The sequence below is a fragment of the Chelonia mydas genome, chromosome 1, assembly GCF_015237465.2.
Source record: "Chelonia mydas isolate rCheMyd1 chromosome 1, rCheMyd1.pri.v2, whole genome shotgun sequence".
Lineage (NCBI taxonomy): Eukaryota > Metazoa > Chordata > Testudines > Cheloniidae > Chelonia > Chelonia mydas.
This window is the reverse complement of record NC_057849.1, coordinates 33,146,231-33,218,319: the sequence shown is the minus strand read 5'-3', so window position 1 is coordinate 33,218,319 and position 72,089 is coordinate 33,146,231. Positions and strand designations below refer to the sequence as shown.

General features: G+C 42.7%; 1 protein-coding gene across 3 annotated transcripts; it reads left to right on the top strand.

The window, feature by feature from the left end:
* The first annotated feature begins 27,347 nt into the window (after positions 1-27,347).
* TMEM123 (transmembrane protein 123) lies at positions 27,348-61,315 on the top strand. Of its 3 annotated transcripts, none has more exons than XR_006286025.1 (6): positions 27,348-27,627; positions 38,132-38,194; positions 42,515-42,544; positions 49,764-49,940; positions 52,581-52,846; positions 58,485-61,315. XR_006286025.1 is itself a non-coding variant. In XM_027819802.3 (6 exons), the coding sequence occupies exons 1-6, from the start codon at positions 27,543-27,545 to the stop codon at positions 58,507-58,509; spliced, it is 534 nt and encodes a 177-aa protein (XP_027675603.2). In that variant the 5' UTR covers positions 27,348-27,542; the 3' UTR covers positions 58,510-61,315. The 3 variants fall into 3 exon arrangements, 2 of the variants coding, with proteins under 2 accessions (XP_027675603.2, XP_043385463.1); XM_027819802.3 differs by having other exon boundaries at positions 52,581-52,734; XM_043529528.1 differs by lacking the exon at positions 38,132-38,194 and having other exon boundaries at positions 27,352-27,627; positions 52,581-52,734.
* Positions 61,316-72,089: the final 10,774 nt, after the last annotated feature.

Here is a 72,089-nt window from a genome sequence, read left to right as displayed (position 1 = left end):
GAAGGATGTGGATAAATTGGAGAGAGTCCAGCGAAGGGCAACAAAAATGATTAGGGGTCTAGAGCACATGACTTATGAGGAGAGGCTGAGGGAGCTGGGATTGTTTAGTCTGCAGAAGAGAAGAATGAGGGGGGATTTGATAGCTGCTTTCAACTACCTGAAAGGGGGTTCCAAAGAGGATGGCTCTAGACTGTTCTCAATGGTAGCAGATGACAGAACGAGGAGTAATGGTCTCAAGTTGCAATGGGGGAGGTTTAGATTGGATATTAGGAAAAACTTTTTCACTAAGAGGGTGGTGAAACACTGGAATGCGTTACCTAGGGAGGTGGTAGAATCTCCTTCCTTAGAGGTTTTTAAGGTCAGGCTTGACAAAGCCCTGGCTGGGATGATTTAACTGGGAATTGGTCCTGCTTCGAGCAGGGGGTTGGACTAGATGACCTTCTGGGGTCCCTTCCAACCCTGATATTCTATGATTCTATGATTCTTAGGGACTCTTTTCCTGCAAACCAAGCTTAAACAAATGTTGCCAGAATCAAACTCTGGCTATCCCCTGAATTTCTGTGGGCAGAGAGCAGCACCCCTTCTTGCCCTTCCAGTTCCTGCCAGGAACTGATCTGCTAAGGCCCTGCAGCTCCTTTTATCTGAGCCTGATGGGCTCTGATTGGCTGCTTTCATGAGGCCTCTCTAGACAGACCTGGAGGACCCACCTTTGTGGCTCTTTTCCTGGGGCAGGGTGTAGTAGGACCACGGGGCCTCTTGTAAGGAGCCTCAAAGCCCAGGTACAACCTATCACAGGCACAGATAGATTGTTTTTCTGAGAACCAGATGAGCCCCGAAGATAGTTGCTTAGCGTAAGTGGGAAATATGATGCAGATGTTGGAGGAAGGCTATGGAAAGGGAGGATGCTCCATCAGGTATCACACTAGCCTAGGACTTAGGAGACCCAGGTTCAATTTCCTGCTCCCTCAAAGACTTCCTGTGTGACCTTGGGCAAGTCACTTAGCCCTTCTGTGCCTCAGTTCCCTGGCTGTAAAATGGGGATAATAGTGCTTCCCTACCTCACAGGAGTGTTTTGGGGATACATACATTAAAAAGAGTTTTGAGGTATTCAGATACTACAGTAATGAGAACCTAAGATAGATGTTAATGTATTTGTATGTTGCTTGTTCGATAGTATTAGGACACTAGGTTCATTCAGAAGATCTGCTGAGCTAAATCAAAATCAGGAGCTGTTGGTTAGGATCAGCACTAGGACTTGGCAGAAGAGGTCCAGTCATTCAAACTCTGTCTGTACCTCTCTCACTCTCTCTCAGCCAGCACCAGTGGCTGTGTAGCTAGTATAGGCAATGACAGCGATAAAAATAACACAGAGAGAAGGACTCAGAAAGGTGTAATGAAGTTCCTTGTGAGGTTTCCATATAAAGGAGGACCCATCCTGCTATCTAAAATGACAATTACTCCTATGAACTGAACTGTACAACTCCTGAAAGAAAGGCACACAACAGACAACAGCCTAATGGTGAAACTGCTCTTCAGAGCCCTGTGTCTTACCCGGGCAAGGAAAGCTGTGCTGGTGACTCGGTGGTTTTCTGTTGGGGAATTCACCCAGGGAAGGAGGCTCTGTATGATCTCAGGTGTTATTAGTCCCGATCTTAGCAGAAGACTGGAAGACGAAAGAAACCGCTTTTGGGGTAGATTGCACACTTCGAAAACTCAGCTGCTCTGACCATACAGCTCTGATATCTATGAGTGGGAGCTGTGTGTTTCCCACCCAGGGCACCCCCCACAAAGCTATAAACTGGAGGTTCCCTCTCAGCCACTCTATTGGTTACTGATCCCCAAGCATGAAATGATGCCTCCTAGATCTCTTACCTCACCAGCAGACACACCCCCTCATGGTGAGTCTTGGGGTTTTCAAGAAGAATCCAGGTTCTCTGCTTCCTGAGTGCTCTCACCAGTCTCTCATTCACACCCTTGAAAGGCACAGAATCTAATGCTTCGATAGAAAGCCTGGGGAAAGAGAGGCACAGAACTGCAGCAATCAGAAGGAAGGTGCAGCCTGAACAGAGTCCGGAAACCCTGGTTACTTGTCAGGTCTGCTGTTCATCTACAGTTCATCCATTGACAATAGCCTGGAGACCAGTGCCCCTGGAAGGACTTGATGCCAGGAGGTAAGTTTCAGTCTCATACATCTCATATGACTAGTTTTGCTAGGGACAACATTTTGCAGTCATTTTTCTCTTTCTGCAAGGAGTATGGGCACTAGCAAAGTACAGTGATATGGAAAAAATACATGATCAGGACCGAAAAACTAGGGGCATAGAGTGTGGTGATCACTAATGGACATTTTGGGTAATATCTCCAGATATGATGTGACAAAGTGCTGTGGGCTTGCACTTGAGCCAGCACTCTGGTCACTATTAGTACTAATTTGGTTCCCCACAGAAGGCCTAATTGGACAGAGGTGTATCCTGATTACCAGGCCAGATTGGGGCTAGTGAGTCAAGGATCCAATTATCCCATTAACAGGGAAACTGTATAAAAGGACACAGGCAGGAGCCCTTTGAGGGGAACAGACAGAGAGAGAAACTAGGGTGACCAGATGTCCCAATATTTGGGGCTTTATCTTATACAGGTGCCTATTACCCCCCACCCCCTGTCCTGATTTTTTACACTTGCTGTCTGGTCACCCTAAGAGAAAAAGAAAGACAAAAAGCTAGGAGAGCCTGAGAAAGTGAGTTCTCTGAGTGGAAACACCATACCCCCCCACACACACTTTTGGAGAAGAGGTTAGAAAGTTGAGATACAATGTAAAGGTGCTATCTATTGGTAGGGGGATTAAATAGACTACATGTTGGTGTTTACAAGCAAGAAAGTCTCAAAGCCGTCTGTGTTTGTGGAAGACGAGGGGGTACAACATCCCTCCCTCTCACAGCTGGGGGCTCATCAGGGATTTCCCTGTTATCTGTGCTATACCCCTCTGTACCAATATTCCAGTCATGAGATTTATCCCATCAAGTATCTGTGATGCCAGTTAAGCTCAGTTATGACTTATGAACTAAAACTCCCAGTTCTTACTGTTTATTCCCCATTATTATTACTCCTAGCATTTGTGTATCGACTTCTAAGATGTTAAGCAGATGCCCCTATGGATTTCCCTCTTGTTGCTCCTATAACTCTACTGGTTTCAGAGTAGCAGCCGTGTTAGTCTGTATCCGCAAAAAGACAAGGAGGACTACAGCTCACTTCATCGGATGCATCACGAAAGCTTATGCTCAAATAAATTTGTTAGTCTCTAAGGTGCCACAAGTCCTCCTTTTCTTATAACTCTACTGTAATTTTCCACATCTACTTCTCCCCAAACATCTAGCCCTCTATTAAGGTCACCTTTTTTTACCTGGTGGCTTTTGTCACTTGCACCCTCTCTGAACTTAGTTTAAAGCCCGTCTCATAAGGTTGATCAGTGCATGAAAATGTTCTTCCCCTTCTTGGTCAGACGGACCCCATCTCTTCCCAACAAACCTCCTTCCTGCAACAGCATCCCATGGTTAAGGAAGTCAAACTCTCCCATCGACCCATCTTCATAACCCTATTATGTGGACATGCCTACCATTGAGTGTATTGAGCAGAAAGAACACTCAGTGCAGGAAACAAGGGGACTGAGTTAAACTGCAGTTCACATACTTCCATTTTCAATGACTAATACAGCTCGCTCTCTTAAGCCAGTGGGGATGGCCACGGTACACAAGTATTTCTGTAGATCAGCATGTGATTATTTGTATTGCAGTACTGCCTCATAGTCCCAGTCACAGACCAGGATCCCATTGTGCTAGGCTATACAGACACAGAACAAGATGGTCCTTAACTGTCATTAATTAACACCTATTAACAGCACAACAAACAGACAAGAGAATAATAAAGTAAGCAAAAAAGGCCCCTTTGAGCAGGTACCAGCATATAACTAATGTAATGCTACATATTTAGGGAACTTTCTCCCTGATTCAGGGTCTGATGTGACTAAGCCCCTGTTCCATACCATTGTGTAAACTGGGAACTTGTACAATTGCACAAGATGGAAAAAGAACAGGAGTACTTGTGGCACCTTAGAGACTAACAAATTTATTTGAGCATAAAGTTTTGTGGGCTACAGCCCACATCATCGGCTGCATAGAATGGAACATATAGTAAGAAGATATATATATACATACAGAGAACATGAAAAGGTGGAAGTAGCCATACCAACTGTATGAGGCTAATTAATTAAGATGAGCTATTATCAGCAGGAGAAAAAAACTTTTGTACTGATAATCAAGATGGACCATTTAGACAGTTGACAAGAAGGTGTGAGGATACTTAACATGGGGAAATAGATTCAAAATTATTCAATATATCTTCTTACCATATGTTTCAGTCTATGCATCCGATGAAGTGGGCTGTAGCCCATGAAAGCTTATGCTCAAATAAATTTGTTAGTCTCTAAGGTGCCACAAGTACTCCTGTTCTTTTTGCGGATACAGACTAACATCGCTGCTACTCTGAAACAAGATGGAAAGTACGCAGTGGCTCACAGTTGAGGCCTACTCCATTTTTAGTACATAAACAGGAGGCCACTTCCACAAGAAGCTACGGGCATGGTCATCACAGAGAGTTTGCCTGTCTCTGTGCTGTTATGCACCCCTCACTGTCTACACCTGGCTCCATAAAGTCAGGCCTTTCAAAAATGCAGCATCTTGTAGGAGCACAGGTAATTTTAATAATGCTTGTTCACTGCAGCTAGCCCATAGCAGGTCTTGGAGTTGCAATTCATACACTTGTCTCACTAATGAGGATCAACGGATCAGCCCATACTGAATGCAGCTTTACAACACACCATCACTTAAAACACATTACAGTCAGAGAGGACGATAAATATACCATTTATACACATTATGTACAAGGCCCAAAATGCCTGAGGAAGCAAGAAAACAAATGTGGTAAATGGAGAAAATGCATTACTACAAAAATAGTTAGCAGATTTACTCCTGCTAGCAAGAAGCTTCTGTATAACGTATAGTAAGATATAGGGCTTAACCCAACTCAGTGCTAGGTTGAATTAAAGTCAGTCAAAGTTTTGTCTTAGTAGGGTATGAGACCCAGATCCTTAAGGGTATTTAGACTCCTAACTTCCACTGAAATCGATGGGAGCTAAGAGCCTCAATACCTCTGAGGATCTGAGAAAGGACTGTAGAATTTGACCCAATAACAACAATAATAATAATTTGCATTTCTAGAGAGATTTTCTTCTTCAAAGCATTTTACAAACATGTTTTCTAACTCTCTGCTTCAAATAAAAGCCATTATTAACAGACAATTATATTTTTCCGTCACAGCACAGACAAATAGGAGAGTGAAGATAACACAATTTATTAAAGGGATTTTAAGCATGTTCTTGCATGGAAAAAAAATTAAAGATCCAGCACTCTATAGATGACTCTGCTTAGCTGTGTGCCTTATGGCTTAAAGCAGAATTCCAAGAACATTACTTCGCTTTTTGAAACAGTTTCTCAATAAATGACAATTCAAAATATCTGCTTCCACCTAGTGGTGTGGGTTTGCATAACCTGTGCTATTTATATTCCCTGTTTTAGATATCTTTGCCTACAGGAGAAAATACATCAGAATCTACTGAGACAATTCACACTGCTGCACAAAGCTACAACAGCACTAAGAATGTATATATTTGTTAGCAAATAGGATCATTAGGGACAAGGAAAAGGATAATCCCAAGAAGCGGCACTCTCTTTCTCCTTCACTCTATTCTATATAGGTTCTTATACTATCATCAGTGCAGTATCTGAGCAGCTTCCCCTAGTACATTAATAATATGACTAACATCTGTCATGGTAATATCTTTTATTGGACTAACTTCTGTTGATGAAAGAACTCCACAGAGTTCTTCTTCAGGTCCTTGAAAGATTGTTTCTTTCACCAACAGAAGTTGGTCCAACAGAAGATATTACCTCAGCTAGGGTGACCAGATGTCCTAATTTTAAAGGCACAGTCCTGATATTCAGGGTTTAGGTACCTATTAAACCCCTCCCCCCATCCCGATTTTTCATACTTACTATCTGGTCACCCTATACCTTACCCACCTTGTCTAATACCCTGGGACTGACATGGCTACAACATGATTGCAAATAACATTTGTCATATCCAGTTCATTCTCTCTCATCCTCTTCTCATGGGGAGAATTGTGTGTGCAGTGGATTGTTTTGTTTTGGTAGGGCTTTGATTTCTGGTTTGTTTGGGAGTGAGGTTAAGTGTACACATTGCTCATGTATTTATATTAGAGAAGTCAGGTTGAAGAAATGCACTTTGCACTGGGAAAGGTGGGGAGGTTTGTCATGGTCCTTAGTTCCTTTGGGAGTTTGTTCCACTGTCACAGACTGTCCCCTGAGAAAGCTCTATCTCCTGCACAAACAAACCTCACCCTTATCGTAGAAAACTTCATGGTGCCTGAGAAATAGGACCTGTCAGCCTGATACTTTAGAGATACTGGGCCCTGGCCATTGAGCACCTTGAAAATAAGGACTGAGACCTGGAACCTGACTTGGTATGTTCAAGTTGCAAAGTATGTACACAGGTGCACAGTGCCTGAAGGCAAACAACAAACAAAACTTCAATTACCACTGAATGAGGGGGCCTGTGGAAAAAAAATAGTGCAATTGTGTAATTAAAGACTGTGTCAAAATGCATGTGCACAGTGTTCAAACTACCTGAATCCTGACATTTCCTAACTTTCCGTTGCTCAATTTTGCAAACTTACTAATCGTTATTTTAACGCAGATTTTTATACATTTGTTTGGCATATAAATATGAAGAAATACAGACACTGATTCATACCATTTTAGTGCAAACATCCCCAGTTCACTGTTTGTTTGCTTTTAAATAAAAAAGTACAGGACTAGATTCTGGCAATTTCTATATTCAGCTGTAAAGAAAGATATTTTTAAAGGTTTTAAACTGTAGAAACAGAGACACAGGAATTGTCTAACACAGAGAGGAATAGGTGATGTAGTGCACACTTTTCCAAGCCAGCAGAGTTGCTGCACCCCAAGAAATTCCCCCTCTATTCCTGAGTCAGCCTTTGCCAGAAGCAAGCAGACAAAAGGGTAAAAGTAGCTCTCCATTTTAATATAGGCTCTTGTAACTTCCTAGGTAAACTGTTCCCTTCCATTCTTTAGTTGACTACTACTCAGGCTCTTTTCTTACTGGCAAACTTGGAATTTGATTTTTCTACGTCATGGCCCGTCTTTATCACCTCTCTTGTAAACTGAATATGTCAATCCCTGAGAGGACATACTTTCTTGTTTTTTCCTGATTCAGAAATCATAGCTCTGGGGATTGAGCTCCCATTTAAGATACCTTTAAAGATGACCCCCTCCCCACCCAGTCCTTTATTTCATCTATCAGGATGTTCAAAGAGAACAGCTATAGTTAGGGTGACCAGATAGCAAGTATGAAAAATTGGGACAGAGTGTGGGGGGTAATAGGCACCTATATAAGAAAAATCCCCAAGTATCGGGACTGTCCCTATAAAATCAGGACATCTGGTCACCTTAGCTACACTTCACTGAATGCCACTGCTCTCTGACTTTGGATTCCCTTGTAGAATGTGTGGCACTGGGGTAGCTGTCTCAGCTGGATCCTTAACCCAGAGGAAAGACGCTCTCTCCTGTTAAATCAAGATCGGGAATGGCACATAGATTTGGGATAAAAAGTATGTTTTACTTTGACTCTGTTTTCTTATTTCTCAAAAGGAACAGTACAATAAAGATAAAACCATCGTGAATAAACAATCTAGATATTGATGCATCTTGTAGGAGATGGATGCCATATCAATAGATAAGATAAAAAGACAGGTCTGACTGAGAGATTGAACCCATATTAGGGACAAATTCTGCTCCTCAGTTACATGAATATGTCACCCCCTGACTAGGGCCCAAATCTGTGTAAAGAAGAGTAAACCTGGTCCCAAGGGAGTATAGAACAACTTGCAATTGTTTTTATTTTCTGTCTTCCAGCAGATGGTGTTACAAGTCAATAGTATTGTTCATGCTGTAGCTGTATTACATTTCCTTGACTTTGGCTTGCTCTAAGATAATTTTATATTTGTTATCAGGGTCAAACCCTGACCTAATGTAAATCACATCGTTTCATTAAAGTCAAGAAACTTTGCCAATTTACCCCACCTGAGAATCTGATCTTTGCAGTTTAATACTAATTAAGCCCCCTCTATATTTATACGGGAATCATTTTCCTCAAATGGTTTTAAATCTGATGTCAAATCATTTCAAGTTTAAATATGTTTAACAAAAATTAACTGGTTCAAGTTAACATACCTGGGGGGCCAGATATGTTAAAACTGTTTAAAAAGGGTGGTTGAGTCTAAATTTTAAAGATATTTCCAAATATGGACCACAGTTCAGGAAAGCAGCCCTATTCATCATAGCATATGAATGATGTAAGCAAGTTCTTAAAATTTGGCTCTTGGCTCATGGCCATAATTAAAAAAAATTCGTTGACACAGCTGGACACCATCCAAATTTGAAACATAAAGTAGCTTAAAACTGTTCTAGCTTGAAGTGGTTTGAAACTGCTTCAGGAAACATGGTCCTCTTACAAGTATAGATGTGAGGTTGCATGTATACAGAGTAAATGCTGATTTTAATCATAAAAATTTCCTAAGCACCTTACAGAATATCTAATTGCTTATTTTTAAATCCTAATCAGAGAAAAATTAAAATGATTTGTGCAAATAACTGAATTCTAAGTATTGTGTAACAACAAAAAGAAAAGGAGTACTTGTGGCACCTTAGAGACTAACCAATTTATTTGAGCATAAGCTTTCGTGAGCTACATCCAATGAAGTGATGCATCTGATGAAGTGAGCTGTAGCTCACGAAAGCTTATGCTCAAATAAATTGGTTAGTCTCTAAGGTGCCACAAGTACTCCTTTTCTTTTTGAGAATACAGGCTAACACGGCTGCTACTCTGAAACCTGTGTAACAACCAACACTCTTATTTTCTAGATCTACTGATAGCTAGCTCTGAGCCAACAAAACAGTATTTTCAGCCTTTATGGTTCTTTACTCCAGCAGGTTTATTCTTTATCTAAGAACAAGCAAACCAAAGAATTCATAATATTGTTATCCCTTTTGATCTGAGCAAGTAGTGAATATTTGGGGGACTTGTGAGTTGTTTCCACTAGGGGGAGAAATTGATGATGGAGTCAGGTATTTCTTTGATGCAATGCTGTTTATTTACAAAGAATGTACACAAAGTTCTATTTCCCTAAGGACAGCAGGAACCAGTTTCTTTGCTCACACTTCCAAAGCTCTTTCTATCCAGCAGTCTACCCAAAAGTGCGCTCTCTCTCTCTCTCTCTCAGCTTTTTCTGAGAGATCACACTACAAATACTTCTCTGCGGCTCCTTTGTGCTTCTGCAGTGTCACACTCCTCCCCCCCCCCCCCGACCATCCCCATCCCCCTGCATTTGCATTCAGACCCCAGTGAAAACCCCTTCGACTGTATGGCTCAACTCCTATTCCAACTTTACATTGTGGTGGCTTCTATTATGTCAGCCATCTATTCCACAAAGGAGCTTGATTATTCAGGATAAATGTAAAAACAAAAGGACAACTAGTATGCCCACCAGGTTCAATAAGGCTTCACCTCCCCCCAGCATAACAACCTGTTTTCATGTTTTTTTAAATCTTGTACACTTCCACAAAACCTACAGCATTCTTTTATTTTTACTAACCTGAAACAGGATATTGAATGAATAATTTCAGTTACACCAACGTAAATCTGTAGTAATTCATTAGAATTATTCCATATTTATCCTGGTGGCAAAATATGTTAGCAAGTCACTAGAGAAAACATTAAACGTTTTGATAATTGTTATAATAGACCTATCACAAGCCAGAGAATTGAGATAATCATTTTTGTTTGGAAAATGCTGATGAAAATTAAACATTTTGTGCATTTTTCCCCCCATTTTCTAACCAGCCCAACAAGTAATGTTTATAGCCAAAAAACCTAAGGGGCATTCAGAAGGGCAGACTCTAGTAAAACTGCGGTTCCTGGAATTTAGTAGAAAGAAAATCATATGGTATTAAAGTGATGGGGAGGCTGTTTCTATAGCACTTCATTTCAACAGATTTGGATTCAACAAGTCAAATAGAGCATGTTTGCAGGTATCAGTAAAGCTATTCCTACACGGATATCTTCCAAATTAATTGCATGTTCCATTAAATAGTTATTCTCCACCCTTGCCTCAACCAGTGGTTCAAGGCGATAAGTTGACGATAAACATCTGTCTCTCTGACGACACTTGAGAGATTTCAGAAGAGAGCAGTATTTGTAAGGGACAGGATTCGTTGTAAAGTGATTCGATCCTATCTCTGTAGTACCCAGATTTTGAGGTTGGATAATAATCAATGGCATGGCCATATACATGCAAACACCATGTACATCAGGTGCCAACCCAACAAAAAAAAACCTCAGGAAAATAACTCATGACCTTTGCCTCCAAAAAATAGGTCTCTATCTAGTAAGTCAAATGAGTACCTCCACCTTTTAAGGCTCTTACTGAGCAAAACACCAGCATGTCTTATGCAACCATTAACTTTAAACACATGCTTAATTCCATCCCTCTTCAGCACTGAATGGTACATAAGCAAGTGCTTAATTGCTTTGCTGAATTGGTGCTTTAGCCAGGAGATGGAAATTGCATACATACAAGCAGGTCTGAAGATCAGTATTTGATTCAGTACAGAGCGGTAGAACAGGTACAAAGTGGTCAGTCTGTTACAAAACTTCTGGGAAAAGGAGGCTGGCAGAGACTTTCTGGAACAGAGTGATCAGAACGGAAATTTGATAATACTTAAATTATTTCAATCCCGATGCTGTTAATAATTAGAGGCCTGATTCTGCCACACTCATTTACATCAACTAGTATTTTATTTCATGAGTAGTGCTCATGTAGTAAGATAATTCCACGTAAGTGTGATGGCCACCATCTTGGTCAATGCACTGGGGACCTCCAGAATTAAGAGCATGAGATGCTACAGCTTAAGCTAAAGAAACAAGGCTCTGTAGCTGGGGGCTGTCACAGCCCATATGCTCTGTGGCTCAGTAGAGAGTAGGACCTGTAACACACACTCACTGGTGGGTTACAGAAGGGTGGGAAAATCTGGCCCCATGACTGGCTGTGTGGTTGTGCAACGGAAACAGAGGATACAAAAAGCCCTTCTTCTTTCTCATGTACCTACCAGCACAGCTGAAACAGCCAAGAACTTAGTCCTCAAACGCAAGGGCTGAAGGAGTGCTAGCACCACCGGTAGCAATACAAAATCCAAAGGGGCCAGAATTAGGCCTGATGCCTTTCTGCACAGGCGTTTGGGTGTAGCCAACATAGCCAGCCCTATTACTCTAAAAAGGAAATGCAGGAGCCACAACTGAACTTCCAGCCAGAACCGGTGTGTGCTCCACCACTAGAGGCCCTGATGCAGCAAGCTACCCCTATTCAGCAAAGCATTATGCTTAACAAGTTTTTGCTTGAATCCCACTAAAGTAAACAGGATGTAAGCACATGCTGAAAGTTAAACATGTGCTTATGCAATGTAGTTGTAGCTGTGTCCATCTCAGGATATTAGAGAGACAAGATGGATGAAGTAATATATTTTACTCGACCAACTTCTTATTGGTGAGAATGACAGGTTTCAGAGTCGCAGCCGTGTTAGTCTGTATTCGCAAAAAGAAAAGGAGTACTAGTGGCACCTTAGAGACTAACCAATTTATTTGAGCATAAGCTTTCGTGCTTCTCCGATGAAGTGAGCTGTAGCTCACGAAAGCTTATGCTCAAATAAATTGGTTAGTCTCTAAGGTGCCACTAGTACTCCTTTTCTTTTATTGGTGAGAATGACAGGCTTGTCACTCTCACCAGCCAAAGTTGGTCCAATAAAAGATATTACCTTACCCTCTTTGTCTCTCTAAGCATGTGCTTAGGTGGTCTAGCTGAATCAGGGTCAACTTAAGCATGTGCTTACCTCAATCAGGACTCATTGAGGACTAGTTCTGATGCGGTACCCCTCAACACCCTATATACATGGCTGTACGTTCTAAAGGCACTGAGTCCTTGATGTTCTGCGACACAAAGGTAATCATTTCTGGCATAGGATTCCAAATACTAGAATTAGAAGGAAAACTGTTTGAATGCATTAATCTCTGGCCAAATATTGCATAACACTAAATCCTGCGGGGGAACTGGCAAAGCTGATTGAAAGTGCATTTCAACTCAAATGATGTATGTGCTAGGGAAGTAGGCTGAGAAAACAGCTAAGATTTTTTGGGGCAGCTTCTGCCAATCCTGATTCACACCAGTTTAGAGCAAAATTTGACAAATATTATTGATAATAGATAACACCTTTATCTGAAGTTTACATTCTGTGTTCTAATCTAAAGTATCTTACACCACAACATTTTTGTCCAAAAGCTGGTGTAATTTAAACATTAGTGCAATAAAATTTGTAATTCTCTTTTCTGTTGACTTCTTTCAAGGACCAGTATACAAAACATTTTTATTTTCAAAGAAAAAGGATAACTACAGCGCTAGACATTTTTCTCCCTCTGGGACTAGAAAATATAACTCATTTAAACTTATGAAGCTATGAAAAAAATACATTGGTGCATCAAGTGGAGACCTGCATTGTTTTCCAATTGGCTCATTAAGAGTCTGATTTTCAGATATGCCAAGTTCTCAGACCTCCAGTTCAAGTCAATGGGAGCTGCAGGTGCTCAGCATCTTTGAAAAGCAGGCCTTGTCAACTTCCAGTCCAAGGTTTTCAACAATTGGCAGCTAAAATTAGGCTCCCAGATCCATATTAGACAATAGGTATCCGTTTTTTAAAACCCTAGCCTTACTGCAAACACATTTTTGGAATAACTATAGCCATTCAATTTGCAGAAGTCTCTATTAAGAAACAAAAACAAAAAGAAGGAATAAGGTGGTTTGCATTTCTAAGTGTATTTATTTCTCCAAACTGAAAGTAATTAATTTTTTCTGATTTGACTAATAGAAGATTTCGTAACCAAAAAACTTCTGGTCTCTGATGTTTAAAGCATGCTGTGCTGGACATCCTGTGCAGCGAGCAATCTACATTGTATCCAGCTACCAATATTTTGGTGAAGTGTCTTTGAAGATGAGTTAACTGTTTGAAGTGCAATATTAATTGAGTTAATACCTGAACACATGCATTTCCATCCTGAAAAAACTATTCCCATGCTTATTTAAGAACATTACAGTAATAAATGGGCTGTTTTGACTTTTGATTTGTTATTTTATTTACGGTTCAAAATTAAGTAGTTTAATAGTTTTATAATAATTCCATTGCTATCAGATCTCTCTCCAATGTCTATATAAGTATTTCCCAAAAAGGATCACCACATTAGTCTCAGTCTTAATGACCTCTTGTAAAACAACAGATAATGAAAAGATAGCAGCATTGTATTGTGAACCTGTCAGATCTCAGAAGCTATAGCCGGTTCAGTCAATACCTAGACAGGACATCTCCAAGTGCTGTAGAATATAGCACTGGTATGAAGAATTCCACCTGTCTGGGTCAATATGGAATCGATGCCCAACAATGTGTCAGGGGCACAGTGCTGCTAAATGCGTCATCTTTCACATGAGCGGTAAAACTGACACTTGTGTAATCAGTAAGGATCCCATGGTGAATTTTGTAAAAGTAGGCGTTTTTTAACTCCAGTGATCTGGCCAGGCTCCAAATCAGCTAATTACATTTTAATCTAAGTGTTCCGGCACTTGCAATTAGACAATGTATTCTTCATCGCTTCCTACTCTGAACTGCTGCGCTATAAAACAGTTGCTGCATCCCATCTCAGAACTGGCTGCATTTTAGTGGCCAGCAAATGACCCCTTATCTACATCACCAGGATGTTGTGATACTTAAGCGTTCTATATATGATAGGGTTTTTATGTTGCCTTCCCCCCCCCCCCCGCCCATCACCAGAGCATCTACACGTGATCAGTAACAGAGTCCCTAGTGGTCTTAACTTTTGTAAAGTGTTTTGATATTTGGATAAAAATTGCTACATAAGAACAAAGGGTTATATTTTTAAAATATCAAATCAAGAGGCCATCACAGTGAACTGGGTAGCTCTAGTGACTGTGGTTTTATGGAGCCTTTTACCCACAGGTGCTAGAACTAGGGATGCTGGGAGTGCTGCCAGATCCCCTGGCTTGAAGTGATTTCCATCATACACAGGGTTTACAGTTTGGTTCAATGGTTCAAACAGCACCTCCACTATACAAATTGTTCCAGCACTCCTCCTTTCACCTTTGTGTTACTGGTACATGTCAGGTGAACAGTGACTAAAAGTTATTACCTTCTGATGACCAGTGGAATATATTAAATAAGATGGTGGCTCCATTTCCTCATCAACAGATGATAAAACAGAGAGGCTGAGGACAAAATGAGCATGGAGATTGAACTATTCACCTTTACTTAGATGAGGCCCCTCCATTTCATGGTTGGCAGAGGAAAGTTTGTGCTACAACTTCCAGGCTGTATCTGTTCTCTGAATAAAAAGACTCCAGGGCTGTTGGTCTGGCACCTCTCACCAGTACTCAGGTGACAATCAGAATATTCCGTACAACTGCAGCATAAAAGAATGAGTCCCAGCCACACTATTCAGTAGGATATATTTCGTCACAAAGATTTCAGTATAGCCCATCCACAGTCACACAAGAATAAGTACCATGTAGCAATAAATAATGATGTACAGATTGAACAGACAATGTACAAAGCCAGTAAGGAACAAAAAGCTCAAAGACTTAAAGGCCTTTTACAAGATAAATTCCAAGACTCTTTACAACTGGAATTTCTGGGATTATGGTCAGATTTTCATCATAACTTGTTCACTTGAAGGCCAGAGGCAAAATGCACACAGCTGCACGTAAGCATTTATACTGTTTTAGTTCTTGGTATCCGAATTGCTAAGTCACAAAACCTTCTTTTCATCCCTAAACATCTTTACAGACAAAGGGAGCAGTTCAGCATTGTCATTAATTCCTGTCCATGGCTTGTTCCTTCTTTAAGCTCAGCCTGGTCATGTCTCTGCATATGATGTCCTGACATCTAGCTGATGGTCAGATCTAGGTTGGACTGAGCTTGGTTGTGTGCGCTTTCTTTGGCATCCTATCATCTGTTTGTCTTCTGCAGTGTCCCGAGGTGTAGCAGAGCCGGAACAGCATTCTGGCACTTTTGCTGCACAGAGGATGTTATTTTTCTTTCAAAATGGCACCCTCTGCACAGCGTCATCTCACATTTACCATACATGCAAGGTCACGCCACATGGAAGATACCATTTTGGAGAGCCAAATGGCATCCTCCACACATTTGTGTGAGGTCACTCCAGTGGGGGTGTTCCAGTAGCGTACAGCCCATTCAGGACTATACCACTGACAGCATCCCCATCATTGCAATCTTTTTGGTTCTAGCCAATCCTGTACCCTGATTTCACATCCCGCTCTCCTAACATCATTTTTCTTAAGCTCCTTCTACTTTACACCTATCATCTTTCAAAGAACTCTGATCTCTACTTCCTCCAGCCTTCTCATGTCTGTTTCATTTAATGCAGCTGCTCCCAGACCATAGAGTAATGTTGTTAGTACACTGCTTTGATAAATTTTCACTCTGGTACCAAACAATGTTTTTATCAGTCCATAATTTCATCTGTTTCTGTGCAACACTCATAGCTAAGACACACCTCCTTTTAACTTCCACTGGCACTAATCAAGCTTCCTCGGTACATACAAGATTTTACAGGTTCTATGACTTCACCACTGATATATTTCAACACTATCCGTTGTTCCTTTTCCAACATGCAAACACTTGATCTTCTTGGCGTTTATTGTAAGTCCAAGTTGACTACACCAATTCTCCAAAGTAGAGAAGAGAATATCTTACACTATTTGACTTGAGCCAGGTGCTTCAATTTTCCACCAATTCTTATAACTTTTAGTACTTAGCTTTTATAATTGCAGTTATCTTATCTGGAACTCCATATGACTTTGCTACTTTCCATAATGCTTCCCCCCAAACTGAATCAAATGCTTGTGAAGTCAACGAAAACTGCAAACATCTTTAAAACCCATTTTCATTTTCCCCCACCATCAACTATCTGAGCATGAATATCTGATTAATGCAACTCTGGCCTGGTCTAAGCCCACGCTGTTCCTTGCCTATTTCCTCTAAAATTGGCCTTAATCTGTTAATAACTGCTTTCATCATGATTTTTCCCAGTACTGAAAATAAGCTTACATCACTATAATTATTGGGGATCATCAGTAACTCTTTTCTTCATGATTGTCTAAAGGCAGTAGTTGTACCATTCAGCTAGTATCTCTTCCTGCCCCTATACCTTCTTGAATATTTTTTCTAATGCTCTGATAGCACTCGTCCCACCAGCTTTTAGCAGCTCAGCAGTTATATTGTATATTCCTGCAGCTCTCATTTTCTAATTGCTTCACTGCTCTTCCTGTTTCTTCTTCTGATTACAGTTCAGTGCTGATATCCACACTGCCTTGCAAGTTGCTCTGTTTTCTAGGATGTCTAAAATGCTTGCATCTGGATCAGTGACAGGGTTCAGCACTTTGTCAAAATGCTCCTTCCATACTCTCAGCACCTATTTGGCTTTTGTTCTCAGTTCACCAGTAGTCTTTCTTACTGCTTTCATCATTGGCCTGATTGTGTTTCCATGCAATTTAACCTTTTTGTATATTGTTTTCTTCATGCCTCCTCTAGTTTTTGAGCCCCTTCCTTCCAAAATTTTTGCTTGTCCAATCGTTGTGATTTATTCACTGCTTTGTGCAATGCTTTTGGAAGGCAAGCTGATGAGGGTGGAACTGCTGATACCTGTTCCTAGCAGGCCAGTAGGCTCTGACATGGCATTCCCATGACCTGGACAGGGCAGACTGGCCCAACAAGACATTACATCTGAAACTCACTTGTTATAGAAACAGTACTGCGAACCAAACTGATTTATATGGATTCTGATCCACTAGCAAATAGAAATGGTCATAGATTTCAGATAACGGCTAAACACATATTGCGAGCTGGAATGATAGAACTCTATTTGCGTCAGGCCAGGCTCAGCTAGTAACAGAGGAGTTAAGGAAGTTATAAGTTTCCCTTAAAAACAACCAGGAGTCTGGTGGCACCTTAAAGACTAACAGATTTATTTGAGCATAAGCTTTTGTGGGTAAAAACCCCACTTCTTCAGATGCACTTCAGACCCACGAAAGCCTATGCTCAAATAATCTGTTAGTCTTTAAGGTGCCACCGGACTCCTTGTTGTTTTTGTGGATACAGACTAACATGGCTATCCCCTGATACTTGTCACAAGTTTCCCTTGCTGCCACACAGGAGATGCATTGCCTAGGTACAAGAAAGTCAACACTTGGAAATTACACTGTCCTTTACTCTGGACATTCAAGAGGGCAAGTGAAGCATAGAGATAAGGTTGCTACAGCAGTGGGCAAGAGAACAGTAATTTCATCAAACAGCTGGAAACTGGTGTCTGAGCAGATAGTAAACCTTGCTATGACAACTACCTACAATAAACTATGCACAACTGAGATCTGATGTTACATACACAAACAGAAGCAGGAGAAGAGAAAGAGAAGGACAGATTTATCAACAGCTAGATAGCACTGTAGATGAGATTCCTGATCAAGCTATGATCCTGATAATGGGAGATATGAATGCAAAGATTTGTGGCAGATATGAAAGCCAATGAACAGAGCTGGACCACAAGGCATTAGGATAGCAAACGATAATAGAGAAAGGTAAGAACTTGCTATAACAGGGGTTCTCAAAAACTTCATTGCACCACGACCCCCTTCTGACAACAAAAATTACTATGTGACCCCAGGAGGGGGGCCGAAGCCTAAGCCTGAGCCCACCCAAGACCTGGCTCCCCCAGGCCAGAAGGGGCCAAAGTTAAAACCCAAGGGCTTCAGGCCTGGATGGGACGGGCCTGTAATCTGAGCCTTGGGCTTCAGCCCCGGGGCCCCAGCAAGTCTAACGCCAGCCCTGGCAACCCCATTAAAAAGGGGTCCCGACCCACAGTTTGAGAACCACTGTGCTATAACATGCACTGATTATTGGTGATACTTGGTTTCCTCACAAAGACATGCACAAGGTTACATGGAACTCAGCAGATGGTTAAACCACAAATCAGACTGACCACATGTCAAGAGACCGGGTTGTAGGCAGTCAGGCATAGTGGTCAGAGTGAGAGTCATGCCTAGTGGGGAGAGTCCAAATGTCAGAACCAGGAATTGAGACAGAGTCAAAACCAAGAAGCAGGTCCAAAGATCAGAACTAGAGTCAGAATCCAAATGCCAGAGCCAAGAATCAAGACAGAGTCGGATCAGGAATCAGAGCTGAGGGTCAGAACCAGATCATTGGGGGCAGGGAAGACAGGAGCAGGGCTGGGTATAGGACAGGATCTAGGCTGAAGCTGTGGAGGAACAGGGCTTAGTGAGAGCTGAGCACAGGGAGGCAGAGAATCCATGGGCACTGAGCACCCAGTAAGCTACTGCTGCTGCTGAGTTTAAGAACCAGCCTGCTAACTTCTTCAGCCAATCAGGCAGGGCGGTCCATCAAGCTGCCTAGCTGGCTTGTTAGGGTGCCAGGAATGTGGCGCAGCTGAGGGCCTTACTCCTGACACCACATTGTTATCAGCAAAAAGCACAGACAATCACCGTTGGCACTAACCTCCAAGTGTGGCAGTGATCATGAACTACTAGTGGGAAAGGTTACAATTAAGTTAAAGTCTGAGAAAATGATGGGTGCAACTGGAGCCAAATTTGATCTTGATAAATTAAAGGATAACTTTGTGAGGGAGGCATACAAAGTAGTACTTGGGGGCGTTTCAGGCCATTACTCTGCAATGAAGAAATCTCACTACAGAATGGATGGGAACTATTCAAGGACACAACACAAAATGCAGTGGAGGAAGTAACTGGAAATTGTAAGCAAACAGAGGAAAGCTGGTCAAGTCTGTGAAAGAAGAATACTACAGGAAAAATGTAAACAAGCTAAGACCGCTGAGAAAGTGGAAGAAGTAAAAGCATTGCACAAAGCAGTGAAGAAATCACAAAAGCACCTCAATCCTATTATTGTGAGTGGAATTAGAGAGCAATTTCCGTGTGTGGGTGTGAGCACACGCGCACAACACATTAATGAAATGGGTTAAAATTTGACCAGATTCTGATCTCACTTAAGTCATGATTCTACAGCAGTCAAGCATGCACTCAAGGCACCCCTCCTCAGGACTTCAGTGGGACCCAAGCACTTTCCTGACTAGAAGTGCTTTTTGGAATCAGGGCCTATAAGTCCAGTGTAGCAGGGTGCAGTCTCTGAACGTTCCCCCCTGTGGTGAAGCATGCTCCTGCAGACACCTTGCCTCAGTTCCTGTCCTTTGTCTTCACCATCCCACACATCTTTCAGCACACTCAGCTGCTGAGGTGACTTTAGCCCTGTACTAAGTCACATAAGAGTCAACCTTTCCAGGGGATGAAAATCCAGACAAACCAAAAATAAAATCTTCTGCTCCTCTTGGGCTAAGCAATCCACCGCTGTCATAAAAATAAAGGGAAGAGTAACCACCTTTCTGTACACAGTACTATAAAATCGCTCCTGGCCAGAGGCAAAACCCTTTCACCTGTAAAGGGTTAAGAAGCTAAAATAATCTCGCTGGCACCTGACCAAAATGACCAACGAGGGGACAAGATACTTTTTCAACTCTGGAGTGGGGGGAAACAAAGGGTTTGTCTATCTGTGTGATGCTTTTGCCGGGAACAGATCAGGAATGCAGTCTCAGAACTTCTGTTAGTTAGTAAGTAATCTAGATAGAAATGCGTTAGATTTCCTTCTGTTTAATGGCTGGTAAAATAAACTGTGCTGGGTGGAATGTATATTTCTGGTTTTGTGTCTTTTTGTAACTTAAGGTTTTGCCTAGAGGGATTCTCTATGTTTTGAATCTGATTACCCTGTAAGGTATTTACCATCCTGATTTTACAGAGGTGATTCTTTTACCTTTTCTTTAATCAAAATTCTTCTTTTAAGAACCTGATTGCTTTTTCCTTGTTCTTAAGATCTAAGTGTTTGGGTCTGTGTTCACCTGTACAAATTAGTGAGGATTTTTATCAAGCCTTCCCCAGGAAAGGGGGTGTAAGGCTTGGGGGGATATTTTGGGGAAAGATGTCCCCAAGTGGGCCCTTTCCCTGTTCTTTGTTTAACATGCTTGGTGGTGGCAGCATAGGGTTCAAGGACAAGGCAACATTTGTACCTTGGGGAAGTTTTTAACCTAAGCTGGTCAGAATAAGCTTAGGGGGTCTTTCATGCAGGTCCCCACATCTGTACCTTAGAGTTCAGAGTGGGGAAGGAAACTCGACAACCCCTCTTGGGGGCTGTTCAGTTTCTGTCGTTTTATACTCTCTCTGGAATCCCCCCCCAGCCTGGGTCCTCTCTAGGGTTTCCAGGCATCTGGTTTTTGACCGATGGGGGAGGGAAGAGAAGCGGGGGACAGAGCCACAAGGGAAGAGGCAAAGCAGGGCAGGGCCTTAGGTGGGAAGAGGTGGAGCAGGGGCGGGGTCTTGAGGGAAGAGGCAGAGCAGGGGCGGTTTGCTCAGTGTCCGGTTTTCACAAATTGGAAAGTTGGCCACCTTAGTCCTCCCCCCTACATCAGGGACATCTGTTAGAGACCTCCTGCTCCTTGTAATGCATCCCCATTCTAGCTGTCCTCCTCAGCTGAGCTTTTGTTTTACATATGCCAGGTGCTCTTCATCAGGCCCTACAGCTTCAGCTGGAAGGCACCTAACTACTCTCTGGTGGGGCTGGGTCCATCTCCTCTTAAAAGGCCAGTCACCTTGTGACACTGAGAAACTAAGAGATTATTAGTGTTTTTAATTTTTAGCCTAGCCAATGTAGTTTCAGGTACTATTTTTATCTAAATTACAGAGAAGGGCTTTGTTTTGCTGTCTTCTCAGCTGAACCATAAAAACACAGGGGAGATGCATTTCTGGAAGGTACTCAGTACAATTATGAAAGCTGTACAAGAACCAGAGCAGATCAGAGAAATAACAGAATGCCAGAAATATAGAACTGTAAACTATTTTGACTTGGTGCATGTTATATAGCCAAACTACCCCATAACAAAAATGTAATTTTATTTTAACATTTTAATTTACTAGAGGCTCTTGATGAGGCTTAGTCACAGAGAACAAAAGTGAGTGAAAAGAAGATAGGATGGTTTTGTGGTTAAAGCACTGGCATGGGACTCGGGAATCTGAATTCAGCTCCCAGCTCTGCCACAAACCGTTTGTATGATCTTGGATAAGTTACTTAATCTCTCTGTGCTTCAACTCCCAATCTTCAAAACTGAGATAGCACAGCACAGTGGTGCTGTGACAAAATATTCATTATTTGTGATGCAGTCAGCTGTCACTTTGATGGAGCTATACAATGACCTACATAAATAGAAATTATTCTCCTCTAATTTATGAGTTTGCTAGCAAGGAATGACACTTTTTCATGCTTTCTATTCTATAAAAGTCTACACACATTCCACTCTTTAAAATAAGGCATGCTTACCTAACTTTTATATTTTTCCTCCACAAAAATGTTAACATCATCTTCAAATTTATAGGTATCATGAAAAAACTTTAAACAAATACTCTTGCAAAATTAGTCATGGAAGGACTTCTAAAGATTTTTTTCTCTGCTATTCTTATAAAGCAGCCATTCTCAAACTGTGGGTTGCGACCCCATTTTAATGGGGTCGCCAGGGCTGGCGTAAGACTTCCTGGACCCCATGGGATGGAGCCAAAGCATGAGGGCTTCAGCCTGAGTGGCGAGACTCAGGTTACAGGCCTTCCACCTGGGCTTCAGCTTTCCCCCCACCCCCAGCTCAGGGCAGCAGAGCTCAGGCTTTGGTCCCCCTTCCTGGGGTTGTGTAGTAATTTTCACTCTCAGAAGGGGGTCACGGTGTAATGAAGTTTGAGAACCCGTTATACAGTATATTTAGCTCTACAGAAGACAGAAGAATGACTACAATTCAGTCATATAGTATAATAGCGAGTGATGTACAACGCTCTCGAGTACGCAGAGAAATTTCACAATACTTTCACATCGCACGTCTTTTGTTCTGATTGCTTAACAGCATGAAACAACAACAACAGACTACAATAGTCTGTAGAGCCGATGCCAATTTAAACAGGGTGTGCAAAGTATGAAAACTGCAATCCTGGTTCAAAATATTCTTAAGAAGGATGAAGAAAGAGGGTATTTGCACCTTACTGTTGTTCTCGATCAACAATATATTGCCCTATTGATGAGGAGAACAAACTTACATTTCGTTATTGAGGCCTAAGTGACCCACTTCAAACTGTTATTGAGAAAAGGTTACTTAATTAATTATTCCAATAAGATTTGCTTATATACAGTTTTGTTTCCTTCTGTCCTTAGCAGCCTTTATCCACTCTTGTCATAAACATAAAGGGAAGATTATCCACCTTTCTATATACAGAACTATAAAATCCCTCCTGGCCAGAGGCAAAACCCTTTCACCTGTAAAGGGTTAAGAAGCTAGGATAACCTCGCTGGCACCTGACCAAAATGACCAATGAGGAGACAAGTTACTTTCAAAGCTGGAGGGGGGGAACAAAGGGTCTGTCTGTCTGTCTGTCTGTGTGATGCTTTTGCCGGGACCAGGTCAGGAATGCTCTTCAGAACTTCTGTTAAGTTAGTAAGTAATCTAGCTAGAAATGCGTTAGATTTTCTTTTGTTTAATGGCTGGTAAAATAGCTGTGCTGAATGGAATGTATATTCCTGTTTTGTGTCTTTTTGTAACTTAAGGCTCTCCCTAGAGGGATTCTCTATGTTTTGAGTCTGATTACCCTGTAAGGTATTTACCATCCTGATTTTACAGAGGTGATTCTTTTACCTTTTCTTTAATTAAAATTCTTCTTTTAGGAACCTGATTGCTTTTTCCTTGTTCTTAAGATCCAAGGGTTTGGGTCTGTGTTCACCTGTACAAATTGGTGAGGCTTTTTATCAAGCCTTTCCCAGGAAAGGGGGTGTAGGGCTTGGGGGGATATTTTGCAGAGGGGGAAGATGTCTCCAAGTAGGCTCTTTCCCTGTTCTTTGTTTAACACGCTTGGTGGTTGCAGCATAGGGTTCAAGGACAAGGCAAAGTTTGTACCTTGGGGAAGTTTTTAATCTAAGCTGGTCAGAATAAGCTTAGGGGGTCTTTCATGCAGGTCCCCACATCTGTACCCTAGAGTTAAGAGTTGTCAAGGTTCCTTCCCCACTCTGAACACTTTCAGTTACCCCCTCATTTCCATGGGTACATGCATACACACACAAATGCACGCACTAGCTGTTCCAGCATTCTCTTCAAATGTTTACAGCTACAACATAGGTTCCTTTTATGTACAACCTAGCTAGTCTCTCTGTATATCACTATGATATGTCAATATCCCCTTCACACACCTCTAAGCCACCCAATATTTTCTCCTGTCTTCTATAACACTACAACATAGAGCATACTCAAACATAACATGGCCCCAATCCTGTATTGAGCTTGGGCAGGAGGACCCTTGCCCCCATGTGCAGCTCATTGTAGGATCAAGGCCTAGAACAGTGGTCTCCAACCTTTTTAAGCATAAGATCACTTTTTGAATTTAAGTGCAACCCAGGATCTACCCCGCCCCTTCTCTGAAGCAGGGGGCTGCTATGCGGGAGGGGGTGTGGACTCTGGGCTGAGGCCAAGGGGTTCAGAGTGGGGGGGGGGACTCTGGGCTGAGCCTAGGACAGGCAGTTGGGGTGTAGGAGGTAGTGAGGGGTGCAAGCTCTGGGAGGGAGTTTGGATGCACGAGGGGGCTCTGGGATGGGACAGGGGGTTGGGGTGTAGGAGAGGGGTTGGGGTGTAGGCTCCAGGAGGGGGCTCAGGGCTGGGGCAGGGGGTTGTTGTGTGGAAGGGGTGCAGGCTCCCACCGGGCGGCACTTACCTTGGGCGGCAGCACAGCAGGGCTAAGGCAAGTTCCCTGCCTGCCCCAGTCCCGCACCACTCCCAGAAGTTGCTGGCATGTCCCTGCAGCCCCTGGGGAAAGGGGGGCACGTGGCTCTGGGTGCTGCCCCTCCCTACAGGTCAATGAGAGCTGCAGAGGCAGTGCCTACAGGTGGGAGCAGCACACGGAGACCCCCTCCTCCCCATGCAGGGATGTGCCAGCCAATTTGGGAGCAGAGTGGGGCCAGGGCAGGCAGGGAGCCTGCCTTAGCCCTGCTGCACCACTGGATTTTTAGCAGCCAGAGACAGCGATTGACTGGCAGAGGCTCTGCGATCAACCAGTCAATCGCGATCTACTGGTTGGTGACTACTGGTCTAGAACTTTCCAAGATAAATAATCTCTTTGCTGCTGTTAGTAGTAATAGTAGTAGAGAAAAGAAAAATACCCTGTAATATATTTCCCCATATCTTTCATAAACACTGGCTTTCCTAAAATCAATCAGCACTCATGGGAAAACACAATTTGCAGATAAATCTTCTCTAACATGGCACTGGCTCCTTTAACTATTTTCTTAATCTGTGACACATTTTAAAAAATTCATTCATATAACACTATCTCACGTAGGCCAACACAAACTGCCTCCTGTATTGCATCATTTAATGTAGCATCTCATGTAAACAGGCGAGACTAGGAAGAGCTGACTCAATGCAATGACAGTCAGGCCAGGTGAAGGAAGAGTAGAACAAAAGAGAATGGCAGGCGGCATTCTCAAACTCAAAACAATATTTAAAAAAGAAAAGAGAGAATTCAAAGTTTCAGCAACAAAACAAAAAACAAGAGAAAATGACTTAGGCAGAGAAAATGGTAGAAGTAGGGGGGAAAATGCCATGTCTTTCTTAGTATACTTGCAATGGAGGAAACCCAACTCAGGCCGAGGTGGCAGACACCAAGACTTAGGGCCTTAGGCCCAGAATGAAAATTCAGTGGATGTTAGGAGCCTAAATACCTTTATGGATCTGGGCCCTAATCCTGAAAAATGATCCACACACGTAGATCTGTGTGTCTATATTTGTTTCAGTGGTACTCTACACAGATAGAAGGAATCAAGAGAGCTCCACCCAGGTGGATCAGACACACACATACATGCATGCATGCATACACAGTACCCAGAGAGTTTGTTTGTTCTTTTAAAGAAATGATGTGACATACATAAAGCTTACTCAAAGGAAGGGACCCATCCTAGACGCAAGCCATAAAAATGTGTAGTAATACATGCCTGGAGAGTCAAATTGTAGGAATATAACCATTGGGAAATACAACTTAAAATAGTTTTATTTCCTAACATTCCTGATGTTTATGGTGCACACTGAGGCAGGGAGTAGCTAGCATTTTGAAATGTACTCACACACTTGCTGATCTGTTGCTCTCAATCTACAATCTATATCCATAAACTCCCAAGGCCAGCATGCGAGATGCTAAGCAATGAGCAAAAGGCTGAGTGTCATCAACTTCCACTGCCTTCAGTGGGAGTTGTAGATGCTGAGAATTTCTCAGGACAAGGTTCCATGTGATTAACAACCAGTGTGGCCAACTTTTTCAGTTTTTGTTGTTGTTCCTCAAAGCCCTAGCTCTTGGATTCATGATTATGTGTGAGTCAGTTTTTGCCTTTAAAAAGTAAATTTCTAGCCTTCATGATTGCAGAGAAAAGCTTGAAAATATGACCTGAGGTCACCTGAAAGGCTCAAAATTTAGAAATTAAAGAGTCCAAGATTAAATTATTTCTTTAAAATCTCATGATTTTTAAGCCAAACTAATGATTTTTTGAGGCCTGACCTGTGATTTTTGTAATGCTTGGGTTTGGAAATACTGCTAACATGGTAGATGCAATTATATGCTGAGCCCTTGCAGTGCATTAAAAGGCCTGATCAGTGCTATCCCACAAAAAATATTGCCTTCAGACTGGACAGGAGGAGCTGTGGGATCAAGTCCCCATAGTGAGAGAGAACCTGAATGGAGCAGGCAGACAGGGTATGTCTACACCCAGGGGTTCTCACCAGGTTGGGACCCCTGGGGGGGGAGGAGTTATCAACCTCCACCCCAAACCCCGCTTGCCTCCAGCATTTATAATGGTGTTAAATATATTAAACAGTATGTTTAACTTGATTGGGGGGGGGGGGTCGCACTCAGAGGCTTGCAATGTGAAAGGGGTCACCAGAAAAAGAAGTTTTAGACCTACTGGGCTACACAGCAGTTTGGAGCCACCCTCTCAGCCTCGTCAACAGACTTCAGCTAGCAGGAATCAGGCTAGTGCTCTACAAAGAGCTGTACGCAGCCAGCGCTTTGAAGTTGTGGCTTGGGCTGGAGATGGGGCTTTGAAACCCAGCGGACAGAGACTTCAGAGCTGGAGCCCAGCCCACAGCAAAAGTACTATCTATAACACAGCTATTTTGAGAGACCTAGCACCCTGACTGCGAGGCTGGCTCCAAAACGCTGTGTAGACATACCCGCAAAGGCCGAGTAGCAGGCAGCACTCAGCTGATCCTCGCTGGCCAGCTGCCTTCTAGGGTTGGCTGACTTCATGGGGGTGGAAATCAAGGACTGAGGTGTGGTGGTTTCAGAGTAGCAGCCCTGTTAGTCTGTATTAGCAAAAAAGAAAAAGGAGGACTTGTGGCACCTTAGAGACTAACCAATTTATTTGAGCATAAGCTGTACCTCACGAAAGCTTATGCTCTAATAAATCTGTTAGTCTCTAAGGTGCCACAAGTCCTGCTTTTCTTTCTGAGGTGCGGTAGGGATTGACAAGCCTCCAGCGGGGCTGGTCGGGCGGGAGGGAGGGAAGGCTGGCTCCTGCCAGGCAGAGCGGAGAGGAAGTTTCCAAGGAGAGGGGCTGCATTCACCCTGAATTCTGCACCCCACCCCACCTGCCTGTGGCCACGTCCCTAACGCGGCCGGGGCACATCAGGGGGGAGCAGAGCGGAAACGCAGCCCCCCCCCCCCGCCCCAAGGCGACGCGCCGCGCCGCACGTGGGAAGGCCACCGGCGGCCTGTCTCCCAGGCTCGGTCCCTAGCCCACAGGCCTGGGCGCGGCTCCCCGCAGCGGGGCGGGAACCGCTTCCTCCGCCCCCTGCCGCCAAGGCAGCCGCCGCTTCAGCCTGTCCCGCCCCGCCCCGCCCCGCCGGGCAGCGCCGCGCCCCTCCGCTCCCGCCAGCTCCACCACGTGAGCTCCCTGCCGCCGGGCCCCGCTCTCCGCCTGGCTGCTCGCAGAGAGGCGCGGAGTTGGGGCGGGCGCAGCCGGCCAGCATCAGGTAGCAGCAGCGCTCGGCCCTCGCCTCCTGCCCTGGGGGCTGTCTAGGGCTAGGCACGGGGCAGACCCCCTCCCCCCTTCCCTCCCAGGACCATGAGACGCTCCGCGGGGGCTGCCAGCCTTTTGCACGCTGCGGCGCTGCTGCTGCTGTTCGCCGCCTCCTGTCTCGCCGCGGTCGGTAAGTCAGAGCCATGGGTAACGGTGCGCCCAGAAGGGGCTTTTCCCTGTGTGCCGGCGCCGTGCCCCGAGTGGGACCCGAACCGCCCCCTGCCGGGCCCCTGACGGCTGCTCGCCTCCCACGTGGGTGAAGGGCCCCTGGCAGAGCAAATCACCGGGGAGACCTAGCGGTCTGGCGAGTGCTCCTTGTAGGGGCTGCCCGGACATTGGAAGTGGCCTTAGCTCACCTAGCTCAGTGTTCCTCAACCTTTTCTGAAAGCAGGGACCGGCTTGCTGCCTTCCTAAACTGTGTCCGAGAGATGCCAAGGACCGGTTGCTCAGAAACCTAGCCCTTCGTCCTGGCACAGCTGCCTCGCTGCTGTTCGGGTATCGCGGTACTGAGGTCCCAGTTAAAACGGTCTTGTATTTCCGAAGCCTGGGATAGCCTGGAAAGATGTAAATCCAGCTTTCATTAGAGTCCCGGGAGCCTCTGGTCATGCAGGCGTATAAAAGCAAGTTTTCATACCACACGGATACTAATGGGGTGTTAGTCTCTAACTAGAGCAGTCATCATCTTAGTTTGTTTTGCACACTGGGGCTTTTTAAGATAAGGGATCAAATACAGGTATAGCAGAAGTGTGTTGTGCCTTTCAAAGACACTTGCAAAAGATGCTTTTCACCATTCTAGGATGATCTAATCTAAGGCGTAGATGGCTACTTTATGTCAAAATCACACTTTGCAATCAGGATTACAGTTTTACAGTGTGCAGAAAGATTTACGATCTGTATTTACTGAGTGATGGTATCATATTTATTGGCTCAGTTGTGCACATCTTATCCACTCTGTAAGTGATGACATGCTAAGCTATGTCCAAAGAGAAGTTTTACTCCCTTAGGGAGGGAGGGAGGGAGGGAATGGACCAGGTTTGCTTTTACCCTCAGGCAATGCCCACTTCAGATGGATTAGCTAAAGTACAAAAAGAAAAGGAGTACTAGTGGCACCTTAGAGACTAACCAATTTATTTGAGCATAAGCTTTCGTGAGCTACAGCTCACTTCATCGGATGCATTCTGATGAAGTGAGCTGTAGTTCACCAAAGCTTATGCTCAAATAAATTGGTTAGTCTCTAAGGTGCCACTAGTACTCCTTTTCTTTTTGCGAATACAGACTAACACGGCTGCTACTCTGAAACATAGCTAAAGTACAGAGTCTGGGAATCTGTTGTGCACACTTCCAAAATGACCCTCATTTCAAACACACAGTTTACCGTTGGTTTTATCATGTTTACTGTTTGGTTACATTGTTAACTTTTTTCCTAATAAAATCTGAACCATGGCACTGAGATTATTTCTGCAATCTCATAACCTGTTTGTTCTATGACCTGCAAGATGTCTAGGGTAGGAATTGAAATCGGAATAAAATTGTATTAGCCATTGGGTCAGTAAAGAAGCAAAAGCTCAGAAAACCAGACCAAAAAATTATGATATTGGAGAGAATCGCCATCTGTCTGTTTTAAAGGTGTCTTGCAAAGGAAAAGAAAAGTGGTTTTGATGTATAAAAAGGCCCAAAATGTGTATTCCTTTTTTAAAATAATAATAATAATAATAATAATAAAAATCAGTCTGCTGCTTTCTTTACAATGGAAATTCAGGTCATATCTTCCCAGTTTTTCTTGGAGGATCCTATGGATGTCTAGTAGGTTTTGATTTCACAGATACTAAGGATGCAAAACATGACTGAATAAAAATCACTTCCCCTCTTAATCACAGTGTTTAAAACTTTCTCTTTGGTTTCCATTAAGATGCATTTGATTCAAATGTCTAACAAACGATTGGAAGAGAAAGGTCTTTTGTTAAAGAATCAATTCCTAACCCCTTCAATTTATAGCTGAAAGCTCTCAATCCATAACTCTGATTCCTTTAAAGGAGACCTCCATCAAAACGGGAGACAAGATTTGACATTCTTGATACTGCTAACGTGAAAAAACAAGTAGAACCCCCTCCCTTTCTTTCCTTAAAAAAAATTCCCATAAACCTTCTTGTACATTGCAAGAAAGCAGAAAAGGAAACAACTCCCCTAGATTTTGTTTTCTTGTTCAGCTTTGAATTCCATTATCCCCTCTTCCCTTCAACAAAGAAAAATACTAATTTATGTGGACACAAAATAGGGAGAGAAGATACTCATATACGAGATCAGTACAATCAAAACCATAGCTGACAGAAGCAACTGGAACGATGGAACAAGGTGCCTAGATCAAGGTCCTTCCAGTGAACTATCCTAGGGGCCTACACTAGATGTCAGAGAAAGGAGAGGAGGGAGCCATAATATTCCTGGCTGGTTGTGTAGTATAGTGTCATAAATTGGGGGAGGGAGGAAATAGTTTTCCCTATCCCAGCTGAAGATCAGCAAATGCCCTAAGGCGGTGCTACATTTATGGCAAGACTGGTATCTGCTGCTCTTTCTGCAGTTGTGGGATTACTCTTCTATGTAAGGAAGGGCCCCTTTTTGTCTTGCACTGGTCTGGTGCTTATAATAATGTTTCCTTCAAGTGGCTGATCCCTGCAAGTATACAGATTGCTGCCGTCTCACATCAGATGAGTTCTTTAACTCAAGTTGTGAAAGCACCAGATTCAGTCCACACTGATAATAACCCTCTGAAAACACTCATACCATAAGGATGGCTGTAAAAAGCTAGACAGATAGAATCCCAGAAAAATTACTTTCAAGGAGTCCCACACAAACACAACAATTTTGTTTAAATAAGTAACCAAAATAATCTGCAAAAAAGCAACCTGACATCAGAAACTAAAGTGAAATATCGCTTGGTCTAGCAATCCTGAATTGTTTCTCGTCTTACAGATACACAGTCAGTTTAAAAAAAAAACGGAAAAAAAAAAGAGGACTACTTGTGGCACCTTAGAGACTAACTAACAAATTTATTTGGGCATAAAACTTATGCTCAAATAAATTTGTTAGTCTCTAAGGTGCCACAAGTAGTCCTCGGTGCGGTTTTTTTTTGTTTTGTTTTGCTGATACAGACTAACATGGCTACCACTCTGAAACAGTTAGTAAAAGTTTTTACACTGAGTTTACTTTGGTGCAATTGCAATGAAAAATAGAATTAAAAAAGCAGGTGGAGGAATATGACAGGCTTTAAAGTCTCCATTTCAGTAGAAAACAACTCTCCCTTGGATAAAAAAAATGCTCTTCTGAAGGAACGTATGCTGTAACCTGTCTATTGTCTTTTTTTAATGCATTATGATCCTGTCATACAATGAAACACTGCAGGAGGTTCTGTTTTACCTAAGGAACAGCATGATTTGTCTTTGTAAACCAATATAAAACCCTGGTAAGCAAGCTGACTGGCAAATATTGGTTAAATGTTGAAAGAAGATAGTTCTGTTTTTATTATCTGTATTTTCCATGAACTGTAAAGTAGCATTTTTTTTTTTGAGAAATGTGATATTTATGAGCTGTGCTTAACTGACTGTGTAGAAAAATAAGCTATTAGCGCCTGATCCAAAGACATTGGAAAGATTCAGATGACTTCAGTGGGCTTTGGATCAGGCTGTTACTATGATATAGTGATGAAATTACAAGTTCTATTCCAAGACGAGTAACATAAAGGAATACTGTCAATGTAAAGACCTTTTTTTATATTAGGTAATTTTAAAACATTGTCAGTTGCTAATAGAGTACCCCTTAAATATTATGTTCTGACTTTTTAAAAATCTAAATTCTGTTCAAAAATGTTGTACAGGTTTTTCTGCTTTCCTGTTGATGTTTGTCTATTTCAGCAAGGATGAAAATGATTCATTAGTTGACAGTACACTGGAAAGTGTGAAACTGACAGTACTCAAAATGCTGTCAAATACAGAAAGTAAATGGGCCCTGAGAAAATAGAGAGAAATAGGTTTTCAGACAGAATTGTGATTTCAAGTTGATCGTGGTTTTTTAATCTGCTGTTAAGTTATGAATATGTGTCAAATATTTAAGGGGAAAACTTTATTAGAAAATTATGGTTTAAAAATAAAAAAAATCAATTTATGAATGTGTAAAATCCCAGAGATTCAGAGTTATGGTTGCATTTAAAAACAAAAAAGTGGAAATGCAGAGTTAAGTTATATCAGACAAAATTCTGCTCTGTGTTTGTGTCCTCATCCACCCTACATCCAAAGATAGATAACTGAACATTGACACATTATAAACGTTCAACATTGGCAAAACCAGCCACATACCCCTATTGTACAATGCTATGCTTGACATATGGACATGTGCACTTGCTTGTGAGTTGCTGGTACCAAGCCCTGTGATCGCTCCTGTGATCATGGATTCTCAACTTGGGAGCTTAGGGCCCCAGAGTGGTCACAGCCACCTTCCCTTTCTTTATCTCTAGATGGGAGTGAGAAAGAGGTGTTCCTCCCCCCAATGTTTTTCTACCTAAGAGTGGCCATACTGAGTCAGACCAATGGTCCATCTAGCCCAGTATCTTGTCTTCTGACAATGGCTAGTGCCAGGTCCTTCAGAGGGAATGAACACAGCAGTGCAATTACCTAGTGATCCATCCCCTGTTATCCACTCCCAGCTTCTGGCAAACAGAGGCTAGGGACACCCAGAGCATGGGGTTGCACCCCTGACCATCTTGACTAAAAGCCATTGATGGACCTATCCTCCATGAACTCGTCTATTTCTTTTTTGAACACTGTTATAGTTTTGGCCTTCACAACATTCCCTGGCAACAAGTTCCGCAGGTTGACTGTGTGTTGTGTGAAGAAGTACTTCCTTTAGTTTGTTTTAAACCTGTTGCCTATTAATTTCATTGGGTGTCCTCTGGTTCTTGTGGTAGGTGAAGGAGTGAATAACACTTCATTACTCACTTTCTCCACACCAGTCAAGATTTTATAGACTTCTTTCATATTCCCCCTTAGTCGTCTTTTTTCCAAGCTGAAAAGTCCCAGTCTTTTAAATCTTTTTTCATACAGAAGCTGTTACATTCCCCTAATCATTTTTGTTGTCCTTCTCTGTACTTTTTCCAATTCTAATATATCTTTTTTCTGTTGTAACATGGTGTCACAGTATCAGAAGTTGTTCTGGTTAAACTTTGGAGTACCAGGGTCCTTGCATTCTGAGTTATGTTGGTAGAAGTTGAGTGACTCCGGGCTGAATCTAGCCTATTTTGTCATTGTCTCCTACCAGTTGCTTCAGTTTTGGTAAAGTTAGATTGGGATTCTGATGAAAACTAACTTCATCCTCACTACCCATAATGTGAGATTATATATAGCACCAGCTCTATGCAACACTTGGATTACTCCTACAGACTCATGCCCTGATCCTGCAAATGCTTCCACATATGCTTAACTTTAAGCGCAGGAGTAATCCTTCAGTCATCATTTCAATCATAACTTCAATCACAAAGTGCTGGTGAGTGATCTGTAGAGGAAAAGAGTCTATTATAGCCCCAACTGCAGAGCTTTAGCACACTCTCAGTTTGAGTGGCCATCACAGTTTAGGGTCAGGGCCTTCTTTAATATGCAGAATAAAACACATTGTAAATTTTTCTCCTCTTCGTTTTATGCAAGTGACAGAACTGTGCATATCTCAGACATTTTTGGCCCAGTGAAGCAATTCCGTTGCATTTTGTCTGTCTGTCTACCAGAGTCTGTGGTACAGTAGAACCTCAGACTTGCAAACACCTCGGTAATGGAGGTTGTTCATAACTCAGAAATGTTTGTAACTCTGAAAAAATGGTATGGTTATTCTTTCAAAAGTTTAAAATTGAACATTGACTTAATGCGGCTTTGGAACTTTACTATGCAGAAGAAAAATGCTGCTTTTAACTGTCTTAATTTAAAAGAAACAAGCACAGAAACTTTTCTTACCTGTCAAATCTTTTTTTAAACTTTTCCTTTATTTTCTAGTAGTTTATGTTTAACACAGTACTGTACTGTACTTGCTGTGTGCTGTTGTGTACTTCTGGTTCCAAATGAGGCGTGTGGTTGATTGCTTGGTCAGTTCGAAACTCTGGTGTTGTAACTCGAAGACTCTACTGTATAAGGGAGGAATGTTGGGGTTACAGAGAGTCCCTGAAATAGAGGGGGATGGCAGGTTGAGATACAGGGAGGTTGTGGCGGGGATGGAAGAATGCAAGGAGCCAGGTGTGTGCTGTGAGCTTAGCCTACAGAAGCAACAAAGTGCACAACCCTCTAGTTATGCATAGGTTTAACACACATGAAGGTTTCCACTTTCTATATATACGCTATCACACTCAATTTCATCGATACACTCATAGAAATAGCCGTTGGAAATTACTCGGAGACCCTTTCCACATAAAATTGGAACAACTGACTGATTCTCTGTGTATGAAAGTTTTTGTTTCTGGTCTATCCAAGTTAGCTTGTGTCAGAGATTTGACACTGCATGTGGTATAGACTACAAGTGTTTTCAGGAGATGGGAATAAATCATCGTGACAGACACCATCTTAGATCCCCACAGGAAACATTCTTTCGTTCAGGCTAGGCCAGCTTGATGCAGCTGATCCACTTCAGCAGAGCAGACCACAAACAGTCATGTTTCAAGATATATCTACAGATGACACTAGCAAAGGGAAACAGCAGAGTGACTGATAAAATAGCTGGTAGATCAGATAACGAATACACTTTTAAAAGAATTAAAAGTAGGTCATTCAAAAAGCAGATGATTGAACTTGCATATAAAATGTCATCACTAGAACTTATAAATTGTGGTTATTACATTAGCAGAGACACAACTATTGCAATAAATTAACTTTTAACAGAATTAAAATCCATTCTTTGGACTGTCAGGGAAACTGAAGCTTGACCCTGCTGGCCTCTCTCAGGCAAGCTCCCCACCCCCTTACACTCTGAGTAAGAACTTCAGGATTGGGTCCTTTCTAGGGGAAAAAAATTTAACTCTGCTCCTATGCTGCTGTTCACGTAACCAGTCTGGGAAATTTCACTGTTGTTGTAAATAAGTATTCTACACGTTACATCAGTCCCATCATAATATCAAAGTGCCTTGCTACACTGCACTTTGAATGGGTACCTTAGGTTTAAAATACAGTTGGAACTAGTTCACCTCACTGATTTGCAAGCCTGATCATTCTGAGATCTTTACTGGGAAGTAAGAATGGAGATTTCATTATTACTAAGCCTGTATTGTATTTCTGAAGTGGATTACAGGACATTGATGTATATTTTATGGTGTATTGTCACATATAATCAGAACTAAACTATCCTTGTCAGAGTAATAAACAGTATGTTTTGCCATGCAGGATCACTGATCTCCTCGATTGTCCTTGTTTTCTTGCTAAGTCACAAAAATCAGTAACCACCAGAAGTCTCCTAATCACTTGTGCAAATTTAGCAGTTTCTATTGTGTGCATGTTTGTTTTCTCTCACCTCTTTTCTCTTAACAGTTGTATGTAGCCCATGTGCTAACACTAGGCTGACCCTGCTACAGAGAGGAGGCTCAGAAAAGTTAAAACGAATCAGTGAAAGCTGTGAAGTTAAAGTGAATTAAACTCTTGTGGGGGTGCTCTGATTCAGAATGGTTTTAGCTCGCTATAGCTTAATCCTCTTTAGGATTTAATTTATGCTTATTAATTTCACAGCTCTAGTTGATTTGTCTTAACTTTCCTGAGTAGTTGGTTTCTTAACTTTGACTGAACTAGTCATTGAACAGAACTGGTTAAATAAACTGAAATGAAGAAAATATTCTCTCTGCACTTGTAGACGAGGCTACTGCAGTCAAAAGCTGGTTTAGCACATCAACAGATCCTGGTTCCAGGTGCTTAGCCAGTGACTTCCACCAATTCAGTGGTCTGACTTCCTTTAAAACTTGGCAGCAAAAGTGTACAGTATATTCCCAATTATCTGAGTCGCATGGGGAAAATGGGTTTCATTTGACTAACTGGGAGTTTAGATAATTGAGAGGGAGGAGCCATGCTGCCGCCCGGGACTCATTGTCCTGCTCCTCCTCGCAATCCTGGATAGGGGTCTCTGCTCCATTATCCGAACACCCATGTTGTCTGTATCCCTTCCTGGTCCCCCAGCATGAGAGACGTGTTATAGAGAGCATGTCTCTCATGTTGGGGGACAAGGAAGGGGTTCAGATAATGCAGAGGTTTGGATAATAGGGTTCTGGATAAACAGGAGTGTACTGTGCTGCTTAATATTTTTTTTTATTTAATTAAATAATTTGAATAGATTATAATAAATGTAACCCTTAACATAAGTTGTTAACTTGAAGATAATTTTAAATAAATATTTTTTTAAATAAACCTATGTTTAATTTAAATTTAAAAAATCCAAATTAAATAAAATTCTTCTCTTGCTTGGTTTTTTTGTGTTTGTTTCTAGAGCATTGATTTTTATCCACCCTAATGGGTGGTATATGTGCAGCACTACTCCACACAGCATTTTGACTTAGAGGCACACTCCAAAATCAGTTCCTCCCCTGTTTCCTTGCTGCTGTAACTTGTTACTGGCCAACAAGGAGGGCTGTGTAGCCAAGGCTCTGTCCTTTTCCTTGCTCTTCCCAACCACTTCCCTCCCAGCTACTCTAGTTACAGCGGCTCTCCCAGGTCCACGTTCCAGGCAGGCCACATAGGGTGGTGTCGGTGATTCTCACTGCCATGCATGGGCATGTAACCCATGTCAGAACATAGTACCAAGGTGGCACAGGTTAATCACTCAGAAGTCAAGAAATTCCACAAGTGAGAATTTGGGAATGCTCACCCATTCCTCTGCCCCCCAGTACAGGGCCTGTGATAGTGAGGGGTGGCTTCACTAGTGTCAGTGGAATTACACAAGTGTAAAATCATTGTAGCCAAAAGAAGAATCAGGCCCTGTATGTTTAATTATTAATGATCACACACTGTTTCTCAAATGCAGTAGGCTAGACAAGTACAGTAATTAATATCACTTTTCTGAGTATTAGATACCCGTGTCGCATTTCTGTAGCGTTGTTTATTGCTCTATATGTGCCAAACAGAATGCCTGGAAGTCAGTCTTATAAAAATTACACAGCAAACTGTGTGTGCATGTGTGCGTGCGCGTGCACATGCTTGCTTGTGTGTAATTTGCTTAATCTGTTTTTAAACCTTAACGCACTAATTGCCTGTGTGCAGCTGTTACAGAATCACTTGGAAGGGAGAGGTTTAGAGCAGAGATTCCAAACCTTAAGAACATCAGGACCGTTTAAGGGGGCATGCTTGGTTCTCTGTCCTGCTCCTGCCACCTCTAGCCCTCCCTCCCCCCAGGCAGCTCTTTACAGTATGCTCTCTCACTGCAATCATTATGGAAGGAGGAGAAGGGCAGTGGTTATGTAGCCCCAGCAACATGAGAGAAGAGAGAAAGAACATGTGGTAGCCACAGCTTCAGAGATCCTTAAATGAGGAGAGGGACACAGCCCAAAACTGGTGGCGGGAAAGAGAGGGAAGGAACAGCCCCAAACATAGGTGGAGAGTAACAGCCCCATTAAGACATAAGGACTGGAGAGGGGACACACCAAAATGGAGGGACCATGGGAAAGAACATGTAGAGAGCGGGAGATCTGAAAAGACAGAAGGGATAAACAGAGAGAGTTGGGAGAGAGGAAGTGAAAAACTGAAAGAATAGGACTGTCTTTTTGTTCTGTGTTTGTATAGCGCCTAGCACAGTGGGCTCCTAGATGCTACAGTAATACAAACAATAAATAAATTTTAAAAATGGGACTAGGACGGTAAGGAGAAAATGGAGACGTAAGGCCAAATCTGCATCAGAAAAGGTTTGCACCGCTACCACAGCAAACCTTTCCAATGTAGACGAAGCTTCTGATGGCCAAAAAGAATAAACTACTGTATACCAGTTCCCTGAGCAAAATAAACCCTACTTGCAAAAATACTTTTATTCCAGTATCACTGTTTACACTAGGGCTTTTGCCAATATAGAAGTTTCATTAGAAATCGCACCCCTAACTGACATTACTATTTTGACTGTAGACTTTGCCTAAATCAAATGCAGGAGAGGAGAGAATGTGACGGGGGCCATGAGAGAAAACAAAACCAAAATATTCAGAACCAAAACTAGGAAAAAAAACAAAACAGGGAAAAATCCAGAATGCAAAAATCCAAACCCAGGCAGTCAGAACGTGGCCACATGCAGCAGCTGTGACAGAGCATGAAGTGAAGGGGGAAAGGGAGAAAAAAGAGGCAATTAGTAAAAAGGCAGGTGAGCAGGGCTCCAACCCATGAAGGACAGGGATCACTGGACTTAAGGAAAGTGGCCCTGATCCTGCTGGAAGGGAAATCAATGGCAAAATTGCAATAGGACAAGACCCACCCTTTGTGTGACTGTGCTTTCTGCCCTGACCCCAGTCGTGGCCTGCAGTTGGATGTCATGAAGAAAAGATGTGCATGCCCTTGGGACTTGCTCATTCAATTGCAGTACATTACGGTTGCGCAAAAGTGGCTTGTTTTTAATGCTAGAAGAGTTCATTCTTTCACTATTTTCTTTTTTCTTTGAAGGGACTACAAGTACATCCATTCCAACCACAATCGCACAATCCACTTCAAATACTTCAGCATGTGGTAAGTGTCTGATAACCCTTTTCCTGCTGGTACTATATAGGCAAGCACCAAAAATACCCAAACGGAAAAATTAGACAACACTCCGTAGACCGCGATTGAAACAGTGCATTTTATGGGCGTATTAACATTTTTGCAATGGGATGGCACAACTAAGAGACCTCCCAAGATAGATTTTTATTTTATTGGTAAAATTAAAGGTGACACCATTCTAGGTAACTTGCTGGCCACAAGCTATGAGCTCCCCAATGCCATAGGAAGAGAAGAATCAAGAAAACAAAATCTAAAGCTCCTTGATTAATTTTCTTCTTGGTTGTTCTGAACTTTAGCAAACGCACTCCATTTTAGTGCAGTAGAACAGTGAATAGGCTGTCATGCAAGCAGTGGATATTTGTTTGAATTTTCCTACTCTGTAGTAGCCTGTGAATGTAACCAACAGGTGGGAATCCACGTGTCATGGGGCAGGGAAAGAGAGAGAAATTTCTGTTAGGATGAGGCTCCAGGGTAGATGCGCCATGGAAACGTGCGCTGTCTCCATGGAGCCTATATCACAAAACACTGCAGTTCAAACAAGATATGGGCAGTAGGAGCGAGTAACTCTGTTAAAGATATACCACCAGCTACCATATCCCATTCCTTGGGGAAAGAGCCTTCATACTTCGAGGCCCCCAAATCCTTATTTATAATACAAGTTATTCAGACTTTAATGCTTTATCGTTGGAGGGAGCAAGAGGGTTCATATTGCCAGGTGTATTATGGTAAAATAAGTCAATGTGCATAATTAATGGGTGGGAGCTGTAGACATAGAACCTTATACAAACTAACACGGCTGCTACTCTGAAACTTGTAAAACTATGCTTCCCTACTCTAGACCCCTGCCCCATCCTTAGCAGGGCTGAAGGTATGAATTTTCTATGCAATTTTTAATCTGCTACTAAAACAAATTATCCATCTCATTTGATCTGCAACATTCCAGCCTTGGGTTGTTGCAATGTGACATTATTAAAAGAGAACAAATCATGGCAAGAGAACTGAGAAACTCAAAAGTCATTTCTTGTGGGAGCTTGGCACAGACATGTTTCACCATGTCAGTAAAAGGTTGGTTGAGAGCTAGCACATCATACCACTTTCCACTGTGTGTTGAAGAAGCATTAGAAAATAATCTGTTGTCATGGCCCTCTGAAATTTCCCACTTGAAAGAGGGAAGAGAAGGAAGTCTAGTTTCTTCCACTCTGTCTATTTTTGTCACTTATTATTTGCTTTAATATCACAAGTAGATTACTACTTATTTATTATTTGGATTGTAGTAGCATGTAGGGGCCTCAGTCATGGACCAGGACCCCTCTGCGAGCTAGGTGCTGTACCAGCATGGAAGAAAAAAACAGTCTCTGCCTCAAGGAGCTCTGTAAATCAAGGAGTTGTTATATCTTTGTTAAGAGCTACTTCTAAATCAGTTAATAAGTTCCAAGTACTCCTATTTCTGTGGATCTTGGTGATTACCAAGTAGCCCTGAGACCTGCAGCAATCAGGGAGGTGAGCAGTGGGCTGTGAACATTCTCACTTGGCTCATTACTAGAAATTCCTGTTGGGTCTTGAATATTGTCCTGAAGAATGTGGTGATTCATACAGATAAAACTCCATCTGCACTCTCCATAGCCGTTAGCATTTTGACTTAGGGATTCAATAGTGGGTACAAAAAAAAGGGAGAACAGAACATAATTTTACCAAAGCCTGGTAGCCTTGGGTAGTGTTGGAAATGGTGCATGTTTTAATTTCATTGTTTGCAGAATCCCTACTCAGGCATGCAAGCATAGGCATGAATGAAAGAGGAAACACAGAGATTAGTATCTTACAGGTATCCTGTCTGCAACAGAGCTTGACATCACATATGAAACCATTGTCAAATGTGGATTGTGTTCACACTCTAGATGGTTCTTAAATCCAGGTTTCCTGTAGAGGTACGAGCTTTATTATTATTTGTATTGTGGTAGCAAGTAAAGTAAAAGCCAAAGTCCTATTGTGCTAGGCACTGTACAAACCTAACAAAAAGACCATTTCTGCTCAGTTTACAATCTAGGTAAGCTTTAAGAGCTTGTCTCCACTTACCAGAGGATTGACTCATGACTGGGGGTCGATTTAGCCGGTCTAGCGAAGACGCACTAAATCGATTGCTCATTACTCTCCCGTCAACTCCGGTACTCCACCGGAATGAGAAACATAAGGTAAATCGACAGGAGAGTTTCCCCCATCAACCCAGCACAGTGTAGATGCCGCAAAAGGTTGACCTAATCTACATCAACTCCAGCTATGTTATTCACGTAGCTGGAGTTGCGTAACTTAGGTCAGCTGAGCCCTGTAGCGTAGACCTGCCCTAACACACACACACACACACCCTGTTTGAAACAGATTCGTAGATTTTAAGGACAGAAGGGACCACTGTCATCCTCTGGTCTGACCTCCTGCATAACAGAACTTCCCTGAATTAATTAGTGATTCAACTCCAAATCTTGTCATTTAGTTTTTCGTTAGAATAAGTTTTTTACAGTGTTGAAAAATTTCTCTACTTGCTAGCAGTGAATAGAAGAATCCTGTTTCCTTGAGAGAAAATAGGACTGGTTTTAAGAGGCAATCGAGTGATAATTACTAAACATGTCATACTATGGTGCTTAAAATTATGGATGCATTTGGATGTATCACTAGATCTTTACACACTTGTGGTGAGTTGGAATATGCACTAAAAATTAGTATTCAGAATTGATGCCTTCTTTATTCACCCTAAATATTTGACTGAAAGTGTCCAATATATCTTTAAACGCAGGTAACGTGTCATGCTCATACCAGCATAAGAATTGTGATTCATCTTTTAAAAATAAAACAAAATCATATGACATTTAATTGCATTATTAGTTGTTTTCCCTTTTTAAGTAATAAATATGAAATAATGCAATCTAGGTATGTTTATCATTATGCATATCAGAGTACAGCTGGACTTTTAGGGGAAAATGAACAGGCAAAGTAGAAAGATAAAAGGACAGATGTTTTTCTTCTGTTGCTCTCTGATGTTCTTTCATCTTGGATTGGTTGGTAAAATACTACGGGTAAGATTTTTTTTTTTTTTCCAAAACACAAAAGAAGAGTTGGGTGCCCAGCTCAGATTGATTTTCACTAATTCCCTTTTGTGCCTCTGAAAAGCTCACCCTTCACGTTTGGAAACGATTGAAACTAAATAAACTGCAAGAGGCTGGCGTATAAAAAATATACCTCTTTTCTGCAAAGAAAAGGCTTACTGTGTCACTGAGCACTATCGTCTTGGTACAATGAGAAAAAACGTTCAGAATGGGACTGAGAGTGCAAACGTGCTGAGGGACTTTATCAAAATCCCTTTGAATAAGAGCACAGACATTTTTGGGGGGTGACTCAAGGTTTGTGTATTGTGGTTCAGTGTGTCTGCTCATGGCCTAGGAACCACATCTGTGTAATCCTATATATATATATATAGGCCATGAGCAGACACACTGAACCACATATATATATTACTACACATTATTCAATTTGGCATGTTTGGAAGTGATGGACTTTTAAAAAATAAAAACCTATGACTCCTGTTTTGTTTTATCTTTTGGAGTAGGAGAGCAGTTAGCACTGCTGTATGATAGAATTCTACATGTCTGAAGATCTTCCTAGGAGGATGTCTGAAACCTTCCTGTAACAAGGAGCCAGTTAGGAGACACTGCTCCAGTTCAGCCCCAGAATTCAGTGAAGAACATGTCGTTCATTTGAAAAGGAGCTACATGGCTCCTTCAAAGAAAGACAATCTGCATTGCCAGCCAGCATCGTCTTTGCTCTCCCCGTGGTGGGGGTTCAAGAGTACAGCCTGCACATCGTATCGGAGACGTAGCCAGAGTGGAGTTGTTGGGGTGGCCCGTGTTGGGGAGAGGTTTATTTGTGGGTATTGAAGGAAAATCAGTATCTGTGGGGTATTGTCTTCCCTTAGCATCTGATCCAAAGCCCATTGGAATCAGTGGGAGTCCTTCTGTTGATTCAGTGAGCTTTGGATCAGGACATTAGGACACACCAACAGCTCCAATTTCTGTTAATGGGACTTGCACAAAGACATCAAGTGTAGATTATAAACCAGTGTTTCACCATGTATTAATTATGTGGCAGAAGGAGCTGCAGCCAGGCACTCTGCCATCTGCAAGTCAAAACAAGATGTAAGCAATAGGTAACTGAGGTTTTGTAATGCATTTTAATGCCAAAAAAAGCCTTGATTTTTACGTCTAAGCATACTTGGATTTATTGATTTTTTTTTCTTCCTTTTAGGTAAAGATGTCACTCTCACAACTATTTCAGGTGAGTTAAATTTTTAAATTGTGTGATAACCCTTTTTAATTACGCTTTAAGCTTTTTAATGGTGCAGTCAAGTTCTTAATCGTTACTAATTTTGCTGTTGTTAAAAAAAATCCTACAGTTGATCTGGTTGGAGTTCATATATTGTGCCCTTTAAATTACATATAAATAGTGCTATGATTTTCTCTTTTTGTTTATATAATATTTGATTGGTTGAACCACTTACTGTTTTGGATTAATCTGTGAAATACAGTTTATTGCATATGACCCTGATTCCATGACAGGATTCATTATCTTAGAGGTGAAGGAGCATATGATATTGCTAGAACGGCTGCAAGTTGAGCACGCTATTGTCTAGATTGGTCTCTAGCTTCTATACATGCCTCCTTCAGTTGCTCATGATTTTCTCAAACAAATTTCTTGTGGGTGGGTGGGGGAACACTGAATAGAAACAGCTGAATTATTTTTGAGTTTTTAATGGGGAAAAAACCTTACGTGCCTCTCCCTATATGTTCTGATGAAACATTTTGTACAGTGATTACTCAAACGACTGGAGCTACAAAGTTCAGGGTTGCTCTCTTTTGTATCTTTGGAGCTCACTGAAACCAAGGAATAAGCCAAGTTTGAAGAAAGCGGTTGAATAATTTTAAAAATTAACATTAGAGATTTCTTGCATTTTAGAATTTAGCTGCATGTGCTCGAATTTGCCTTGTGTTAATCTGCATATAGAATTCTAGTTTATATACTATAAAGTATTATTTAACAGATATGTAAAGAGAGACCATATTTTAAGGAGTATGGGCATATGCATAAGAGAACAGAGTTACGGTTAGGTTTCAACTTTACCATTTCATGAAATTCGGTGTTTGATTTATCAACCTGAGCGTTGTAGCAGTAACCCAAGATGGTTGCATGGAATATATGTTAATTTTGTCTTTTTCACGACTGAATAACTGCCATAATTAATATTTCCATTTCTGTTTCCTCTGTGGTGAAAAGTACAGTGAACATTGTATAGAAAAGTACAGTGAACATTAGTATAAGAAATTCATCCTTTATATTGTTGTATTTTTTATTACAAATGACTTCAGAACACTTTTAAAACACAAGAATCACTTCACCCACCACTGAAATTCAGACACCTATGGGGTGAGACATCACCGTTATTTATTGTTGCATGGGAACACTAGGTCATGAGCTGAAGAATATTGTAGCCAGTTATACCTTTTCGGGGAATTTAGGCAAAATTTAGGTAGCTGCATTGAAGACTATTGCCCCATATCGCTCCTCAGTGACCACAGTTGGACACATCTCATTTACAAGGCAGCATCTTCAGAAGTACTGCGTCTCCATCACTGGGTTAGGGCATTGGGTCTGTACTGATTCAGAGGGAAGGGTTACCTTCCTTATAGCCATACTGAATTTGTTGCAGCTATTATGCGTAAGCACTATTGGCTCATGCCTAGAAACTCCAGCTTCGGTGGCATCCGTGCACTCTAGACTGATGATATGAAGGCAGGTGTAGTTGTTATCAGGGGATAATTTGCTCTGCAGACCATCTATTACTGGTAATGATGGGCTCTTGTTTGACTCTGGATTTTGACTCGAGATCTACATTAAATTCTGGCTCTGTGACAGATTGCCTGTGTAGCCCCAGGCAAGTCAATTTCCAACCAGTGCCTTGGTTTCACATCTGTAAAATTGGGACAGTGCAACTTCTGTACCATACATGTTATGAGAATAAATTCACAGTATCATTCAGATACTATGGCGATGGAAGCCATGTAAGCACCTGGAGGCAGTGTCAGGTAGTGGAGAGAGCACTGGACTAGGATTCTGGAGACCTGGGATCTGTTCCTGGCTCTGCCACTGGCCTGCTGGGTGACCTTGAGAAAATCACTTCCCCGCCGCGTGCTTCAGTTTCCCCATCTGAAAAATGGGGATAATGATATTGCCTTCATTTGTAAAGTGCTTTGGGATTTGATGATAAAAAGTGCTATATAAGAGTTGGGTAAGAACCGAGCTCAACTGTCAGAGCCCAGGGTGTAATGTGGTGAGGAGAAAGGGCATGTCCAGGGCATGGGTGACAATCCAGTGAGTGCACGTTTGTGTGGTCACCAGTTGTTTTAATCATGCTACCACCCGGTAGCTGTGGCTCTGTCAAGTGTGTTTAAGACCTTCTCTTCAAAGACAATGCCAGCAAAGCCAGCGCCAGTAAAGCCAGCTGGTGACCAAAAAGTCTTGAGGGTCCCAAAGGTATCTATCTCTAGCATACACTGGCAACAGTGGTCCTTGCCAGTCCACCTACCAGCAGTATGAGCCTCATCCCAGTTTACTCCACTGTACTGATTATAAGGAACAAAATTCAGCAACCTTTCTGGTAGCTCAGCACTACATTTTGTCAACGCTTGTACCCTCCCCTGCAAGTTCAAGCCCTAAGTGAAATCTTAAATACTACCGATGGTAAGGACTGTTTTGATATTTACAGATGATTGTGCCATTTGGAGGGTTTGCATATCATTTTTAAAATGTGTTCTGTATTTTACTTAATGTGTTTTACACATGCTTCAGAGAGGAGCTGAATTTCCTAATTGCTACAAGGTAAGCACATGAATGGAACAGCGCCAGATATTTAATCTGAATCAATGTTGCCTTTGAACTGCACATGAGGAATATTATGTGCCATCTCATAATATCAAAGGAGAGTGATAAATAAGATACATTATGGGGATGGTGTAGTGTTCTCTACCGTATATTTTCTAACGTTTTGACAAGTCCAGTTTTAACTTTCTCAAGGAGTAAGGTTTCTACCACTTCCCTTTTAAAGTTTATTTCACAGTCTGGTAGATCTGTACTGCAGCCTCTTGTTTCTTTTTCTTGTTCTCAGCTGCATTTGAAGCAGTGCTACTCAATCTTTGGGAGAACCTCATTCCTAAAATCAAAATGTGGCTTCTCAAGTTTTAAATAAAACTTCTCCGTAAGAACGACATTCTGTAAGAGGCTATATGGTGCTGAACAAGGAATGGAAACTGGGTGCCAGTTTAGGTGTGTAACTAAAATGAAACCAGTTTGTTTTTCTTCATTAACTTTATTGTTAGTCAATTCAAGAAAACATTAGTATTACTGTAAAATTGAATAATCTAAAATATTAATCCAGATAAGTATAAATATTTCATTTTATCTGGATGAACCTTAGATGCTATCTGGTTATATAAATAATGCAAAAGTAGCCAGCTATGAATAGAACTTTGCATATAGTAATTTGGGAAGAAAAGTAGAAAACTCTTTTGACCAATATTATCTATTTGGGGAAATGTTAGTTATATAATGTTTTAGTGTTTTACATTAGTGCTTTATTTTAGGAATGACCTTTTCTCAAGATTTTTCTGCTCTTCTACTTCAGTATTCAGGATTTCATTATATCAGATATAGCATATTACTCTCCTCTATTTTTATATGTTTCCCTATGGTATTTTTATTCTGAACACGTCACTGTCACTTTCTTAAGAGTGAGAGTGTTTGGTAAAAGTGAAATTAAAGTTAGAGAGATCACATGTCAGTCAGAACTTGTGAAACAGCATTCCATTCTTTGTTTGAAGTTCCACAAGACCATCCGTTTCTGAGGAGACAGTATAAATAGCTGTTCTTTATGCAGTATTACTTTAGTTTAATTTTCACCATAACAGGGAAGACCATAAGGAATCCTGGGTCTAATATATGTCCAATAGCTATTCTTTTGTGCTGTGGTTTCAGAAGTGATACAAAAAACAAGTCTTGTGGATAGGGGGAAGAGGCAGATATGGTATCTCTTGACTTTAGTAAGACTTTTGATACTGATTCTCATGACCTTCTCATAAACAAACTAGGGAGATGCAACCTAGATGGAGCTACTATAAGGTGGGTGCATAACTGGTTGGAAAACCATTCCCAGAGAGTAGTTATCAGTGGTTCACAGTCAAGCTGGAAAGGCATATGAAATGGGGTTCTGCGGGGATCAGTTCTGGGTTTGATTCGGTTCAATATCTTCATGAATGTTTTAGATAATGGCATAGAGAGTACACTTATAAAGTTTGCAGATGATACCAAGCTGGGAGGGATTGCAAGTGCTTTGGAGGATAGGATCGACATTCAAAATGATCTGGACAAACTGGAGAAGTGGTCTGAAGTAAATAGGATGAAATTCAATAAGGACAAATGCAAAGTACTCCGCTTAGGAAGGGACAATCAGTTGCACACATACAAAATGGGAAATGACTGCCTAGGAAGGAGTACTGCGGAAAGGGATCTGGGGGTCATTGTGGCTCACAAGCTAAATATTAGTCAACAGTGTATCACTTTTGCAAAAAAGCAAAGATCATTCTGGGATGTATTAGCAGGAGTGTTGTAAGCAAGACACAAGAAGTAATTATTCCGCTCTACTCTGTGCTGATTAGGCCTCAACTGGAGTATTGTGTCCGGTTCTGGGTGCCACATTTTGGGAAAGATGTAGACAAATTGGAGAGAGTCCAGAGAAGAGCAACAAAAATGATTAAAGGTCTAGAAAACATGATGTATGAGGGAAGATAGAAAAAATTGGGGAACATGATAACAGTTATCAAGTAAATAAAAAGTTGTTGCAAGGAGGAGGGAGAAAAATGGTTCTCTTTAACCTCTGAGGAGAGGACAAAAAGCAATGGTCTTAAATTACAGCCAGGGTGGTTTAGGTTGGACATTAGGAAAAACTTTCTGACTGTCAGGATAGTTAAGCACTGGAATAAATTGCCTAGGGAGGTTGTGGAATCTCCATCATTGGAGATTTTAAAGAGTAGATTAGAAAAAAACCTGTCAGGGATGATCTAGATCAGTGGTTCTCAACCCATGGCCCACTTACGGCCCAGTCAGCACACAACTGCAGCCATTGTGATGTCATCAGAGCTGAAAAGAGGTAGGGCATGAGGGGCACCTGCCCCAGGTGCAGAGCTAGCAGAGAGGGTGTAAAAATGGGGTGATGCAGTATCAGGCCCAGTGGCATCAGCCCCCCCATCCTGGCAGGATTGGGCACAGCAGCATTAGCAGGAGGCCAGGGTACTCAGCTCCCCCACACGCTGCAGGATCACGGGTTCAGTGACACCGGCTGGAGTAGGCTCCCCAGCCCTAGGACAGCAGCAGCTGGCAGACTGCATGGCTGAGCTACCTGCTGCCGAGGTAGGAGACCAGTGGTCACGGGGGCGGGGGTGTAGGGAGGAGGGTGTGGGAAGCAGGGAGGAGGATGCAGGGGGCTAGGATCACGGGAGGGGAGGGGGTGCAGCTGGGTCCTTGGGGACAGACTCTAGGTGTAGGACTGGTGGACTGGCAACAGTCCCTGGATTGGGGGGGGCTAGATACTGGGGCACAGTCCCTAGATGAGGGGGTTGAGAGCTGAGGGGCAGTCTTTGGGGTGGCTTGGGGGGAGTTCCTGGGAGGGGGACGGGATGCTGGAGGGAGCAGTCCCTATGAGGAGGGGCGTTTTGCCCTGGACAGGGCACCCTGGCTCTGCAGGAAAGGCATGTGTGCCAGCCCAGTGTTGGTGGGGTCTGGATGCTGGGGTTGGGTGATGGGGTGGTGTTACCTGGCTGAGCGCAGCCCCTGGGTGGAGGGGGATGGGTATATGGAGGAGAGTCCCTGGCTGTAGGGTGCCCGACACCAGCCAGGGTTCCCCATCTTTGCAAGCAGGCTCTGCAACCGTGCTCTCCGGGCGCTCAGTGCAGCCCTGCTGCCAGAACCGCACGGAAGTGAGGGTGGTAATATACCATGGAATGCCACCCTTACAAATTAAAATTAATTAATTTTAACAGTTAATGTTTTGACTCATTTTGCTGATTTAAAATGCTCTTGGTAGACGTTTGCCAGTGTTGAAATGAAAGCTATATATCGATTTGAATCGTATTGCTCTCATATAGCAAATACTAAACCTTTTTTTTTTTTTTTTTATGGTAGCTGTACAGACAGTATATATATTGTATGGCTGCGGCCCACATAGCACAGAGAGCTGCATATGGGACCCACAATGGTAAATAGGTTGAGAACCATTGCTCTAGATAATACTTAGTCCTGCCATGAGTGAGGGGGACTGGACTAGATGACCTCTCAAGGTCCCTTCCAGTCCTATGATTCTAGGATTAATTAAGATTTGTCATGTTGAAAACTCTAAAAGATCTCAGTCCTGCAATCACTCGCGCAGAGCCCTGATTCAGGAAAGCACGTAAGCACCTGCGTAACTTCCGCAGGAAAGCATGTGCTGAAGGGCTTTCCTGATTGGGGTTACTTTCCTAAATTGAGGTCATAATTAGGAGTAGGGTTGGGCACAGAAATCTCTTTATATAAACAGGGTTTGACATACCACTTCAAGAGGAACTTATGAATTTAGGAATAATCACTGAAGCCCATTGGAGTTTTGCCATAGACTTTAATTGGAACAATGTAAATATACTGGTATTTTATAGCAAAATTGTTTTTCAAGGCCAGATTCCTATCGCATTTAGATCAGTGTAAATCCAAATTAATTCTATTGAATTCAGCAGAGTCACTGAAATACACTTGTGAAATTGATCAGAATTTTTCCTATTTTTTGGGTTGGGGGGGGCCTTACAACCATAATATTCTTATTTACAATATTCTCACCTAATGGACATGAGCAGAATTGAATTCACAAGCACTTTGGAATTCAGATGTTAAAGGGACACAGATGAAAGTGAACAATTGTTGCTAACAATTTGCAGAAGTCAAACCCACCTCTCTTCCTATTACCTCCAAACCACTGTTATGGCTCTGAGCTCAAGTTAAGAAAAAGAAAAAGCAGGATGAAGAAATGCATCATGCATAATGAACTCCCAAATGTGGGCTCTAGCTAAGCACAAGACAGAGCAGATTACACAGCAGAGGACCCTGTCACCCACTTCTGGAGGTCAGCACTGGGGACTAGCAGTTTAGGAAGTGCATGTGGGTAGATGGCCTCTGAAACCCAATAACAATGTGCTGGAGCATAGGTGCCTGCGGGAGCAGAACAATACCCAAAGCGATTAACGTGATCCCTCCTTTCTGAAGAGATAATCTGCCATTTTGTAAGGGAGCAAAAATAGCTATTTTTTGACATAGGGAATCTTTCAAAATAGTGTTAATCAAAAGCTGCAATTTCATTCACAATTAGCATAATCTTTTTAAATATAATTTTCCATGTGATATCATTATTGTACACTGTTTATAGGTTCTACCAAAACAACCACCACCCAGACAACCACCACCCAGACAACCACCACCCAGACAACCACCACCCAGACAACTACATCAGCCACCGTCTCAAAACCCACAACAACCATACAATCGACAGCCAGTGTCACAGTGACCACTTCCAAGACTATGTCTCCTTCCAGCTCTGTAACAGGTATATACTATAGACTGCTGCCTGTTTCCCACAGTGTGCTAACTTACATTCATCTGTTATCTACATCGCTCTGCAGTCTTGAAAGCTTGCTGTAAGTATCTCCAGTTACTTTAGCATTAGGAAAAGGCCATTTGACCCAATGTGCATTTGAAGTTTTTAAATGGCACAACATGTTGGTGAATTCATATTCAGGAAATAAACATGCCAGACTTACAGTTAATTGTAGTTTTATCTGATTGGGCATTTTAGACATGTTTTTCCATTGTTTACGAACTGTAGCATTCAAAATTTCCTTAAAAGAATGAAGAATCTACTGAGTTATTGGTGTAAATCTTGAGTAACTCCACAGAAAGATTTACACAGGTAGAATTGAGGTCAGATTCTGACCTGTCAACACTTAAATAAGAAGGAAGTTTTGTTAAGATGACTTAAGAACTTAGGACTCTGAGTCAGTTTTGAAAATGTTACCTGGGACTTTGAAATGGGCATCCCACTCCTTGAAGACATTTTGAAAATCCAATCCTCAAGCTAAAGTAAGGACAGTGTACTTAAAGGTTAATGTAAGATTTGACTTTATTTTTTTGTTGAGGTATTAGGGGATGGAATTATATCTCATATACTGTGTTAGTGGTGACTCAATATTTTGAGTTCAGAGGCACTTGTGTTTTACAAGAACAGTTAACTAATATGATGGCTTGATTGTTCATGATGGATTAGATCGTTTATACTGACCTACCAGCAGGGTACTTTTTTAGCAGCTGTTCATCAGACCTTCATATGACCAAAATATGTCCTCTCTCTACTGCTATGAAAATTGAAATTGAAATCAACAAAAACATCAGTACAAACATAATAAGTAACAACTATGCATTGGAAAGGAGACACACATTAGATAACATGATAAGTCTCTCTTATCTCTAGCTTCTAGTATTCTTTGTTGATACCAGCTAAGCCAGTCACACTTGATGAGTTCAATTAGTTGATGACTTACAACCTCCAGATGCTGGAGAAGAATTTCCAAGAATTATCTCTGTGCCAATAACAGGGAAAAGCTGTAACGACAACACCATCTTACCATCTGACAACAGTTATACAGTTACCATTCTGTTAGTGTGCTGGCAGTGAAGCCAAGAAAGACTCTACTTGTTTGCTAAAAAGAAGGGCCATTCTCTCTCCTAAATGAGAGCCATGTTGGGTGAAAGCCCGTTATAGAAGATAGCAGGAACTCCGCAGGAGGCTAAAGAACTCAGTTTCTGTCTTTCTGTCATTCCTTCAGTTCTGTTTTATCTAAAGGCAATAATTCAGTCTGGGAGAGGATTTCATCATAAGTGCCAAATCTAAATTTCCAGTTGAACTCAACTAATATTCTAAATAACCTGTTTTCGCCCAATACAGCTCCTGTGCATAACAATTCCACTTTGGAAGTATAGGCCCTAATGATCTTATTTAATACCACATACCTGGATGGGTTATTGGCGGCAGGGGTTGAATTTGGGACTGCTAGATCTAAACACATGAGCCTCTACTCCCTGAGCTCAAAGACCTAGCTCTGTTAGCCAAGACTGTAACAGACTCATGAACCCTTATGTGTGGCCAGGCACCAGTAGAGGGGGACAGTGTGCCACACTGAGTGAGTTACACTTCATATGAGTACAAGTTGTCAAATGTGAACATAAAGCTGTCAGTGTCAATGTTTCCTAGCAGGCAGCTGCTGACCCAAACCACTTTCACCATTGACACATTGACACTTACAAGCAGATCAATGTGCTTCAAGTTAGGTGAAGTCTTTTAACATGGGAAGTGCCTGTTAACCTCAGCAAGTGCCATCACACATTTGGTTGGCCACATCAGCTTAAACTGCATCTTTTGATTGGGATGTTCGATTGGTTAAACCACTCTGGGATTGGAATCTGCCTGGGCGAAGGTGTGGGGTGAGTTACCCAGGTGCATGATCTCTGGGACAGGAATCTGTCGTAGGTGGATGGTGATTGTGCAGGTTTCCGTTGGGCCGAATAGCTGTATCTACATGTGGGAAACCCAGTTTTCCTAACCCACTGAGTTAGGAGTTAAGGCTGAGTCTTGATTCAGGTAGACTAGTAGTTTCTAAGGAAAAGTGTATGGTAAGAATATATCATAGCTCAGGAATCTATGGAAATGAATATTCAATTATGATTGATCAGTTTGTGTTTGCTGTTCCAAAATTCCAGCCTTCCTGTAGATCTCTGGAAAGCACCAACCTTGAAGAGAGTTTGTCGTGCTTTCCACTCCATGCCTGGCAAGCTCCACTGACTGGGGCAGAAAGAGGTGTTGAGGTAGAGGGAGTTGCCTGCCAATTGGACTCTTACCAGCCCCTGTGCAAGTGTATAAGGGAGCAGAGCGGCTCCTAGTGCCATCCTCCTCACTCACTGTGTGTGCTGAAGCTGGCCAGAATCTGGCACTTAAGAATGTGGCTCTGGGTTCCAGTGGAGTTGGTTGATATTTTACCAGCAGCACAGTATAAAGTCATCACCTGAGGTCCTCAGATGATATTATGATTGGGCAGAGGGTATATAAGAACCTAGACATAGAGAACTGCAGTCACAGTACATTACAGCAAAAGTTATAAGCGTCATAAAAACTTTCTTTTTGTTTTCTTCTTAGCCACGCCAAAATCTGCAGCTGTGCTATCCAGAACCTCCAGATTTGATGTGGGCAGTTTTTTCGGTGGCATTGTGCTGACACTTGGAATGCTAGCCATTCTCTATGTTGGGTGTAAAACATATCACTCGAGAAGAGGTGTTCAGTACAGAACCATGTAAGTTTTTTGGAGGCGTGTTCCCCTGTTAATTTGTTGGTTTCTTGTTGGAAATGAAGAGAAGAAAATGCTCTACTTTCTTGTTCAATGCAGATTTTTTTTAAAAAGGCAGGCCAGTATCTCAGCCGCTTAGAGCCTTCATCAGTTTCACCTCAACTGATCCTCATTTATTCATGGGGCCTATTTTTTATTGGGGATTTTCTTGCTTAGATTTTAAGCTACTTGTTTGTACAGTGTCGAGCACAATCACCATTATGCTAGGCACTGCAATAATACAAATAAATAATAATTCTAATCTGTTCTATAAATTCCTTTCTTACTCCCCTGCCCTTTAGCTAATCTAAATTCATTCATTCTGGTTTTTTGTTGTCCTTATTTATGTCCCTGAAAGTTCTGACGGATTCTAATCTTGTTCCTGTTTCCTTCTCCATTTCCACTATAGGGTTAGGGTTGGGTTTTTTGGGGGGTGGAGGGGTTACCCCTAAAATCTTTTGAGAAGTTCCTCAGAAAGATATATTGATGATCTCTTGTTCTCTGCATTCTTCTTTTGCGTAGTGCTGTTACGCTGTAATTGTGCTGCCTTTTAGAACCTCCAGCCCTCTTCCAGAATTTTGCATGTTAATATTTACTAGAATTCTTCACTGCTGAATATTTCTTCCATGAACTCTGATGCCTGAAGAATTCTCTCTCTCACCAACACCCTTATCTCTCCCTCACACCTGCACACTCACCAGTCCTATCATTTCTTCGTAGTATGCGTATAGCTACTCTTCCTCTACTTTCCTCTCTATCCCTCCTGTACTTATTGTAACCTATCTGTGGTGACATTCCCACTAGCTGAATGTTCAATAAATAATCATTTGTCAACACTTTTATTTCTTCTTCCTAGTTTCTCATTCCTTTCCATCTGCGTATAGACGCTTTTGACGGTACTTTTTCTTATTCTTCATTTTCTGTAGTAGAGTATTTCTACCTTCTATGTTCTCCTGGATGTGTTGGATGCACATGCCAGATTCTTGGAATTAAATGACTATCCCTCTTTCCCCCTTACAGTCTACCATAATTTACAGACTGGCTAACAAGCCAGTTTTGAATCCAGGGTTTATTACCCCACCTGCTTAAGCAAAGACTGTCTAAATCAGTCATCTGTCATCACAGAAAGCATTCCAATGATCTATAGCCAACATTTACAAACTTAGGCCTAACTTTGGGCACTCGTGTTTGAAAATGTTGAAATGAACCTCAAATCCTCCCCTCTACAATATAGGCACATCCACTGGTTTGTCTCCTATCTTATTCTTTGCTCTCCAAGAGATCACATGTATTGAGTCTGCCTTCAGGTCTCTTCCCAAATCCCTGAAGTCAAATAACTTGGTCTTTTGTTTGTCTTACCTAACACTCCCTTCGCTTGTTCCTATATGGGTTAGAGTTAGTGGAAATGCCCCTATCATTTTCCAGGTTTCTCATCACATGCATTATCAGATCATAGAATCATAGGCTTGGAAGGGACCTTGAGAGGTCATCTAGTCCAATCCCCTGCACACATGGCAGGACTAAGTATTAGGATCCTTCATCCTGGTACCTATTTCTTTATATGGGTCACATCTTGGGCTGGGTTCCTTGCTGCAGAGTAGGGGTGTGCAAACTACAGCCCGTGGGCTGGATCCGGCCCCTAGGGGCTTTGGATCCGGCCTGCGGGATTGCCACCGCTGTCATACCACGCCACTTCAGGAAGCAGCCACGCCATTTCCCTGCAGCCCCTGGGGGTGGGGCTGGGGGAGCACAGAGCTCCGCACACTGCTTTTGCCTGTGGGTACCTCCCCCAAAGCTCCCATTGGCCAGGAACAGGTTACCGCGGCCAGTGGGAGCTTCGCAGGAGGTACCAACGGGTGAGGGAAACATGCAGAGCCCTCTGCGCCCCCCCTCCCCCCCAGGGGCCGCGCAGGGACGTGGTGCCCACCACTTCCCGGAGTTGCGTGGTGCAGGGCCAGGGCAGGCAGGGAGCCTGCCCTGGCCCCGGTGCGTGCCGCTGCCACCCCGGAGCCGCTCTAGGTAAGCGGTGCCGGGCCGGAGCCTGAACCCCTCCTGCACCCCGCACCCCAACTCCCTGCCCTGAGCCCCCTGCCACATCCCACACCCCTCCTGCACCCCAACCCCCTGACCTGAGCCCCTCCTGCACTCCACATCCCTCCTGCACCCTAACCCCCTTTCCTGAGCCCCCTCATAAACCCCGCAACCCTCCTCTGCCCCAACCCCTTGCCCTGAGCCCCTTCCTGCACACTGCACCCCCGCACTTCACCCCCGCACCCTAAGCCCCTGCCATGGCCCTGCAAGCAATTTCCCCACCCAGATGTGGCCCTCAGGCCAAAAAGTTTGCCCACCCCTGCTGTAGAGTCACTAATTAGGATCACTTGCCTCTGCTTTCTTTTTTAATCCCATGCAGTACTTGTTTCTTAGTCAGTGATCAGGATACTGCATATTTTTGGTTTATTAGAGCTATGTTACTCATTCTTGTAGGGGAACAACAGCTATTTTGTCAGGACATATTTGAACTGTATCAGTTCAGAGAATGTCTTTTGCTTTTCTTACTAAGCTGCTTTCTCTCTTTTTTTCATTGTGCACTACTGCCCAAACTGTAATCTCACCCTGGGGAGTTAGACCCTCTTGGTCAGAAGCTGGAACATCTTTACACTGGATTGCCTTACTCCCTATGGTTTCCATTCTCCGTGTCAGTTGAAGGTGTTTGTTTTACTTGCAGTGAATTGTTGGAACTTGATAGTGTCAAAAGAAAAGGAGTACTTGTGGCAGCTTAGAGACTAACCAATTTATTTGAGCATAAGCTTTCGTGAGCTACAGCTCACTTCATCGGATGCATGCTGTGGAAAGTATAGAAGATCTTTTTATACACACAAAGCATGAAAAAATGGGCGTTTACCACTACAAAAGATTCCCCCCACCCCACACACAAACCCACTCTCCTGTTGGTAATAGCTTATCTAAAGTGATCACTCTCCTTACAATGTGTATGATAATCAAGGTGGGCCATTTCCAGCACAAATCCAGGGTTTAACAAGAACCTCTGGGGGGGAAAAACAAGGGGAAATAGGTTACCCTGCATAATGACTTAGCCACTCCCAGTCTCTATTCAAGCCTAAGTTAATTGTATCCAATTTGCAAATGAATTCCAATTCAACATAAGCTATTACCAGCAGGAGAGTGGGGTGGGGGGAGAGAAAACCTTTTGTAGTGGTAAACACCCATTTTTTCATGCTTTGTGTGTATAAAAAGATCTTCTATACTTTCCACAGTATGCATCCGATGAAGTGAGCTGTAGCTCACGAAAGCTTATGCTCAAATAAATTGGTTAGTCTCTAAGGTGCCACAAGTACTCCTTTTCTTTTTGCGAATACAGACTAACACGGCTGTTACTCTGATAGTGTCAAGGGATTCTGGTACATCTCCCTCTTTTGAATTCTGTTTGCTGGTCACAGGATCCATTGAGTCACGGCTCCACCCCCTCCTTATTATCAGTGACTCTTCCAACACCCCACTGTTCAGCCAGCCTCCACCAACCATCTCCAAACAAAGAAGCACATACAAGAATCATCAACTAGCTCTTATTTTCAGCTATTCCTTTCCCAGTATTGCCAACCCTAAGCATTCAAAAATCATGTTTCAGCCCCTTCTTCCCCCCCACAACCCCAAGATCATAAGATTAGCTTAAAAATCATGATGTTAAAAAATGGGCATTCTTTTTATGTGCCTTTTGTTTTTTGAGTCTTTTGATTAGTGCATTTTAACCTTTTCTCCACAACAATGAGGACTAGAAACATCTTTGTTTTAAATGAAAGCTGAGATGCCTCATGTACTCACATGACTCCAGGGGGTGGGCTTTGAGAATAACATCATATCTTGTGGAAGTCGTCATGAAATTGGGAGTTGGCAACGCTGCTTTTCAAAGCACTGTAGCATTAGTTGCCCCTGTCCTTTCACAAGAATCGCTCGACGGAATACTCCTCTCTGATTTTACTCTCCTCTGTTTTTAAAAACGGTCTTGTCTTTATTTTTCTTGTTAGACCTGTGTGGACATTTAGGAAATAATGACCCCATTGTCAAAAAAGCTATTGATAAAAGGCAGGTAAAATGAGGTACTTGATCGATTGGAACATATGATATACCAATTAGTGAGTGAAATGCACCCTGGAAGTTAAGGGCTGGTTAATGAACCTATCAAATGAGTAAAATCTCCAGTTACTCACACCCCTTTCAAAACAGAAGTATTAGACAAGTAGGAGAAAAAAAACAAGTGTTTCTCAGAAGTGGTGTCCTGGTAGTTGCCATTTGGCATCTTTAAGGCCAAATGCTAGGAAAATCTAGAAGAAATTGGAGAAAATATAAAGAACAGATATCAAGTGCCTTATTTTCAGCGCAGCTGAGCGCCAGCAGATCCCTCCTGGACTTCAATTGGAGTTTTGGATGCTCAGCACTTCCCAAAGTCAAGGCCGAAAAGGATAACACAACTGTAAGCAAGAAGCAGTGCAGGTTTATAGCAACAAACCAGGCTAAATAAACGTAATTGTTTTTTCTGATAACATTTCAAAATTATTGATTAAAGAGAAGGTAGATGACGATCTGCCACCAAAACTCTCAATGCCGTCAACCATTATTATACATCAGACAGTTTATTTTGATTACAAGTTCTCCATCATGAGCAAAGCAGCTAATGCAGGCAGTTATTACACATCAAGAAATTTGTTATCAGAATGCCCTATATTAAAATCCTGTTATTTATTAATAATTATTTTTATTGCAGTAAGACCTATAGATCCCACCCCAATTGTACTCGGCACAATACAAACGTAACAAAGAGATGATCTCTGCTCTGAAGAGTGTACAATCTATGGGTCAATGGAGGCATTCTTTTTCTAAAGCCCATGTATTTAAAAAGGGAGCATCAGATAGGTCCAATCCTATATTCTTTGGCTGTGTGCAGCAAGAAAAAATGTTCTCTTTGTGTGCTGATGACATACTTGTTGTTTCTCTTAGTTTGTGTAGCTCCTGGGGTCATGTCTATCGGTAGTAAATAAAACACCAAGTAAAACATTTGATGTGTAATAGCAATTGAAGTCACAGGAGAGTTGGGTGAACAAGACATGCAGAATCCAAGTGTTTTGTTTGTCCAAATAATACACTGTTAGCCATTTGTTTCAAAATGTTTACCTGCCCCAAAAAGGGTATCTGCATTTGATTGGTGTTTTCAGAAACCATTATTTAAAAAAATGCAATCCAGTAGATAAATTCATGTAGGATTAACACCAGAAAATCGTCTTGTTTGTTTTTAAATAATTTCATTTTTGAGACTAAAAAGGAAGAGAAAGAAATAGGGTGAATAGCTTCAATCACTAATATAGGCGAGGGAAGACAGAATAAAATGTACCCATTATGAACTTTGGTAGTTAGTTAGCTAGACGAATGAAATATGAAAACACTGCAATGTCTTATATGTTGAGCAAGGCTTAAGGCATGTGGTGAAAGGTAAGTGTTTTAACATCAGGCCTGGTTCTGAGAAGCACTAACAGAAAATCCCATACAGGCATTGTGGGTGCTCAGCACTTGACAGGATGAGTGCCTTTATTAGCAAATAACCCTTGCTAGCAGTAAAGTGGGTCATGACATTCTGAAACTTTTGATATTGTATTGTAGACCATTGATGCTTTTGCAAATGATTAATTACCGTGTTTCTGTTACAGTGATGAACATGATGCTATCATTTAAAGATACTTCAGAGAAGACAGTGGGGAAATTCCACCCGATCACTGCTTTTAGAACGTCTATTTGAAAAAGTTTTTTTCCTTTCATAAAGATAGTCCCAATCTCTAATGCATCCATAGATCTGATCCTGCACAGTGTCAAGATCTTCCCAAGCACCGTGAGCTCCCATTTATTGCAATGGGAGCTGGAGGAAGTTAGCACTTTGCAGAAACATGCCCTGTTGTTGATGCAATTAAAAAAAAATCTTTAACGTTCATTACCTAATGATGAACTGAAATGCTTTTTAAAATAAATGCATACAAACTTTGAGATACCAAATCATTACCATAACATACCATGTGACATTAAAATTGTGAATACATTGGATTATTGCCTACATACTCCATAAATGCGGGTGGCTCTACTTCAGGTACAACAGGCTGAAAAAATACTAGTCGCAGTTAAGGAAAAATGCAATAGGCTTGGCAGGTTAACTACAAGAGGACGTGACTTTGCTACTATTTTGTATTAAAATGTATTTATTTGTAACTTGAAACTTGGGGTGAACTTTTGTTAATGATTTGGGAACCTCAGACTTTGTTTTTTAACAAAAATATTTCAGTTCAGTGCTGATGCTAGTAAAGGGATGTGAGATTATTCCAATTTATCAAATTACGATTCATAATGTTGTAAACTATCCAGAACAGGATGATAGAAAACGTACTTAAAATATAGTCTACCGATGATCAGTGATCTGTGGACATATTCCCAGAGACTACTCGTAACTGTTGATAGTGGGGGGACACAATGTAAAGGTTCTGGTGGTATGCAGCGGGGTTCAGAGCAGAGCATATAAATCCTGGCAGAAATCTGAAGGGGCATGTGACCCTGTGTGCTCCTTCCACCACATTACCTCTGGGTCTGCAGAATAAAATATAGTGAGAATCAAGCTGTGGGGAACTGGGAGGGGGAGGAGATACAGTCCATGACAGTACTTCTCTCTTATGAAGTGGTCTACAAGTTGAAATGGGCTAGATGATCATTATAATATACAGGTTTTATTTAGAATTAAATTAGTGATTCATATCCAGCAAGTCACAATGGTATAATTGAGATAAAATTGTATTTTTTTTTAAAAAAGGCTTGTCTCCTACTATGAATATGAAGATTTCCACTGAAAATTATTCTAGCTTGAATGTAATTTAAAATCCCTGCTTTGTTTTATTCGGAAGCTTTATACAGGATTTCTAGTAGGATTTTAGGAAGAGTTGGGAGTAACTCTCCAAATACGAGTGGTAAAATATAATATGTAGGATAGCATTTAAAATATATATCTATGCCCTACATTCTTAAAATTGTTTGCAGGACCTGGTGCTGCTGTACTTACACATTATGATCTAGTCCGGGGTGGCCAACCTGTGGCTCCGGAGCCACATGTGGCTCTTCAGAAGTTAATATGCGGCTCCTTGTATAGGCACCGACTCTGAGGCTGTAGCTACAGCTGCCAGCTTTCCAGTGTGCCGGGGGGTACTCACTGCTCAACCCCTGGCTTTGCCACAAGTCCTGCCCCCACTCCACCCCTTCCTGCCGCCTCCCCTCAGCCTACCGTGCCCTCGCTCCTTGCCCCCAGAGCCTCCTGCATACCACGAAACAGCTGATTGGGAGGTGCGAGGAGGGAGGTGCTGATCGGTGGGGCTGCCGGAGGGTGAGAGGCGCTGGGAACGGGGGTGGGGGAGCCTATGGGGGGCTGCTGACATATTATTGTGGCTCTTTGGCAATGTACATTGATAAATTCTGGCTCCTTCTCAGGCTCAGGTTGGCCACCCCTGATCTAGTCCAAAGTCCATTGAAGTCAATGAAAAGACTCCCATTGGGTGATATCAACAGACTTTGAATCAGATCTTTATTTCATAGGGAGTCATAAATAAGGGGCCTGACACTGATTTGTAATTCCCTTCCCATTTACACTGGTATAATTGTATTGACCTCAGTGGATATAATCCTGATTTACACTGATATAAGAAGATTCGTGTGAGGCTCAAAGACTGCAAATTTGGATATTTAGAATATTTCAGCAGCAGTCAGCTAATGTTCAATCCCAATCAGTTTCCCTTTGCAGCTGGCCCTGTATGGAAAAGTGCCTCTGATGGAGAGCTGCTTTGGTGGTTACTACTAATGATAATTCACCATCCAAGACACAACCACGTAGGTATTAGACAGCTATTGGAAAGTTTGCCCAGGGGCATTTTTGCATGCAAGGTGGCCATTAGTGTATGATGCAGCACTTTGGTAGAAACAGGTCTTATACCAGTTACTATTTTGTTTAGAAATGTTTCACTCTTTTAAGTCTTGCACTTTCACAGGATTTTATTTAAAAAAAAAAAAAAAAAAATCTGTCCTAAATACAAAATTCTTTCTGTATATGATAAGATCTAGGCCTGCAAACCTTTCCTGCTGTGGGCAGTCCTTACTCATGCACTCCCTTTGCAATCAGTAGAGTTACTTGTTTGCGTACTCCCAGGAGGAAGGGTTTGCAGGGCTATGCCATTAAAACTTTTTTTTTCTCTTGTTTAAAAAAAAATTTAAGTATTTTAAGTGATTATTAATTTCACTGTTTTGGGGGAGAACCTTGCCTTTTTCTTTTTATATGTGTATATATAAAGACTATAGCTAAACTTTACCAGTTTGCAAATTATTGTTCTACAGAATTTTTTTTGTAGTTACCCAGAGTTTTACTGTATTAAGTGCTACTCAGTAGAGTTACTGAGATCCTCTGACCTCTGTTGTGCAGATAAATATTAAAATGAAATGTTTGCCTTTATTACCAGAATGTCAGGTCCAATGTATTTTTGATTTTATTAAACAGTGTTTTAATTCCTTAAGAATCATTCCCCAAAAAAATGTTGGATGAAAATGTCAATTTACAATATACAGGTGTTTAATGATCCGCTTTTTAGATGGTAGAACACAAGAGTTTAATTTTTTGCCAGAACTTCTGTAGTTTGAAATACATTTTATTTTATTGTTTGGAGTTTGTGTGTAGAAAACAATATTAATGTCTGCAGTTAAGATATAGCAGTAAATGATGCAAAGGAAAGTTAAATTCCTTTAGGTGTGTGTATACTGTAGGAAGTGAAAATTGAGTCCTACTCACCCTTAAGGTTCAGAATTTACATTCTAATGAAAGGGAAATGGATTTCAGCCTTGTGGTCAGTTGACTGTTAATAATACTAGTCAGATAATGACAGAACTCTTTGCTATACCATAATATGTGTAAAGTACATACATAGACCTCAGTCCTGCAAGTTGCTCCATGTTTGTGGTCACTTGTACCCAGATGCAGGTGAACTTGAATTCATTGGGACACCATGTAGATACAGGGGTCTACCCATATGGAGTAACTTGAAGAATTAAGAACAGCTTAAAATGCACAGCTGTTTAACTAACCTGATTGTCTGAACATTGCTAACCCTCTATGCCTATCCTATGGACACACAGCTGATCTGTGGCAAAAAGGGGATTACATCCCAGCCCTGTGCTCAGCCCTCTAGGCTGTGTTGCCTTATTGTAGAGCTGTTTGAACTTATCTACTCTGGAAATGTTATAGCTGCATTGTGAGAACATACGATAGAAAGTTCCCAAGATCTCACAATGCATCCATTCTGGAAATGTTATAAGAATATGCAGGTAGTCTCTGAGTTGTAAAACTGGTTGCCTTATAATGAAATACGAGATGTTAAAGCCTCAATTCAACAAAACACTTAAGCACATGCTTAACAACCATTAACATCAATGGGACTTATGCATATATTTACATGCATTATTGAATCAGTGTCTAAGAAAACTAGAATAAACAGTGGCTCAATCTCTCTGCACAATTATTTTGGCCCCTCCCTCCCCCTGGAAGGAGAATAATAAGTTGAAAGATGTTCTTCCTTTTGTCATCAAATACTCTTTCCTTTCAGAATCTAAAATAAGTTGCCTTGAAAGTTAAGTGCTGCCTTGCATCCAATGTGTTTTAAAAAGCGGGGGAGAAAGAAAACTACAGTGCAGGCATCAGATTTGAGATTTTAAATGCTCATGGCTATTCAAATGACTTCCTTCAGTTTTGGCTTGAGCTTTTGATCTTAATGTGATGTACAAAATGAGCCTATGGTGTACCTTCAGACATTATTCAAATTACTTGTATGCAAAATTTCTAATCAAAATGTATATAAGGGGAAAAAACATGTTGGGTTTTTTCCCACACTGGTAACTTATAAAAGGGCAATCTGTTTTTGCTCAAACTTCCATTTAGTAAAAAAAAAGAAAGAAAGAAAAGAAAAATTTGGACTGAGACCAAAATTGGACCACAAAAGGAATCTGAGAATTATGGGTCTCTGTGGATGTTATAATAATGCAAAGAATTTTCAAAGCCAACAACAAAAAACAGGCAGGGCTAGAGTTTGTTATTCCAGGGTTTTTTTAACCCCTGTATGTTTGCCTTATTTTTTCTTTTGTAAAGTGTTTATGCTTCACTTAAACGAAATTCACCTTTTGTCAGACCCAGTGGCCAAATCATAGCCTGAAAATTCTGCTCTCCCTTATATGCACAGCATTCCCATTTTCCACACCTCGCAGGAGAACAGGATCTCAACCGAATTATATTATGTAGGTTTCAGAGGACATCTTTCCTCAAAACAAAAGTCTGTCCCTTCTAATTTGAATTATTATGTGATTTTTAGAAACCGTTTGCAATTTTCATTCTCCAGCTTTATCATAATGAGATCCACCAGGCCAACACTTAAGCTGAAGCTAGCTGCTGTGATTTTTTTCCTCTGACTGCAAGTGTTCTTGTAGGCCTCTATTTAATCTTGCATTTCAGTGGCGTTCCTGCTTTTTGAGGCATGTACTTGCATAGCTGTTTCACCCTGTTGCTCTATTTTTATCTTCTGGAAATGGAAAATTACTGACTTTACTTCTCTGAAGATAGTGTAACAGGATTCTCACTTCTGTGTTTCAGCTTCCTAGGGCAAAATCTGAAGCATATCCCCAAACTGTTAAGATAAGTCCCTAAACCACTGTAACAGTGGGGTGCAAGAGCCTAGTTATGTAGCAGTTGCATACCTCCTGCTCAGCTTAACCTCTGACCTTGGAGCTTTCCAGTTGGTTTCTTATTGGGCAGGGGCAGAACTCCCAAAGGAAGTAAGGCAAGCAACAAAGGCTGGAAGATCTTCTTTAAAAAAAAAAAATGAAAACCAACTAGTATTTTCTCTATAAATATAACACTCCCACCCCCCATCGCTAGTGGGGAGGAAGGCAGGTGAGTGAAAAGCCTGTCAGAACAGTTTCAAAGGAAACAGAATTACAGGTACATAACTTTTCCCTTCTCAAAACATAGTACCTGAGTGGAGTCACACCCCTGGAGAATAAGTAATTCTAGGGGCTGTCACAGATTCAGAGGGTCTGATCTATGCCCCAGCCTGTCACCAGTCTCTTGGGAGTGACTACTTAAATGGGCTGGGTCCCAAAGGCCCACACAGTTCCACTAGGGGCAGCCTTGTGGCATCCAAGACTCTGGGATAGGGCCTTCAGTACCAGCAATCCCTTTCTCTTTCCATGGCTCCCTGCAGCGAATCTAGTCACGCCAGACTTCTGTGGAAGGCTCATACTGTACCCTGTTAAGGCACAAAGCTCTCAGTGAGTATTTGCAGAGACAACAGCCAGCCTTTTCAATCAGGTAACAATTTATAGGTCACGTGACTACGGAAAGTGAAAGTCCTTAGGTTAGCAAAGAGAGGCCAAGCCAGTGCCATCAGCCAGCCAAGCCGTAATGGATTCCATTTCTGGCCCTCTGTCCTTAGACCTTAGCCCAGAGCTTCCAGCCTCTTCTAGAAGCCAACTGTATATCCACTCTTGGCCCCAGCTCAGGCTTTTGTTCTCCAGGCAGTGCTGTGCTGAGCTCACAACTTCCCTGTCCGGAGCTTCCCGCTGTTGAGAGTTGATGCATGAGTCACTGGAGTTTGCATTGTCTCTCTGGATCCCCTGCTGAACTGGGTAGGTGTCAGCCAGTTTTTAATGACACTATTCGTTCCACCCGGGCAGGGCAGGGAGGTGACACTCCTACACCGTCTTTTAGTCTACCCTGAGAGCAAACTTAATTCTGTTTCTCGCGCCCCCCCCCCCCTGGGGGGGGCCATTGGTTGGCAATGCTCAGTATGGGGAGAAATGGAAGCATGCATAGGATTCATAACAATATTACAAAAAACTCCCATGTCATGTCTTCCCTGATCAAGGATGAATTGAGCAGGGTCACTTTAACCAGTGTCCTGGGGATGTCTGAACCTACAATTGTTATCCATAGATGGAGGGGTATGGACAAGGGGGGGCAAGCAGGGGCATGAGCCCCCAAATAATCAGTGGGGGCACAGAACTCTGGCCTCAGGGCAGCAGGGGGAGAGTGAGTTCCTCCAGCCACATGGGGAGCTGATAGCTCCTCCGGCCCTGGTGCTGTGGCAGGGGTACAGAACATGCCCCTCCAGAACCAGTCATATTTTTATTCCTTTGCATGCCCCTGCATGGATGCCACAGCATATTTCCCATCTCCTTGGTAGCTGACTGTCACGGAGTCCCCGGGCGATGCTCTGGAACTGCTCCCCATGAAGCCAGTCAGGACTCTGGGGAAGTCTCCTTTCTGTGAGCAGCCTGTCTTCAGGACACACAGCTCACACGGCTTCCACCTTCCTGGGTCTGACCTCGGAGCATTCAGCATCCTCTGCCCCTCCGTGCGCTTCCCACAGCGAGTCCACACAGGTGGGGTCCTGGGGAAGCCAGAGGGTCCTGCTCCCCAACTCCGCAGTCAGACGTGACTCTCAGCCAGCAAGTAAAACAGAGGTTTATTAGATGACAGGAACGTGGTCTAAAACAGAGCTTGTAGGTGCAGAGAATAGGACCCCTCAGCTGGGTCCATTTTGGGGGGCAGTGAGCCAGACAACGTCTGCACTTCACCCCACTCCCCAGCCAGCCTCAAACTGAAACTCTCTCCAGCCCCTCCTCCTCTGGGCTTTGTCCCTTTCCTGGGCCAGGAGGTCACCTGATTCCTTTGTTCTCCAACCCCTTTAGCTCTCACCTGCAGGGGGGAAGGGCCCAGGCCATCAGTTGCCAGGAAACAGGGTGTTGGCCATTGTGTGTGTCCAGACCCCTGCACACACCTGCCCTCTAGGGTTCTGCAACGATCATACACCCTTATTCCACCACCTAGATACATAAGAACTGCACAGGGGAAACTGAGGCACCCCCACACTATTCAGAGGAAACATTAAGAACAGTCCCCCTTCGTCACACTGACGTACCAGGTACTTTCATGATTCTTACAGCACAGTTTCTAATCAATTAATCTGACTTTTCATAACACAAGATAGAGTAGTTTCACATCCTCTCTTAGGTCTTGTCTGTTAGCTGACACTAACAGGATGCACATGGGGAGTTTTCATGCAGTCTCCTGAGCCCTTTTGATAACCCAAAATTTGGGGTTTGAAACTGGTATGGATTGTAGAATTATCTCCTTCCACTCATCTGCCAGGGAGCAAGGAGACAAGTGAACCCATATTCTGCCATGTGTCAGCCTTCTTGGCTGCAGCCTGGGGTATCCTTACGCTAGGCTGGGGTAGGAAGTGACTAGGGTGACCACCTTTTCAAAATGCAAAAATGGGACACATCCTTCCCCCTCCATGGCCCTGCCCCCCTGCTCCTTGTCCTCTTGAAGCCATGCCCCCTGGCCAGAAGCTGGAACCAGACAGTAGTAAAACCAATCCAAGAACAGCCTCTCGTTCTGCCTGCTGGGGCATGCCATCCAGGGCAGGGGATGGGTCCAGGACTCCAGGGCTCCCCACAAGGTTCCAGGCTCCCTGGGCAGCTCTTACTATTGCCCGGCTCTAGCTTGGCCAGGGGCGGGGCCTTGTGGGTGGGGGAGAGGAGGAGTGGGGCCTCATGGTAAGGGGGTGGGGAGCTAAGACTTACCTCAGCTCCACACGCGCACACACATGCACACACACACACCCTGGTGCCACACCGAGCCTTGGGCAGGCTCAGAGCAGTGCTGCAGGGAATCTGGGAAAAAGTATCTTTCAGGATTGTCCCACCCAATTAGGGATGGGTGGTTGCCTAGAAGTGACCCTTTGAGCATTTGGGGGGAATTGGTGTAGGTTTGTCCCCCTGCAAAGTTGTTGTTAACCTAGCCATATCTCTGGTGTCCTAAGGTCTGGAGTGGCAGGGATGCAGGGTCCTCCCCCTCAGGCAAGGTGGCTCTGTTACCAGCCACAGCCTCATGGCTGCTCTATCCTTGTTCATCTACAGATATTACACCTCAGGTGCTTGAGCTCCCCTGGGGGGCCTACTGGGGTCAGCTGTTCCCCCACCCCCACACACCCACCCCTGTGGGTTTATCAGAATCCCGTATCTGGGGTGCCTCCACTGGTTCTCTTTCTCAGGACCCATGCTTAGGCCAGTGCCCTTGGTGGTCTCTTCATATCTGGACCTACTGTCCACAAACTGATCTGCCAGTCAGCCGGCAACACATGGATGCTTAGGTGCTCAATCCACGAGACGCATATTAAGTTCAGGGGGTCATATTTCATAGAATTCCTCTAAGTCAATCAAATCATACAGTGATTCCAGGGTTGTGCTTACAGCGATGACCTGTGCCTGCAGATAGTGGGGGAGGGAGGGGCAAGGAGGGGGTGGAGTGAAAGCAGTCGGTTTCAGCAGTGTTACTGAGCATGCTCAGTTTGTGTGAGCAGGTTTCCATGCATGGCTCTTGGATTCTGCTGGTCAGAGGGGTACCTCACGCATGGTCCCTGGTCTCAGGCCTACTGAGTACAGGGACGCTGGTGCCTCATGGACGGCAGCATGGAACATTCTGAGCCAAGGGCTTGTTTGTTCAGGACTCACAGGCGAAATGAGGAAGGGGAGAGAGCACATTCAATACAACCACAAAACAACTTGTGGCGCAACTTCCTGATAGTCACATCCCAAAACAGTAGCAGAAAAGCCTGGTGGTTTGGTGACTTTCTGGGCCAGATCCTCAGCTGACAAAGTAGCAGCACTCCACTGAAGTCAATGAAACTGTGCTGATTTACAGCGGTTCAGAATCTTGCCCTCTGACTTCAGCTGATGACAAATCAGATCATCAGGTTCAACGGCTGCTGTTTGACATCATTTTAAAATTTCCCAAAAGCCCGAACACATCTCTTGCCAGTACACGAAGGACAGTGGGTTTGGAATGCTGACATTTTACAACAGCCTTGAGTCTCTTGGGCAGCAGCGTTACATAGGAAGTCGGTGTTTATAGTCCCTTTTTTGTTTACCACTGTCGGCGGCAAACCTCTTGCACAAAGGGTCGAAGGAAGTTCAATGCTGAGAAGAAACTGTTCTTTTCTATTATTGTATCAGCAACTGAAGCTCTGCCAAGAGACAGCACTCAGAAACATTTTCAAAGCTGACTGGTAACTTTCAAACAAGGCTTCGGGTACAGCGTGAAATAAGAACAATAGTTACTTGGTTTATAAAAAGAACAGAAACCGCTCGGCCCACAGACCAATACTTTCCACTATACAGAGATTAATGTCATTATGCCTCACTCCCTCTGCCTTCACACTGAAAGTCGTGTAGGGCTCGATGTGCACTGGACTTCAGCCACCCCCTCTTTTGGTTTCATTTTACACCACTTGGCTTGCCAACAGTGTCACCATGAGGCACATATCTGCCTAAGTGCTAACTGCTTTTCACAGCAGTAGGACCTGGAACTGGCACAGACACAGTCATCTACCCCAACCTTTAGTTCACAGCAAGCTGGGGTGTAAATCTACCTTGCACAAATATGCCGCACATTAAGAGCCTGGGTGGAACCTGTGGGCATGCACTAAAAGTTCCCCAGTGCACTTGGAGCTACGCTGCACTGAAATGGGAGTAGATCCAAGCACACTGTGAAACGTTTAGTGTGCAGCAGCAAGGTCCACATGCACACACAGTGCACAGCAGGTTACTACAGGGTACAGTGACACCCCCGCTTGCCACCAACTGTTGTCTAGCCCAAGCCCTTGAACACTTGTCAAGCTGTACTTGATTCATAGACCAAGACCAAAAGGGACCATTATGAGCAACTAGACAAGCCATTTACAACACACACTTTGCTTCTCTACAAAAGAAAAAGGACACTAAACTTTCTAAACTACTACATGCCACAAGGGGCCACAGCAATGGTTCCCTCAACCCACCCAGCAATATTGTTAACCTATCCAACTATACTCTTAGCCCAGCAGAAGCAGCTGTCCTATCTCAGGGCCTCTCCTTCTGCCCCTCCACCCCCAAGAACATGATACAGTTCTGTGGTGACCTAGAATCCTATTTTCGACATCTCCGACTCAAGGAATATTTCCAACATACCTCTGAACAACATACTAATCCACAGAGACCTCCCTACCAACACTACAAAAAGAAGGATTCTAGGTGGACTCCTCCTGAAGGTCAAGACAGCAGACTGGACTTCTACATAGAGTGCTTCCGCCGACGTACACGGGCTGAAATTGTGGAAAAGCAGCATCACTTGCCCCACAACCTCAGCCGTGTGGAACACAATGCCATCCACAGCCTCAGAAACAACTCGGACATCATATCAAAAAGGCTGACAAAGGAGGTGCTGTTGTCATCATGAATAGGTCGGAATATGAACAAGAGGCTGCTCGGCAGCTCTCCAACACCACTTTCTACAAGCCATTACCCTATGATCCCACTGAGAGTTACCAAAAGAAACTACAGCATTTGCTCAAGAAACTCCCTGAAAAAGCACAAGATCAAATCCGCACAGACACACCCCTGGAACCCCGACCTGGGATATTCTATCTACTACCCAAGATCCATAAACCTGAAAATCCTGGGCGCCCTATCATCTCAGGCATTGGCACCCTGATAGCAGGACTGTCTGGCTATATAGACTCCCTCCTGAGGCCCTACGCTACCAGCACTCCCAGCTACCTTCGAGACACCACTGACTTCCTGAGGAAACTACAATCCACCGGTGATCTTCCTGATAACACCATCCTGGCCACTATGGATGTAGAAGCCCTCTACACCAACATTCCACACAAAGCTGGACTACAAGCCGTCAAGAACACTATCCCCGATAATGTCACAGCTAACCTGGTGGCTGAACTTTGTGACTTTGTCCTCACCCATAACTATTTTACATTTGGGGACAATGTATACCTTCAAATCAGCGGCACTGCTATAGGTACCCGCATGGCCCCACAGTATGCCAATATTTTTATGGCTGACTTAGAACAACGCTTCCTCAGCTCTCGTCCCCTAACGCCCCTACTCTACTTGCGCTATATTGATGACATCTTCATCATCTGGACCCATGGAAAAGAAGCCCTTCAGGAATTCCACCATGATTTCAACAATTTCCATCCCACCATCAACCTCAGCCTGGTCCAGTCCACACAAGAGATCCACTTCCTGGACACTACAGTGCTAATAAACGATGGTCACATAAACACCACCCTATACCGGAAACCTACTGACCACTATTCCTACCTACATGCCTCCAGCTTTCACCCTGACCACACCACACGATCCATGGTCTACAGCCAAGCTCTGCAATACAACCGCATTTGCTCCAACCCCTCAGACAGAGACAAACACCTACAAGATTTCTATCAAGCATTCTTACAACTACAGTACCCACCTGCGGAAGTGAAGAAACAGATTGATAGAGCCAGAAGAGTTCCCAGAAGTCACCTACTACAGGACAGGCCTAACAAAGAAAATAACAGAACGCCACTAGCCGTCACCTTCAGCCCCCAACTAAAACCCCTCCAACGCATTATTAAGGATCTACAACCTATCCTGAAGGATGACCCAACACTCTCACAAATCTTGGGAGACAGGCCAGTCCTTGCCTACAGACAGCCCCCCAACCTGAAGCAAATACTCACCAGCAACCACATACCACACAACAGAACCGCTAACCCAGGAACCTATCCTTGTAATAAAGCCTGTTGCCAACTGTGCCCACATATCTATTCAGGGGACACCATCACAGGGCCTAATAACATCAGCCACACTATCAGAGGCTCGTTCACCTGCACATCCACCAATGTGATATATGCCATCATGTGCCAGCAATGCCCCTCTGCCATGTATATTGGTCAAACTGGACAGTCTCTATGTAAAAGAATAAATGGACACAAATCAGATGTCAAGAATTATAACATTCATAAACCAGTCGGAGAACACTTCAATCTCTCTGGTCACGCGATTACAGACATGAAAGTTGCCATATTACAACAAAATAACTTCAAATCCAGACTCCAGCGAGAGACTGCTGAATTGGAATTCATTTGCAAATTGGATACAATCAACTTAGGCTTGAATAGAGACTGGGAGTGGCTAAGTCATTATGCAAGGTAACCTATTTCCCCTTGTTTTTTCCTACACCCCCCCTCCAGACATTCTTGTTAAACCCTGGATTTGTGCTGGAAATGGCCCACCTTGATTATCATACACATTGTAAGGAGAGTGGTCACTTTAGATAAGCTATTACCAACAGGAGAGTGGGTTTGTGTGTGTGAGGAGGGGGGGGGGCGGTAAGAGAACCTGGATTTGTGCTGGAAATGGCCCAACTTGATTATCATACACATTGTAAGGAGAGTGATCACTTTAGATAAGCTATTACCAGCAGGAGAGTGGGGTGGGGGGAGGTATTTTTTCATGCTTTGTGTGTATAAAAAGATCTTCTACACTTTCCACAGTATGCATCCGATGAAGTGAGCTGTAGCTCACGAAAGCTTATGCTCAAATAAATTGGTTAGTCTCTAAGATGCCACAAATACTCTTTTTCTTTTTAGTCTCACCCCCTGCATTACACAGGCAGGATCTGAGCCCTGGGGCTGCAGGGAAGGGACTGATCAGGCCTCTGGGCCAGCTCTTTCTGAAATACAACATCTGCTCTGTAAAAATCCCCAGCGGTTCCTCTTTTTTTGAAAAATCAACCTAGAGTGTGGTGGATCAAACAAGAGGAAATGGCTGGGAAAACCGGACTTATGGTAACTCTTATGCTCATGGCCAACATCTAAACACCCCCTTTGGGAAGGCTAGCTCCCCCTGGTGGCGGCCCTTCTGCTGGAGGCCCTGGCCCACCACCGCTCTGAGCCCTCTTGCAGCCAGAGGAGCCCTGGCCAAAATGCCCCAGCTCCAGGCCACTTGCCCAAGCTGAGCTCCCACCAAGTTAGGCAGCCATGTATTTATCTGTGGCTTAATCTCAGTTGTAGCCAAATTGGTTTATACATCTACTTAACTAGGGATGAGAAGGCTAAAGTCAGGTTATAAATCTCCTTTTAGGCCAGGTAAACAGCCTCATTTGAAGTGGTGTTTCTGTATTAGGCAACCAAACAATACTATAACCTGGTTTAGCCACGGCTGAGTTTAATCGAGGGCTCTCATGCTCAATTTACTTTTGGGCCAGTGCTAGTCCCCAAATCCTCCCAGTGGGCCAATAAAGTCACTGAAGATGGTGTTCAGAAAAGAAAACATTCCTATTGTATTTTTTATTTTGAATTTCTTAGAAA

Excerpts from the sequence above, each read along its gene's own strand:
- TMEM123 (XM_027819802.3), top strand. The coding sequence starts at position 27,543 with ATGAGACGCTCCGCGGGGGCTGCCAGCCTTTTGCACGCTGCGGCGCTG. Across the intron at positions 27,628-38,131 it reads CTCCTGTCTCGCCGCGGTCG|GGACTACAAGTACATCCATT; the intron begins GTAAGTCAGAGC and ends TTTTCTTTGAAG. Across the intron at positions 38,195-42,514 it reads TTCAAATACTTCAGCATGTG|GTAAAGATGTCACTCTCACA; the intron begins GTAAGTGTCTGA and ends TCTTCCTTTTAG.